General features: G+C 44.8%; 2 protein-coding genes across 2 annotated transcripts; one reads left to right on the top strand and one right to left on the bottom strand.

Annotated features, from left to right (window-relative positions):
- Window positions 1-34,417: 34,417 nt before the first annotated feature.
- On the bottom strand, window positions 34,418-54,773 carry LOC117443951 (zinc finger protein 658B-like). The gene is made up of 6 exons (XM_034079730.2): window positions 54,688-54,773; window positions 53,515-53,612; window positions 51,973-52,040; window positions 51,707-51,842; window positions 39,892-39,957; window positions 34,418-36,548 (listed from the first exon to the last, which is right to left on the bottom strand). The coding sequence occupies exons 2-6, from the start codon at window positions 53,596-53,598 to the stop codon at window positions 35,247-35,249; spliced, it is 1,656 nt and encodes a 551-aa protein (XP_033935621.1). The 5' UTR covers window positions 53,599-53,612; window positions 54,688-54,773; the 3' UTR covers window positions 34,418-35,246.
- Window positions 54,774-61,856: 7,083 nt separating this feature from the next.
- Window positions 61,857-70,231, top strand: LOC117443950 (zinc finger protein 239-like). Its single transcript, XM_034079729.2, has 2 exons — window positions 61,857-61,889; window positions 69,085-70,231. The coding sequence occupies exons 1-2, from the start codon at window positions 61,857-61,859 to the stop codon at window positions 69,718-69,720; spliced, it is 669 nt and encodes a 222-aa protein (XP_033935620.1). The 3' UTR covers window positions 69,721-70,231.
- The last annotated feature ends 1,858 nt before the right edge of the window (window positions 70,232-72,089 follow it).

The raw sequence follows: 72,089 nt of genomic DNA, 5'->3' as shown, positions 1-72,089 counted from the left end.
ATGTTCAGGTGTATATCAGTATGTAATGTTTCTACTTTAAAGAGTCCTCTCCTGCTGATGTTCAGGTGTATATCAGTATGTAGTGTCTATACTTTAAAGAGTCCTCTCCTGCTGTTGTTCAGGTGTATATCAGTATGTAGTGTCTCTACTTTAAAGAGTCCTCTCCTGCTGATGTTCAGGTGTATATCAGTGTGTAGTGTCTCTACATTAAAGAGTCCTCTCCTGCTGATGTTCAGGTGTATATCAGTATGTGGTGTCTCTACTTTAAAGAGTCCTCTCCTGCTGATGTTCAGGTGTATATCAGTATGTAGTGTCTCTACTTTAAAGAGTCCTCTCCTGCTGGTGTTCAGGTGTATATCAGTATGTAGTGTCTCTACTTTAAAGAGTCCTCTCCTGCTGGTGTTCAGGTGTATATCAGTATGTAGTGTCTTTACTTTAAAGAGTCCTCTCCTGCTGATGTTCAGGTGTATGTCAGTATGTAGTGTCTCTACTTTAAAGAGTCCTCTCCTGCTGATGTTCAGGTGTATATCAGTATGTAGTGTCTCTACTTTAAAGAGTCCTCTCCTGCTGATGTTCAGGTGTATATCAGTATGTAGTGTCTCTACTTTAAAGAGTCCTCTCCTGCTGATGTTCAGGTGTATATCAGTATGTAGTGTCTCTACTTTAAAGAGTCCTCTCCTGCTGATGTTCAGGTGTATATCAGTATGTAGTGTCTCTACTTTAAAGAGTCCTCTCCTGCTGATGTTCAGGTGTATATCAGTATGTAGTGTCTCTACTTTAAAGAGTCCTCTCCTGCTGATGTTCAGGTGTATATCAGTGTGTAGTGTCTCTACTTTAAAGAGTCCTCTCCTGCTGATGTTCAGGTGTATATCAGTATGTAGTGTCTCTACTTTAAAGAGTCCTCTCCTGCTGATGTTCAGGTGTATATCAGTATCTAGTGTCTCTACTTTAAAGAGTCCTCTCCTGCTGATGTTCAGGTGTATATCAGTATGTAGTGTCTCTACTTTAAAGAGTCCTCTACTGCTGATGTTCAGGTAGTATATCAGTATGTGGTGTCTCTACTTTAAAGAGTCCTCTCCTGCTGATGTTCAGCTGTATATCAGTATGTAGTGTCTCTACTTTAAAGAGTCCTCTCCTGCTGATGTTCAGGTGTATATCAGTATGTAGTGTCTCCACTTTAAAGAGTTCTCTCCTGCTGGTGTTCAGGTGTATATCAGTATGTAGTGTCTCTACTTTAAAGAGTCCTCTCCTGCTGATGTTCAGGTGTATATCAGTGTGTAGTGTCTCTACTTTAAAGAGTCCTCTCCTGCTGATGTTCAGGTGTATATCAGTATGTAGTGTCTCTACTTTAAAGAGTCCTCTCCTGCTGATGTTCAGGTGTATATCAGTATCTAGTGTCTCTACTTTAAAGAGTCCTCTCCTGCTGATGTTCAGGTGTATATCAGTATGTAGTGTCTCTACTTTAAAGAGTCCTCTACTGCTGATGTTCAGGAGTATATCAGTATGTGGTGTCTCTACTTTAAAGAGTCCTCTCCTGCTGATGTTCAGCTGTATATCAGTATGTAGTGTCTCTACTTTAAAGAGTCCTCTCCTGCTGATGTTCAGGTGTATATCAGTATGTAGTGTCTCTACTTTAAAGAGTCCTCTCCTGCTGATGTTCAGGTGTATATCAGTATCTAGTGTCTCTACTTTAAAGAGTCCTCTCCTGCTGATGTTCAGGTGTATATCAGTATGTAGTGTCTCTACTTTAAAGAGTCCTCTACTGCTGATGTTCAGGAGTATATCAGTATGTAGTGTCTCTACTTTAAAGAGTCCTCTCCTGCTGATGTTCAGGTGTATATCAGTATGTAGTGTCTCCACTTTAAAGAGTTCTCTCCTGCTGGTGTTCAGGTGTATATCAGTATGTAGTGTCTCTACTTTAAAAAGTCCTCTCCTGCTGATGTTCAGGTGTATATCAGTATGTAATGTTTCTACTTTAAAGAGTCCTCTCCTGCTGATGTTCAGGTGTATATCAGCATGTAGTGTCTCTACTTTAAAGAGTCCTCTACTGCTGATGTTCAGGTGTATATCAGTATGTGGTGTCTCTACTTTAAAGAGTCCTCTCCTGCTGATGTTCAGGTGTATATCAGTATGTATTGTCTCTACTTTAAAGAGTCCTCTCCTGCTGGTGTTCAGGTGTATATCAGTGTGTAGTGTCTTTACTTTAAAGAGTCCTCTCCTGCTGATGTTCAGGTGTATATCAGTATGTAGTGTCTCTACTTTAAAGAGTCCTCTCCTGCTGATGTTCAGGTGTATATCAGTATGTAGTGTCTCTACTTTAAAGAGTCCTCTCCTGCTGATGTTCAGGTGTATATCAGTATGTAGTGTCTCTACTTTAAAGAGTCCTCTCCTGCTGATGTTCAGGTGTATATCAGTATGTAGTGTCTCTACTTTAAAGAGTCCTCTCCTGCTGATGTTCAGGTGTATATCAGTATGTAGTGTCTCTACTTTAAAGAGTCCTCTCCTGCTGATGTTCAGGTGTATATCAGTATCTAGTGTCTCTACTTTAAAGAGTCCTCTCCTGCTGATGTTCAGGTGTATATCAGTATGTAGTGTCTCTACTTTAAAGAGTCCTCTACTGCTGATGTTCAGGAGTATATCAGTATTTGTGTCTCTACTTTAAAGAGTCCTCTCCTGCTGATGTTCAGCTGTATATCAGTATGTAGTGTCTCTACTTTAAAGAGTCCTCTCCTGCTGATGTTCAGGTGTATATCAGTATGTAGTGTCTCTACTTTAAAGAGTCCTCTCCTGCTGATGTTCAGGTGTATATCAGTATCTAGTGTCTCTACTTTAAAGAGTCCTCTCCTGCTGATGTTCAGGTGTATATCAGTATGTAGTGTCTCTACTTTAAAGAGTCCTCTACTGCTGATGTTCAGGAGTATATCAGTATGTGGTGTCTCTACTTTAAAGAGTCCTCTCCTGCTGATGTTCAGCTGTATATCAGTATGTAGTGTCTCTACTTTAAAGAGTCCTCTCCTGATGATGTTCAGGTGTATATCAGTATGTAGTGTCTCCACTTTAAAGAGTTCCTCTCCTGCTGGTGTTCAGGTGTATATCAGTATGTAGTGTCTCTACTTTAAAGAGTCCTCTCCTGCTGATGTTCAGGTGTATATCAGTGTGTAGTGTCTCTACTTTAAAGAGTCCTCTCCTGCTGATGTTCAGGTGTATATCAGTATGTAGTGTCTCTACTTTAAAGAGTCCTCTCCTGCTGATGTTCAGGTGTATATCAGTATGTAGTGTCTCTACTTTAAAGAGTCCTCTCCTGCTGATGTTCAGGTGTATATCAGTATTAGTGTCTCTACTTTAAAGAGTCCTCTCCTGCTGATGTTCAGGTGTATATCAGTATGTAGTGTCTCTACTTTAAAGAGTCCTCTCCTGCTGATGTTCAGGTAGTATATCAGTATGTAGTGTCTCTACTTTAAAGAGTCCTCTCCTGCTGATGTTCAGGTGTATATCAGTATGTAGTGTCTCCTACTTTAAAGAGTTCCTCTCCTGCTGATGTTCAGGTGTATATCAGTATGTAGTGTCTCTACTTTAAAGAGTCCTCTCCTGCTGATGTTCAGGTGTATATCAGTATGTAGTGTCTCTACTTTAAAGAGTCCTCTCCTGCTGATGTTCAGGTGTATATCAGTATGTAGTGTCTCTACTTTAAAGAGTCCTCTACTGCTGATGTTCAGGTGTATATCAGTATGCAGGTGTCTCTACTTTAAAGAGTCCTCTCCTGCTGATGTTCAGGTGTATATCAGTATGTAGTGTCTCTACTTTAAAGAGTCCTCTCCTGCTGATGTTCAGGTGTATATCAGTGTGTAGTGTCTCTACTTTAAAGAGTCCTCTCCTGCTGATGTTCAGGTGTATATCAGTATGTAGTGTCTCTACTTTAAAGAGTCCTCTCCTGCTGATGTTCAGGTGTATATCAGTATGTAGTGTCTCTACTTTAAAGAGTCCTCTCCTGCTGATGTTCAGGTGTATATCAGTATGTAGTGTCTCTACTTTAAAGAGTCCTCTCCTGCTGATGTTCAGGTGTATATCAGTATGTAGTGTCTCTACTTTAAAGAGTCCTCTCCTGCTGATGTTCAGGTGTATATCAGTATGTAGTGTCTCTACTTTAAAGAGTCCTCTCCTGCTGATGTTCAGGTGTATATCAGTATGTAGTGTCTCTACTTTAAAGAGTCCTCTCCTGCTGATGTTCAGGTGTATATCAGTATGTAGTGTCTCTACTTAAAGAGTCCTCTCCTGCTGATGTTCAGGTGTATATCAGTATGTAGTGTCTCTACTTTAAAGAGTCCTCTCCTGCTGATGTTCAGGTGTATATCAGTATGTAGTGTCTCTACTTTAAAGAGTCCTCTCCTGCTGATGTTCAGGTGTATATCAGTATGTAGTGTCTCTACTTTAAAGAGTCCTCTCCTGCTGATGTTCAGGTGTATATCAGTATGTAGTGTCTCTACTTTAAAGAGTCCTCTCCTGCTGATGTTCAGGTGTATATCAGTATGTAGTGTCTCTACTTTTAAAGAGTCCTCTCCTGCTGATGTTCAGGTGTATATCAGTATGTAGTGTCTCTACTTTAAAGAGTCCTCTCCTGCTGATGTTCATGGTGTATATCAGTATGTAGTGTCTCTACTTTAAAGAGTCCTCTCCTGCTGATGTTCAGGTGTATATCAGTATGTAGTGTCTCTACTTTAAAGAGTCCTCTCCTGCTGATGTTCAGGTGTATATCAGTATGTAGTGTCTCTACTTTAAAGAGTCCTCTCCTGCTGATGATTCGGTGTATATCAGTATGTAGTGTCTCTACTTTAAAGAGTCCTCTCCTGCTGATGTTCAGGTGTATATCAGTGTGTAGTGTCTCTACTTTAAAGAGTCCTCTCCTGCTGATGTTCAGGTGTATATCAGTATGTAGTGTCTCTACTTTAAAGAGTCCTCTCCTGCTGATGTTCAGGTGTATATCAGTATGTAGTGTCTCTACTTTAAAGAGTCCTCTCCTGCTGATGTTCAGGTGTATATCAGTATGTAGTGTCTCTACTTTAAAGAGTCCTCTCCTGCTGATGTTCAGGTGTATATCAGTATGTAGTGTCTCTACTTTAAAGAGTCCTCTCCTGCTGATGTTCAGGTGTATATCAGTATGTAGTGTCTCTACTTTAAAGAGTCCTCTCCTGCTGATGTTCAGGTGTATATCAGTATGTAGTGTCTCTACTTTAAAGAGTCCTCTCCTGCTGATGTTCAGGTGTATATCAGTATGTAGTGTCTCTACTTTAAAGAGTCCTCTCCTGCTGATGTTCAGGTGTATATCAGTATGTAGTGTCTCTACTTTAAAGAGTCCTCTCCTGCTGATGTTCAGGTGTATATCAGTATGTAGTGTCTCTACTTTAAAGAGTCCTCTCCTGCTGATGTTCAGGTGTATATCAGTATGTAGTGTCTCTACTTTAAAGAGTCCTCTCCTGCTGATGTTCAGGTGTATATCAGTATGTAGTGTCTCTACTTTAAAGAGTCCTCTCCTGCTGATGTTCAGGTGTATATCAGTATGTAGTGTCTCTACTTTAAAGAGTCCTCTCCTGCTGATGTTCAGGTGTATATCAGTATGTAGTGTCTCTACTTTAAAGAGTCCTCTACTGCTGATGTTCAGGTGTATATCAGTATGTAGTGTCTCTACTTTAAAGAGTCCTCTCCTGCTGATGTTCAGGTGTATATCAGTATGTAGTGTCTCTACTTTAAAGAGTCCTCTCCTGCTGATGTTCAGGTGTATATCAGTATGTAGTGTTTCTACTTTAAAGAGTCCTCTCCTGCTGATGTTCAGGTGTATATCAGTATGTAGTGTCTCTACTTTAAAGAGTCCTCTCCTGCTGATGTTCAGGTGTATATCAGTATGTAGTGTCTCTACTTTAAAGAGTCCTCTCCTGCTGATATTCAGGTGTATATCAGTATGTAGTGTCTCTACTTTAAAGAGTCCTCTCCTGCTGATGTTCATGGTGTATATCAGTATGTAGTGTCTCTACTTTAAAGAGTCCTCTCCTGCTGATGTTCAGGTGTATATCAGTATGTAGTGTCTCTACTTTAAAGAGTCCTCTCCTGCTGATGTTCAGGTGTATATCAGTATGTAGTGTCTCTACTTTAAAGAGTCCTCTCCTGCTGATGTTCAGGTGTATATCAGTATGTAGTGTCTCTACTTTAAAGAGTCCTCTCCTGCTGATGTTCAGGTGTATATCAGTATGTAGTGTCTCTACTTTAAAGAGTCCTCTCCTGCTGATGTTCAGGTGTATATCAGTATGTAGTGTCTCTACTTTAAAGAGTCCTCTCCTGCTGATGTTCAGGTGTATATCAGTATGTAGCGTCTCTACTTTAAAGAGTCCTCTCCTGCTGATGTTCAGGTGTATATCAGTATGTAGCGTCTCTACTTTAAAGAGTCCTCTCCTGCTGATGTTCAGGTGTATATCAGTATGTAGCGTCTCTACTTTAAAGAGTCCTCTCCTGCTGATGTTCAGGTGTATATCAGTATGTAGCGTCTCTACTTTAAAGAGTCCTCTCCTGCTGATGTTCAGGTGTATATCAGTATGTAGTGTCTCTACTTTAAAGAGTCCTCTCCTGCTGATGTTCAGGTGTATATCAGTATGTAGTGTCTCTACTTTAAAGAGTCCTCTCCTGCTGATGTTCAGCTGTATATCAGTATGTAGTGTCTCTACTTTAAAGAGTCCTCTCCTGCTGATGTTCAGGTGTATATCAGTATGTAGTGTCTCTACTTTAAAGAGTCCTCTCCTGCTGATGTTCAGGTGTATATCAGTATGTAGCATCTCTACTTTAAAGAGTCCTCTCCTGCTGATGTTCAGGTGTATATCAGTATGTAGTGTCTCTACTTTAAAGAGTCCTCTCCTGCTGATGTTCAGGTGTATATCAGTATGTAGCATCTCTACTTTAAAGAGTCCTCTCCTGCTGATGTTCAGGTGTATATCAGTATGTAGTGTCTCTACTTTAAAGAGTTCTCTCCTGCTGATGTTCAGGTGTATATCAGTATGTAGTGTCTCTACTTTAAAGAGTCCTCTCCTGCTGATGTTCAGGTGTATATCAGTATGTAGTGTCTCTACTTTAAAGAGTCCTCTCCTGCTGATGTTCAGGTGTATATCAGTATGTAGTGTCTCTACTTTAAAGAGTCCTCTCCTGCTGATGTTCAGGTGTATATCAGTATGTAGCGTCTCTACTTTAAAGAGTCCTCTCCTGCTGATGTTCAGGTGTATATCAGTATGTAGCATCTCTACTTTAAAGAGTACTCTCCTGCTGATGTTCAGGTGTATATCAGTATGTAGTGTCTCTACTTTAAAGAGTTCTCTCCTGCTGATGTTCAGGTGTATATCAGTATGTAGAGTCTCTACTTTAAAGAGTCCTCTCCTGCTGATGTTCAGGTGTATATCAGTATGTAGTGTCTCTACTTTAAAGAGTCCTCTCCTGCTGATGTTCAGGTTGTATATCAGTATGTAGTGTCTCTACTTTAAAGAGTCCTCTCCTGCTGATGTTCAGGTGTATATCAGTATGTAGCGTCTCTACTTTAAAGAGTCCTCTCCTGCTGATGTTCAGGTGTATATCAGTATGTAGCGTCTCTACTTTAAAGAGTCCTCTCCTGCTGATGTTCAGGTGTATATCAGTATGTAGCGTCTCTACTTTAAGAGTCCTCTCCTGCTGATGTTCAGGTGTATATCAGTATGTAGCGTCTCTACTTTAAAGAGTCCTCTCCTGCTGACCCTAACCCTAACATTTTGGCTTAACTATTTGTTTGTCCAAAGGCATTCGGCAAAATAAATCACTCTGATTGGCTGTTCAGCTAGCGAATCAGTGCATGAGAAGCGAAACGGAAGTGAGGGACCCAAACAAACTATTAAGAAGGCAAATCTGAGATTTCATTTAACTCCAGCTCTGGAGGTTCGGGAAAGCCCCGGGAGCTCCTCGCTGTAGAGGGAACATGGAACACACACGCTATGTGTTGTTTGTTTATATCACGCAGTCTGTCTTCCGGCTGTTGCCTCTTTTGAATGACGAATACACACTACCGCCGCCTGCTGGTAAGGAGTTATTGCTACTCACGCATGCGCAGTTCGTACGTGCTTCTTGGCCGTCGGCTGAAGTCTTTGCGGCGTGTTCCAGTGCGACACATGGCCGAGACGCGGAGACGCAACAGCCGGGGTCCGTCTGTGTCAGTTCTTTGGTGTCAGCTTGGTGTGTCCGGGCCTTAAGGGTTAGGTCCAACATCCAGGAGCAACACATCTTAAGCCCCGGCCACACGAGGACGATACCGGTCGTATCTGCTACAGTTCACTATCAGATAGACGTTCGGCCGCACGAGGACGACATGGAAACGCAGAAAACGATAACGGGTCCCAAGGCGGGTAGATCTGCAAACTAAACGCTCTGGGGGGCAAACGGCTCCGTGTCTACGCCTATACGATCATGTCCTGATAACGTTGAAGCATTAGCCCCGCCTCCCCCCGCCTCTCTGCTCAGAGATCAGCTGCTGGGCTCTCAGAAGAGGGGGAGGAAAAGAGAGGCTCCGTTTTGTTTTCTTATATTATTATATAGAGTCGTTATCAATTTAGTTTTAAATCTCAATAAATAAAGAAGACCTTTGACTGGCACTTTTCAAATTTTGTCCTGAAGATTTAAACTTTAACGGACATGTTGACCGGCGGAAACAAATCTAGCTGAAACTCTGCAGCACGGTCCCCTCGTCCCTTGGAAGAGGCGGAGAGGTGAGTGCTAGGGCTGGGTATCGTTTGAATTTCCACGATTCTGATTCCGATTTCCACTTTTCGATTCCGGTTCTTAACGGTTCTCAATTCCGATTCTTTGAGGAGCAGGGTAAAGAAATGATACTTGCTTCTTCCACCAACACAATTACATGTATTCGAGAAACTTTTCCACAGGTTCGTTTACAGTAATATTCACATGAAACAGTTTATATTCACTGCTCTGTAACTGCAACCTGAACCACTGAAGCTGCAGTGCAACTTTTAAAGGAACCCCCCCCCCCCCCCATTTAAAAACAGTTCTTGTTGAGAAAAACAAGCATCTGCCTCTCAGGCGTACCGGGAAGACAGGTTTGAACATTTGAAAGCAGAATGCTTCAATCTGGTGCACTTTGAGCAGAATGACTAGAGCCTAGATCTAGGGGGTACAACTCCAAACACCCAGATGAAAAGATCGGTTTACATTTTAATAATTAAATAAGTATGTGAACATAACCAGTAACCCATAGCCAATAACAAATACATGGAACGTATTCATATCTTATTTTACTATTTTATTTATGCATATGTTTGTATCTCTCCAGTTTAAACGATATGTCTGGTGTACTGTCCTATAGTTTACATTGGAATGATTTCAAACCTGTTTCATCCCAATCATTATAAAGGAGTGCCTTGGAAATATGTGTTTACATAAATTGTGATCAAACCGTTTGAGACCCACTGAGATAACTTAGACTAAAGTGAACTATCTGAACACTCGGAGTCCTTTACCTCACTGAGCTGAAGTTATCAGCCTCAGTCTGACCGGAGAGGACTCTCCTCCACATCATTGTAGAAACATCTTCTTCTTCTTCCGTTAGCGCAGCTAGCACCAGATGCTAATAACAACAGCGCCGGTTCCAGTGCACCCTCCCTTTCTCCCTCGCTCCCTCGCACGTTGGCTGTGAGCTGCGGTTGCCAGATAAGCCAACATCCCCCATTTTCATCACTTGCAGCGCCCGTCGTACAGGGCGAATGAAACGTGTAGCCGGGATGAAAAGGGTGTTACATTTACTTAATTATGAATGTTGTTACATCGAGGCCGAACATTAGGATGAGCACCAACGGTCAAAACGGTTTTTTCCTCCCAGAGCTGCCAGCGCAGCGCCTCCCAGATCTGGCGCCCTAGGCGAACATGGTTACGCTTGTCACTACCCGATCCGTCCCCCTCTTCTTATTGGGTTCTTTTATTTGGGGTTCAGTACATTGTCAGAATAAGTGAGGAATGAATGTAACTTCTGTTAGACAGCTATGTGCCATACATGTTTGCATACATTCACAGTAAATATGACCTGTTACCTTAATAAATATATCAAATATATCAATCTTGATACAGGGTACTTATTATATGTAGTCATTTGGATTCCTAAAGCTTTTAGTCTACTATCCCATCATCCAAGGGTAGTGTTCACTATAACTAATATTTATTTTTTGGACGGACACAATCATTTACATTTTTTTACTATGTTCAATCTGAATTTACTTTAGTATCAAAACATCTATATTGATTCTGACTTTTCTACATCCGACTCACGGGTTCATCGTTGCTTTGAGAAAAAGGATTATTAATTGAACCCTTTTAGAAGATATGGTCTTTGTTCTGGGAATGTCCTTTTCTAGCCTGAGACCTGAAAACAGGCGTGGGGCTGAACTGGTTCATCAGAAGCTGTGTTAGTGGATGCTTAGGGTCAAGCACTACGGGATGGATGGCATCAGGCTCAAGGTCTTTACTCTCCCTAAGTCTGCCACGTAACATTTCAAGGGCTCTATCAAGCTCAGGGGAGAGCGGTGCCAAACGACTGTTCGGTTTTAGTGGCTGATACTCCTCTGGGGAGCTCTGGGACTGAGCGCAGGAGATTAATGCCGTTTCGGCTTTGGTTCTTGATGGGCTGACGGTCCTCTGGGTCAGGACGACTGGTTGAGGTTTGCATTGCTTGGTATGCAGCATCTATGAGGTTTGTCCAGGTGTCGTACTGCTGTGGGTCAGGTAGGTCAGAGGCCACACAGAGGGGTTTTCTCCACTCTGCGGTCATCTCTCTGGGAGGAGCAGGACAGACGGGCCATTGGCTCGTGGGCAGATACAGAAATGCGGGGCCTTTATGCCATCGATGAATTGTGGTAAGATCTTTGAGTGGCTTACCTCTGGTGATATCGTCTGCTGGGTTTGACTTTGAATCCATATAACTCCATTCACTGGCTGAGGTTAGGTCTCGTATCTCCACAAACACCTCATACCTGCAGGACTCGGAGTGCAGCCATGTCAGTACCACAGTGGAGTCAGACACAAAGGGTTCTGCCAATGGGGACTGTCAGTTCAGATTTGATCAGTTTACCTGCTGGGCTCCAGTCAGGGCGGCGGATAGCTCTAAGCAGGGTATAGTCCGTGGCTTTGGAGGAGCTACACGGGATCTGGCCATTACAAAGGGGACGTTAGTCTCACCTGTCTGGTTTGCCACTGGACCGTATGCTTCCTCTGAAGCAGCACAGAGTATGTGTAGCTCTCTGTCCATAACTTCGCAAGGGACATGAGGGTCATCTCCATCGTACCACCAGGGGAAGGAGATGTGAACCAGGCTGGGGAGTTCCCCTCCCAGTCGGCCCAGGCATGCTGCAGGTCACCAGTGGGATGGGCTGGTCCCACTGCTTACTGTTCACCCAGAGCTGCTGCAGCAGGACTTTGGCTCTAGTGGTGAACGGGATTATGTACCCGAAGGCAGTGGTTCCCAAACTGTCTGTGCCCAAGGCACCAAAGGACAAGTAAACATCTCAAGGCACACCTATTGTGCAACATAGCCCTGATAACACGTGTTATCTCTCATATCATGTAAAATATCTGTACATGTGCAGAATTATTTACTAATGCCAAATAAAATGTGACAAAGACAACTATATTACTCATGAAATATTTATTAACCAAATATTTCAGAAATTAATTTGAAACTGTATCAAATTAGGCTTCATCAAAGCAGCAACACACTCATTTAAACCAGACAGGTCACACATTGAAAATGAGGCAAAGGAAACTCAGCAGAGAACTGTCGATGCAAGGAAGCTGCAGTCCGTGGTCCTGAAGTACACGTTATAAATGTAACATTTCAGCAATCAGCATTGAAACATGCTATTGTAAATATTTTTGCCGACTTACAAATGAGTGAGATACTAATTATGATGTGCCTGTCGGGGCGCTGAGGAGAGGGCCACTCGCAAGGCCTGTTCAACAGAGAGCCGGGACCTCCTGTTGTTCTTCATGTAAATCAGAGTAGAGGACGGCAACTCCAGAGGTGGGGTCGTTACTAAAAAAATGTAATATATTACATATTACTTTAAAAAGAAGTAATATATTACACTACTTCGTTACTATCTACATAAAGTAACTCGTTACTTTACTCGCCGAGCACGTACGAACTGCGCATGCGTGAGTGGCAATAACTCTCCTTACCAGCAGGCGGCGGTAGTGTGTATTTGTCATTCAAAACAGGCAACAACCGGAAGACAGAGAAGAAGAACAAACAAATATAATATAAACAAATGTTTTGATATAAACAAACAACAAATAGCGTGTGCGTTAGCTTCACCTTAGCATGTGTTCTTTGCAGGTGTGTGTTGACGTGGTGTCACAGCAGTGGATAGCAGCTTCTGGCCTGGACACAGTTTGCACCTCACCGTCACTTCCTGTCTATTCCTCGGACCAACTCAAAGTAACGGGCAGACCTCCACCCCTCGAGAGTTATCGCTGACTCAGCCATGTTTATGCAGCACTGCACGTGGAGATGTGGACGCGCAAGTCGCGCAGATTACGTACATATAAACCTACAGGGTACTGATATAGTAAATTAAAAAAGTATTATTTCTGTGTAGTTGTATATTGCAATAATAACGTATGGTTGTCACAAAGTCCCACGGCACACCCGGACTTGCCTCACGGCACACCGTTTGGGAGCCACTGCCCTCAGGGGTTGTATTGTGAAGCCAGCACACGGTTAGAGTTTGATGGACAGGTGTGTGTCTATAGCCCAAGGCATCAGAGGCACAGTGCCAGCTCAGCCCGAGTGCAGCTTCTACAAGATGGGTGTCGGCCAGCCAGAGCTCTGCACTCTCAGATGTTGCAGCAGCTGGTAGGGGATTAACAGCAGACGGAACATTGCTTGCTCATTGCCTTATTTCCAATCCGCCGGAGGAGAACAGAGTCCTTCTTTGAGGAGTTGTGTTGCTTCATTGGGGCAGGAGAGTGACTTAAGGCAGGGATCCACACAGAACGACTGAAGTACCGTATCAAGCACATCCTCATTGTCATTACGGTTATCGTGCACATGTTTCTGCACGGCATGAGTTGCACAGCAAGGGCTACATGTTGTGCCGAATGGGAGCACCTGACATTCATATAAAGCTGGTGTCTTGTTGCGTTCGGTGTCACACCACAAGAACCTGAGAAGCGGTGTGTCCACTGGAAGGAGCCTCACTTCCTTTTAATATCTCCGCTCATCGCAACTCGGTGTTGGCCGAATCATAACGGAACACCAAGTAGCGAGGGGCCTAAAGGGGGTCCAGGACAAGCTGGTCATTAAGTACTTGATAGGGGAGGAGCAGTGGAACACGACTCGATGCTTGTTGCTCTGCTCCACCAGGTGATGGGGATGTACCATGACTCTTCTGTGCTGCAGTTAGCTCCATAAGCAGCCCGTCTGAGTTTGAACTCTTTATTATCGATGTTGGTCAGTACAGGGTTTTTCTCCAGCTTACGTTCTCTGCTGTCTCACTTTACGTAACTCAAGCTGCTCTTGCTCTCCCTCCAAACCAAGGTGCCGCCTCTGGAACCAGCATCGTGCGCTCAGATCCATCATCTCAGGTGGCGTAGGTATCAAAGGTGTTACTGTTGTTGTGGAGCCTCACTTTGACTATGAAGTAATACTTTAGGTGAAATGCTTTGGGGGTTCATGTAAAGCACTCCGGAAGTAGTTTGAGTTTTTACTTCATGTAATATACCTAGTAGAGATGTGCTTCTCCATCACTGAGGCCGATGCGCATCTCGATACGTTTCCAACAATACGATACATTAACGATACATTTGAAACACCAGGCGATGCGATACGATACGATTCACCCCTGTTGCGATACAGTTCGATACGATGCGATTCAACACGATGCAAAATAATGATACTTCAATTTGGTACGACAGAGGACTTTTGTTTTATTCCTCATATGCAGCAAATCATACATCAACAAAAAAGTGCTTTACACATTTGGTTCTCTTGGCTCGTGCTGCACATCCCACCATGCTGTTTCCTTTGACCTTAGAAAGCTCTCCAGAGGTCATGTGATAACACCTCACAGTTAGACTATGTCAGGATGCATCGCTCATGATCAACAACGATCAAATAGCAGCTACCACAGAGCCACGCCCATCAGCTGCTGCCTGATGTGCTGAACACTCACTCAGAGGCTGACTCACCAGAGAGCAGTGGTTTCTATAGCAACAATAAAGAACACAAATAACCTCTTTCTCAAACAGGTATTTCATAACTGCTCACAGTGAGGAAGACACTGAGCTGTGATTGGCCGTCACAGGCTGCTGTAAACTAAACACCTCTCTGACAGAACACCTCTGAGTGATTTCACTCATAGTCTAACTTCAGGTTTCTCTTTTCAGCCGCAGACCCCATGTCGCCTCTTTATGGGCGTCGCTAAGTTCCTCGTACTACGTGTGTACTTTAAAGCGGCTCGGCATCGTTTACAATTTGCGAGCGATTTTTGAAGTTGGCCGTCTTTCTTGAAAAATCCAAAGTGTTGCCAAACGTTTGATTCGTAGGTATTTTTCGGTGTGCTGTGTTTCTCTTTCTCCTCGACTTCGTGTGTGTTGATAACTGAGACTCTCGGCCTCCGTAGTGCGAAGCAAAGATCAAAGATCGTCTCTGCTGAGCGTTGACAAGATGAGGGGATATTATATGAATGAATCGTTTTTTTACCGATGCAAAGACGCTACAATCGATGCATCGCGAGTTCAACCCAAACTGTACCGATGTGCACTCTCTCAACCGGTGCACTCGCAACTTGAACGTTTATGCCTGATATGATGATATATGATATCGGTATCGAAGGTACTGCACTCAGGTGGCTCCAGTCCTACCTCTCCGACAGATCCCAGTTCATCTCCCTCAACAACCACTCCTCTGCCACAGCTTCAGTCACCCAAGGTGTTCCCCAAGGTTCAGTACTCGGCCCCCTCCTCTTCATCATCTACATCCTCCCCCTTGGTCAGATTCTCCGCCAATACAACCTGGACTTTCACTGCTACGCTGACGACACACAGATTTACCTTACCAAATCCACCCCCCCCCCCCCCCTAACCCACATCGAATCCTGTGTGACTGCAATAAAATCCTGGCAGCCCCGAAGCTCTGGAACTCCCTCCCCCAAGACCTCCGTGAGTCTGAGTCCCTCACCCTGTTCCAGTCCTGCCTCAAACCCACCTCTTCAACTCTGTATCCATAAGCCCGCCCCCTCTCAACCAACTCCTCCTGACTGCTTTTCTGTTTTGTTTTGTTTCTTTTTCTTTTTGTTTTGTTTGTCTACCCTCGCTCCCAAATGTAAAGCGTCTTTGGGTTCAAGAAAAGCGCTATTGAAATAAAATGTATTATTATTATTATGCCGGTGCACCGATGCGAATCGGTGCATCTTAACATCCCTAATACCTAGGTATACACCCTGTGTCCACCTAATGTCAATGCAAACACCATGACACAATTCCATCAGATTAATGATACAAACCGAGAGGACACAAACCACAACACTGAGACTGCTCTTGTAAAGGTCTTGAATGACATCCACTAAAGGTGGGGTAGGTAATTCACTTCAGAAACACTTGTTGTTATATTCCATGCAATGCTCTGAACATCCGATAGCAATGAATATCTGAAGTGCTTTGACAACAAATACATAAAAAACATCATCAGTGGAAGCCGTTGTTCTGTAAAAAGCACGACCAATCATCTGAGCCGGCTAAAGTAACTGGACGGCCTACCTGCCTGTCAGCCTTCCATCGGGGCACACACTTATCTCGTGCCCTCATTGGTCATGTGTGCGTTCGTGTGTGTTGGAGGAGGGCTCTGTGAGGAAGGGGCAGATTTTTTCCGGTTGTGTATTTTCAAATTCTGGTTTCTCCAAAATTACCTACCCCACCTTTAAGTTACTTTTTTAAAACATATTTGACTGTTACATATACCATTGTGTACGCTTTTTGTTTTTTCGTGCTAAATATATTCTCTTTTTTTTAAGTCTTTCAACATTTTCTGAAATGAATTGAAAATGTTTAAATGCTTATTAAAAACACATTAACAATGTTACAAATTATAAATAACTGACACAAAATGTCTCTGAAGAACCAGCACCTTACCGTGGTAGAGAGGTTTGTGTGCCCTGATGAACCTGGGGGCTGTGTTGTCTGAACCTGGTGGTCCAGGGTCTCCCATGGCAGACTGGTCTCAGGCAAGGGGCCAGACTAAGATTGGTTCAAAAGACCTCATGAAAGACGACACAGGAAGTGAGGACACCCGGCCCGGAGGAAGCCCGGGGTCCCCTTCTGGAGCCAGGCCCAGAAGGAGGACTCGTCGGCGAGCGTCTGGTGGCCGGGCTTGCCACGGAGCCCGGCCGGGCCCAGCCCGAAAAGGCAACGTGGGCAACACCTCCGCTTCTCCGTCCCGCGGGCCCACCACCTACGGGACACAGCGATGGGGTCGGGTGCGCTGCCAGACGGGTGGCAGTGAAAGCGGAGGGTCTCGACGGACCAGACCCGGGCGGCAGAAGCTGGCTTTGGGACCGTCACCTCTCTGGGGGGGAAGGAGGCGGAGCTTGTGCGGGAGGTGGAGCGGTACCAGTTGGATCTGGTTGGGCTCACCTCTACGCACAGCGTCGGCTCTGGAACCTTCCTTCTGGATAGGGGTGGGACTCTATTCTTCTCCGGAGTTGCTCAGGGTGTGAGGCGCCGGGCGGGGATACTCACAAGTCCCCGGTTAGGTGCTTCGTTGTTGGAGTTTACCCCAGTGGACGAGAGGGTCGCCTCCCTACGCCTGCGGGTTATGGGGGGGAAACTCTGACTGTTGTGTGTGCTTATGCACCCAACAGCAGCTCAGAGTATACGGCCTTCTGGGAGACCCTGGAAAGAGTCCTGTATGGGGCTCCTGAAGGGGACTCTTTAGTCCTGCTGGGAGACCCTGGAAAGAGTCCTGTATGGGCTCCTGAAGGGGACTCTTTAGTCCTGCTGGGAGACCCTGGAAAGAGTCCTGTATGGGGCTCCTGAAGGGGACTCCTTAGTCCTGCTGGGAGACCCTGGAAAGAGTCCTGTATGGGGCTCCTGAAGGGGACTCCTTAGTCTTGCTGGGAGACTTCAACGCACATGTGGGCGATGATGGAGACCCTTGGAGGGGCGTGATTGGGAGGAACGGCCCCCCTGATCTGAACCGGAGTGGTGGTTTGTTACTGGACTTCTGTGCTAGTCATGGATTGGCCATAACAAACACCATGTTCGAACATAAGGATGCTCATAAGTGTACGTGGTACCAGAGCACCCTAGGCAGAAGGTCCATGATCGATTTCGTTATCGTATCATCGGACCTGAGGCCGTATGTTTTGGACACTCGGGTAAAGAGAGGGCGGAGAACTGATCACCATCTGGTGGTGAGTTGGGTCGAGTGGCGGGGGAAGCCTCTGGAGAGACCTGGTGAGCCCAAACGTGTAGTTCGGGTGAACTGGGACCGTCTGGAGGAGGCCCAAGTTCAGGAGGCCTTCAGCTCGCACCTCCGGCTGAGCTTTTCGGGCATTCCTGTGGAGGTTGGGGACATTGAACCAGAGTGGGCGGTGTTCAAAGCCTCTATTGCCGAAGCCGCGGTGGGGAGCTGTGGTCTCAAGGTCCTAGGTGCCTCAAGGGGCGGTAACCCTCGAACCCTCCTGGAGGACACCGGTGGTCAGGGAAGCCGTCCGACTGAAGAAGGAGGCCTTCAGGGATTTGTTATCCCGGGGGACTCCCGAAGCAGTTGCAAGGTACCGACAGGCCCGAAGGGCAGCAGCCTCAGCCGTGGCCGAGGCAAAGCAGCGGGTGTGGGAGAAGTTCGGAGAAGACATGGAGAAGGACTTTCGGGCGGCACCAAGTTGTTCTGGAAAACTGTCCGACACCTCAGGAGGGGGAAGCAGGGAACCATCCAAGCTGTGTACAGTAAGGATGGGACGCTGTTGACCTCAACTGATGGAGTGTTGGGGCGTTGGAAGGAACACTTTGAGGAACTCCTGAACCCGACAACTCCGCCCTCTATGTTAGAGGCAGAGCTGGAGTATGACGGGGGATCAACGCCAATCTCCCGGGGGGAGGTCACTGAGGTCGTCAAACAACTCCACAGTGGCAAAGCCCCGGGGGTGGATGAGATCCGCCCGGAGATGCTGAAGGCTCTGGGTGTTGAGGGACTGCCATGGTTGACACGTCTCATCAACATTGCGTGGAAGTCGGAAACGGTACCGAAGGAGTGGCAGACCGGGGTGGTGGTCCCCCTTTTCAAAAAGGGGGATCAGAGGGTGTGTGCCAATTACAGAGGCATCACACTACTCAGCCTCCCCGGAAAAGTTTACTCCAAGGTACTTGAAAGGAGGGTCAGGCCGATTGTGGAACCTCAGATTGAGGAGGAACAATGCGGATTCCGTCCTGGTCGTGGAACGACGGATCAGCTTTTTACTCTCGCAAGGATCCTGGAGGGGGCCTGGGAGTACGCTTATCCGGTCTACATGTGTTTTGTAGACTTGGAGAAGGCGTATGACCGAGTTCCCAGGGAGTTACTGTGGGAGGTGCTGCGGGAGTATGGGGGGAGGGGGTCTCTACTCAGGGCCATCCAATCTCTGTACTCCCAAAGCGAGAGCTCTGTCCGGGTCCTCGGCAGGAAGTCGGACCCATTTCCGGTGAGGGTTGGCCTCCGCCAGGGCTGCGCTTTGTCACCAATCCTGTTTGTAATATACATGGATCGGATTTCGAGGCGTAGTCGTGGGGGGGGGGGTCTGCAGTTCGGTGGACTAAGGATTGCACCACTGCTTTTTGCAGATGATGTGGTTCTGATGGCTTCATCGGTCTGCGACCTTCAAGCACTCACTGGATCGGTTCGCAACCGAGTGTGAAGCGGCTGGGATGAGGATCAGCACCTCCAAATCTGAGGCCATGGTTCTCAGCAGGAAACCGATGGACTGTCCACTCCAAGTAGGGAATGAGTCCTTACCCCAAGTGAAGGAGTTCAAGTATCTCGGGGTCTTGTTCTCGAGTGAGGGAACAATGGAGCGTGAGATGGGCCGGAGAATCGGAGCAGCGGGGAGCGGTATTGCAAGTCGCTTTACCGCACCGTTGTGACGAGAAGGGAGCTGAGCCATAAGGCAAAGCTCTCTGTCTACCGGGCCATTTCCGTTCCTCCCCTCACCCTATGGTCATGAAGGATGGGTCATGACCCAAAGAACCAGATCGCGGATACAAGCGGCCGAGATGGGTTTCCTCCGCCGGGTGGCTGGTGTCCTCCCTTAGGGATAAGGTGAGAAGTTCGGTCATCAGGGAGGGACTCGGAGTTGAGCCGCTCCTCCTTCGCGTCGAAAGGAGCCAGTTGAGGTGGTTCGGGGCACCTAGTTAGGATGCCACCTGGGCGCCTCCCTAGGGAGGTGTTCCAGGCACGTCCAGCTGGGAGGAGACCAAGGGGTAGACCTAGGACCAGGTGGAGGGATTATACCTCTTCGCTGGCCTGGGAGCGCCTTGGGATCCCCCAGTCAGAGCTGGTTGATGTCGTCAGGGAAAAGAAAGTTTGGGGCTCTCTGCTGGAACTGCTACCCCCGCGACCCGACCACGGATAAGCGGGAGAAGATGGATGGATGGAAAATGTATATGGTTTTGAACATATAGCCATCATGTGGTGTCCTTTTCCTCAACCAAGGCTGAAAAAAGCTTTTGTCTTTTTATTCTATAACTAACGTGTTTTTTTATTTTTCTCTATATGTAATAAGTTAGCCTTTGTTTGCACATTGTACACAAAGATCCCTTCTTGAATATTTGCAAGGCTTTCCTCGGCATACCAATACCGCACATTTTGTATTTTATTTTAACGAATAGTTTATCATTATACTGTGCGTATTAATATCATTTTTGAGTATATCTATATTACATATAGATATTGCTTAATGTTGTAGTAGTTTTCTTATTGTTTTCTTATTTGGTCCTTTTACTAGAATTTAAATGATTTAATAATAATAACTGAAATGTAGATAGTGCCTTTCATAAACCCAAGGACACTTCTACAATAAACAAAGAAATAAAAGGGAGAAAGACAAAATGCAAATCTAATAAAAAATATACATTAATGGGAAAAAGGGATAAATAAATACACACATCGATAGATAAGTAAAGTGATAATTTGATGAATATATTGGACTTAAAGCAAATATCAATAACTATTCAAATCTATAATAATAATACCTATTAATAAATGATAAAGGGGAAAACGATAAACGAAATATAAATGACTAAATAAATACAAATAATCAGAATACTCTATGTATATATATTTTAATACTCGTTCTATTATTTGTTGCTAGTAAACCCAAGACCAAGCTTAAAAACCTAATGCAAAGTGATTGTAAGTAATTATAAAACATTAAACAGTTTCTAATGAGGAGTCAAAGAGTATCTTTGTGTCGAGAACTTTAATGAGACACTGTTGACCACCTTACAAGACTTACTTGCTTGCTTACTTGCTCCTTACAAACCTGACGTATTTCAATTTTTCGGCAGATTCAATACAGTGGGTTAAGTCTTACTTATCGAACATGAAACAGTGTGTTTTGGTCAACGGAGCCAAATCCCCGACCGTGTGAACCCTGTTGGGGTTCCACACGGTTCCATTCTTGGACCATTACTGTTTTCTCTGTACATTAATTACTTGCCTAATGTATGTCCTGATTTGAATGTACAAATGTATGCCGACGATGCGGTCATCTTTGTACACCGGAAAAACACTGAAATGATCTCATCCTGTCTCTCAAATGCTTTGGACGAGGTTCAACACTGGCTGAACAACATTTGCTTACAGTTAAATGCAAAAAAACAGTTTGCATGATGTTCAGCAAACGACCAGTCAAAATCGAAGGATCCAAGGTGTTTTTAAACGGAGCAGAAATAGAACTAGTCTCCCAGTTCAAGTATCTTGGAGTCATACTGGACTCAAACTTGACTTTTAAAGATTCCATGTCATGGCCATTTCCACTGATCATAATTCCATTGTTGAGGTATATTAAAATAGATTTATACTGTGCAATTTTCCAAACTCACATTGGTTTCTCACAGCATCTCTGTAAAGTATGTGTATTCACTCTCTGTCCTAAACGGCTTGTTGGAGCTCCTGCCCCCCCTCCCTGTGATCCCAGTGTGCTCTGATTGGTCGCGAAGCTGAGAGGCTCGTTGCTGCTCGCAGCTGTGTGAGCTGCTGCAGGAGCAGACAGGCTTCCGTGTCGGCGTCTCGGCGATACAGGAGAACAAGCGAAACTCATCCTGAGCACACACAAACACTCACAGCCGAAGTAAAAACAATAAGTGTGGCGTTTTGGGGCAGCATAGACTGTTTTACAGTTTTACTCGCTACATGGTGTACTTTGAGGGTTTTTGACACTGCAGACCGTTTACATGCAGAAAAACCTTCATAACACACAAGGGGACGGGTAATAACCGGAAAAGCATGACCTTTAAGAAAGTATCCAATATCATTAAATTCAACTTGCAATTTTTTTACAATGAGACCTTTCTTAACTGTCAATGCTGCAAAGTCATACCTCTACTGTGTGATTCTATCCCACATTGAATACGGTTTGACAAACTGGTCGTTTGCTTGAGCCACAAACCTGAAACCCATCGAACAGCTGTACAAGAGAGCTATCCAGGTGTTTGACAGAAAGCCACATTCATACCACCACTGTACCATCCTTGGAAAACACAATTTCTTGAGTTTTGATCATTTTAAGTCTTTTAAAAGTATGTGTTTATATTATAAATGTTTACATGGACTGCCCCCCCCCCCCCTTAGGGGAGTTCATCCACAAAAAACACACTGGACGCTGCACTAGGTCAGAAACCAGAGGAGACTGTGAAGTCCACCGCAGACGGACAACTTTTGGACAAAATGTCTTCTCCATTAAAGGCAGCTCTTTGTGGAACAGCCTCCCAACTGAGATACGGGATTGTCGTTTTAACGATTGAAGCAACCAGACGTGCAATCACCGCTAAATGCACTTTAACACAGGGGTATCTCCTCTTGCACTTTATGCAGCTCTTGTATCATCTCTTAAACTTGATATGTCGTTGCTGCTATATTGTACTGCCATGTGGTAAATACTTGTGTGTGCTGCTCTTGCATATACTATAACTAATATTTATTTTTTGGACGGACACAATCATTTACATTTTTTTACTATGTTCAATCTGAATTTACTTTAGTATCAAAACATCTATATTGATTCTGACTTTTCTACATCCGACTCACGGGTTCATCGTTGCTTTGAGAAAAAGGATTATTAATTGAACCCTTTTAGAAGATATGGTCTTTGTTCTGGGAATGTCCTTTTCTAGCCTGAGACCTGAAAACAGGCGTGGGGCTGAACTGGTTCATCAGAAGCTGTGTTAGTGGATGCTTAGGGTCAAGCACTACGGGATGGATGGCATCAGGCTCAAGGTCTTTACTCTCCCTAAGTCTGCCACGTAACATTTCAAGGGCTCTATCAAGCTCAGGGGAGAGCGGTGCCAAACGACTGTTCGGTTTTAGTGGCTGATACTCCTCTGGGGAGCTCTGGGACTGAGCGCAGGAGATTAATGCCGTTTCGGCTTTGGTTCTTGATGGGCTGACGGTCCTCTGGGTCAGGACGACTGGTTGAGGTTTGCATTGCTTGGTATGCAGCATCTATGAGGTTTGTCCAGGTGTCGTACTGCTGTGGGTCAGGTAGGTCAGAGGCCACACAGAGGGGTTTTCTCCACTCTGCGGTCATCTCTCTGGGAGGAGCAGGACAGACGGGCCATTGGCTCGTGGGCAGATACAGAAATGCGGGGCCTTTATGCCATCGATGAATTGTGGTAAGATCTTTGAGTGGCTTACCTCTGGTGATATCGTCTGCTGGGTTTGACTTTGAATCCATATAACTCCATTCACTGGCTGAGGTTAGGTCTCGTATCTCCACAAACACCTCATACCTGCAGGACTCGGAGTGCAGCCATGTCAGTACCACAGTGGAGTCAGACACAAAGGGTTCTGCCAATGGGGACTGTCAGTTCAGATTTGATAGTTTACCTGCTGGGCTCCAGTCAGGGCGGCGGATAGCTCTAAGCAGGGTATAGTCCGTGGCTTTGGAGGAGCTACACGGGATCTGGCCATTACAAAGGGGACGTTAGTCTCACCTGTCTGGTTTGCCACTGGACCGTATGCTTCCTCTGAAGCAGCACAGAGTATGTGTAGCTCTCTGTCCATAACTTCGCAAGGGACATGAGGGTCATCTCCATCGTACCACCAGGGGAAGGAGATGTGAACCAGGCTGGGGAGTTCCCCTCCCAGTCGGCCCAGGCATGCTGCAGGTCACCAGTGGGATGGGCTGGTCCCACTGCTTACTGTTCACCAGAGCTGCTGCAGCAGGACTTTGGCTCTAGTGGTGAACGGGATTATGTACCCGAAGGCAGTGGTTCCCAAACTGTCTGTGCCCAAGGCACCAAAGGACAAGTAAACATCTCAAGGCACACCTATTGTGCAACATAGCCCTGATAACACGTGTTATCTCTCATATCATGTAAAATATCTGTACATGTGCAGAATTATTTACTAATGCCAAATAAAATGTGACAAAGACAACTATATTACTCATGAAATATTTATTAACCAAATATTTCAGAAATTAATTTGAAACTGTATCAAATTAGGCTTCATCAAAGCAGCAACACACTCATTTAAACCAGACAGGTCACACATTGAAAATGAGGCAAAGGAAACTCAGCAGAGAACTGTCGATGCAAGGAAGCTGCAGTCCGTGGTCCTGAAGTACACGTTATAAATGTAACATTTCAGCAATCAGCATTGAAACATGCTATTGTAAATATTTTTGCCGACTTACAAATGAGTGAGATACTAATTATGATGTGCCTGTCGGGGCGCTGAGGAGAGGGCCACTCGCAAGGCCTGTTCAACAGAGAGCCGGGACCTCCTGTTGTCTTCATGTAATCAGAGTAGAGGACGGCAACTCCAGAGGTGGGGTCGTTACTAAAAAAATGTAATATATTACATATTACTTTAAAAAGAAGTAATATATTACACTACTTCGTTACTATCTACTAAAGTAACTCGTTACTTTACTCGCCGAGCACGTACGAACTGCGCATGCTTGAGTGGCAATAACTCTCCTTACCAGCAGGCGGCGGTAGTGTGTATTTGTCATTCAAAACAGGCAACAACCGGAAGACAGAGAAGAAGAACAAACAAATATAATATAAACAAATGTTTTGATATAAACAAACAACAAATAGCGTGTGCGTTAGCTTCACCTTAGCATGTGTTCTTTGCAGGTGTGTGTTGACGTGGTGTCACAGCAGTGGATAGCAGCTTCTGGCCTGGACACAGTTTGCACCTCACCGTCACTTCCTGTCTATTCCTCGGACCAACTCAAAGTAACGGGCAGACCTCCACCCCTCGAGAGTTATCGCTGACTCAGCCATGTTTATGCAGCACTGCACGTGGAGATGTGGACGCGCAAGTCGCGCAGATTACGTACATATAAACCTACAGGGTACTGATATAGTAAATTAAAAAAGTATTATTTCTGTGTAGTTGTATATTGCAATAATAACGTATGGTTGTCACAAAGTCCCACGGCACACCCGGACTTGCCTCACGGCACACCGTTTGGGAGCCACTGCCCTCAGGGGTTGTATTGTGAAGCCAGCACACGGTTAGAGTTTGATGGACAGGTGTGTGTCTATAGCCCAAGGCATCAGAGGCACAGTGCCAGCTCAGCCCGAGTGCAGCTTCTACAAGATGGGTGTCGGCCAGCCAGAGCTCTGCACTCTCAGATGTTGCAGCAGCTGGTAGGGGATTAACAGCAGACGGAACATTGCTTGCTCATTGCCTTATTTCCAATCCGCCGGAGGAGAACAGAGTCCTTCTTTGAGGAGTTGTGTTGCTTCATTGGGGCAGGAGAGTGACTTAAGGCAGGGATCCACACAGAACGACTGAAGTACCGTATCAAGCACATCCTCATTGTCCATTACGGTTATCGTGCACATGTTTCTGCACGGCATGAGTTGCACAGCAAGGGCTACATGTTGTGCCGAATGGGAGCACCTGACATTCATATAAAGCTGGTGTCTTGTTGCGTTCGGTGTCACACCACAAGAACCTGAGAAGCGGTGTGTCCACTGGAAGGAGCCTCACTTCCTTTTAATATCTCCGCTCATCGCAACTCGGTGTTGGCCGAATCATAACGGAACACCAAGTAGCGAGGGGCCTAAAGGGGGTCCAGGACAAGCTGGTCATTAAGTACTTGATAGGGGAGGAGCAGTGGAACACGACTCGATGCTTGTTGCTCTGCTCCACCAGGTGATGGGGATGTACCATGACTCTTCTGTGCTGCAGTTAGCTCCATAAGCAGCCCGTCTGAGTTTGAACTCTTTATTATCGATGTTGGTCAGTACAAGGGTTTTTCTCCAGCTTACGTTCTCTGCTGTCTCACTTTACGTAACTCAAGCTGCTCTTGCTCTCCCCTCCAAACCAGGTGCCGCCTCTGGAACCAGCATCGTGCGCTCAGATCCATCATCTCAGGTGGCGTAGGTATCAAAGGTGTTACTGTTGTTGTGGAGCCTCACTTTGACTATGAAGTAATACTTTAGGTGAAATGCTTTGGGGGTTCATGTAAAGCACTCCGGAAGTAGTTTGAGTTTTTACTTCATGTAATATACCTAGTAGAGATGTGCTTCTCCATCACTGAGGCCGATGCGCATCTCGATACGTTTCCAACAATACGATACATTAACGATACATTTGAAACACCAGGCGATGCGATACGATACGATTCACCCCTGTTGCGATACAGTTCGATACGATGCGATTCAACACGATGCAAAATAATGATACTTCAATTTGGTACGACAGAGGACTTTTGTTTTATTCCTCATATGCAGCAAATCATACATCAACAAAAAAGTGCTTTACACATTTGGTTCTCTTGGCTCGTGCTGCACATCCACCATGCTGTTTCCTTTGACCTTAGAAAGCTCTCCAGAGGTCATGTGATAACACCTCACAGTTAGACTATGTCAGGATGCATCGCTCATGATCAACAACGATCAAATAGCAGCTACCACAGAGCCACGCCCATCAGCTGCTGCCTGATGTGCTGAACACTCACTCAGAGGCTGACTCACCAGAGAGCAGTGGTTTCTATAGCAACAATAAAGAACACAAATAACCTCTTTCTCAAACAGGTATTTCATAACTGCTCACAGTGAGGAAGACACTGAGCTGTGATTGGCCGTCACAGGCTGCTGTAAACTAAACACCTCTCTGACAGAACACCTCTGAGTGATTTCACTCATAGTCTAACTTCAGGTTTTCTCTTTTCAGCCGCAGACCCCATGTCGCCTCTTTATGGGCGTCGCTAAGTTCCTCGTACTACGTGTGTACTTTAAAGCGGCTCGGCATCGTTTACAATTTGCGAGCGATTTTTGAAGTTGGCCGTCTTTCTTGAAAAATCCAAAGTGTTGCCAAACGTTTGATTCGTAGGTATTTTTCGGTGTGCTGTGTTTCTCTTTCTCCTCGACTTCGTGTGTGTTGATAACTGAGACTCTCGGCCTCCGTAGTGCGAAGCAAAGATCAAAGATCGTCTCTGCTGAGCGTTGACAAGATGAGGGGATATTATATGAATGAATCGTTTTTTTACCGATGCAAAGACGCTACAATCGATGCATCGCGAGTTCAACCCAAACTGTACCGATGTGCACTCTCTCAACCGGTGCACTCGCAACTTGAACGTTTATGCCTGATATGATGATATATGATATCGGTATCGAAGGTACTGCCACTCAGGTGGCTCCAGTCCTACCTCTCCGACAGATCCCAGTTCATCTCCCTCAACAACCACTCCTCTGCCACAGCTTTCAGTCACCCAAGGTGTTCCCCAAGGTTCAGTACTCGGCCCCCTCCTCTTCATCATCTACATCCTCCCCCTTGGTCAGATTCTCCGCCAATACAACCTGGACTTTCACTGCTACGCTGACGACACACAGATTTACCTTACCAAATCCCCCCCCCCCCCCCCCCTAACCCACATCGAATCCTGTGTGACTGCAATAAAATCCTGGCAGCCCCGAAGCTCTGGAACTCCCTCCCCCAAGACCTCCGTGAGTCTGAGTCCCTCACCCTGTTCCAGTCCTGCCTCAAACCCACCTCTTCAACTCTGTATCCATAAGCCCCGCCCCCTCTCAACCAACTTCCTCCTGACTGCTTTTCTGTTTTGTTTTGTTTCTTTTTCTTTTTGTTTTGTTTGTCTACCCTCGCTCCCAAATGTAAAGCGTCTTTGGGTTCAAGAAAAGCGCTATTGAAATAAAATGTATTATTATTATTATGCCGGTGCACCGATGCGAATCGGTGCATCTTAACATCCCTAATACCTAGGTATACACCCTGTGTCCACCTAATGTCAATGCAAACACCATGACACAATTCCATCAGATTAATGATACAAACCGAGAGGACACAAACCACAACACTGAGACTGCTCTTGTAAAGGTCTTGAATGACATCCACTTAAAGGTGGGGTAGGTAATTCACTTCAGAAACACTTGTTGTTATATTCCATGCAATGCTCTGAACATCCGATAGCAATGAATATCTGAAGTGCTTTGACAACAAATACATAAAAAACATCATCAGTGGAAGCCGTTGTTCTGTAAAAAGCACGACCAATCATCTGAGCCGGCTAAAGTAACTGGACGGCCTACCTGCCTGTCAGCCTTCCATCGGGGCACACACTTATCTCGTGCCCTCATTGGTCATGTGTGCGTTCGTGTGTGTTGGAGGAGGGCTCTGTGAGGAAGGGGCAGATTTTTTTCCGGTTGTGTATTTTCAAATTCTGGTTTCTCCAAAATTACCTACCCCACCTTTAAGTTACTTTTTTAAAACATATTTGACTGTTACATATACCATTGTGTACGCTTTTTGTTTTTTTCGTGCTAAATATATTCTCTTTTTTTTAAGTCTTTCAACATTTTCTGAAATGAATTGAAAATGTTTAAATGCTTATTAAAAACACATTAACAATGTTACAAATTATAAATAACTGACACAAAATGTCTCTGAAGAACCAGCACCTTACCGTGGTAGAGAGGTTTGTGTGCCCTGATGAACCTGGGGGCTGTGTTGTCTGAACCTGGTGGTCCAGGGTCTCCCATGGCAGACTGGTCTCAGGCAAGGGGCCAGACTAAGATTGGTTCAAAAGACCTCATGAAAGACGACACAGGAAGTGAGGACACCCGGCCCGGAGGAAGCCCGGGGTCCCCTTCTGGAGCCAGGCCCAGAAGGAGGACTCGTCGGCGAGCGTCTGGTGGCCGGGCTTGCCACGGAGCCCGGCCGGGCCCAGCCCGAAAAGGCAACGTGGGCAACACCTCCGCTTCTCCGTCCCGCGGGCCCACCACCTACGGGACACAGCGATGGGGTCGGGTGCGCTGCCAGACGGGTGGCAGTGAAAGCGGAGGGTCTCGACGGACCAGACCCGGGCGGCAGAAGCTGGCTTTGGGACCGTCACCTCTCTGGGGGGGAAGGAGGCGGAGCTTGTGCGGGAGGTGGAGCGGTACCAGTTGGATCTGGTTGGGCTCACCTCTACGCACAGCGTCGGCTCTGGAACCTTCCTTCTGGATAGGGGTGGGACTCTATTCTTCTCCGGAGTTGCTCAGGGTGTGAGGCGCCGGGCGGGGATACTCACAAGTCCCCGGTTAGGTGCTTCGTTGTTGGAGTTTACCCCAGTGGACGAGAGGGTCGCCTCCCTACGCCTGCGGGTTATGGGGGGGAAACTCTGACTGTTGTGTGTGCTTATGCACCCAACAGCAGCTCAGAGTATACGGCCTTCTGGGAGACCCTGGAAAGAGTCCTGTATGGGGCTCCTGAAGGGGACTCTTTAGTCCTGCTGGGAGACCCTGGAAAGAGTCCTGTATGGGCTCCTGAAGGGGACTCTTTAGTCCTGCTGGGGAGACCCTGGAAAGAGTCCTGTATGGGGCTCCTGAAGGGGACTCCTTAGTCCTGCTGGGAGACCCTGGAAAGAGTCCTGTATGGGGCTCCTGAAGGGGACTCCTTAGTCTTGCTGGGAGACTTCAACGCACATGTGGGCGATGATGGAGACCCTTGGAGGGGCGTGATTGGGAGGAACGGCCCCCCTGATCTGAACCGGAGTGGTGGTTTGTTCCTGGACTTCTGTGCTAGTCATGGATTGGCCATAACAAACACCATGTTCGAACATAAGGATGCTCATAAGGATGCTCATAAGTGTGCGTGGTACCAGAGCACCCTAGGCAGAAGGTCCATGATGGATGTCGTTATCGTATCATCGGACCTGAGGCCGTATGTTTGGACACTCGGTAAAGAGAGGGCGGAGAACGGATCGCCCTCTGGTGGTGAGCTGGGTCGAGTGGCGGGGGAAGCCTCTGGACGGACCCGGTGAGCCCAAACGTGGAGTTCAGGTGAACTGGGACCGTCTGGAGGAGGCCCAAGTTCAGAGGCCTTCAGCTCACACCTCCGGCTGAGCTTTTCGGGCATTCCTGTGGAGGTTGGGGACATTGAACCAGAGTGGGCGGTGTTCAAAGCCTCTATTGCCGAAGCCGCGGTGGGGAGCTGTGGTCTCAAGGTCCTAGGTGCCTCAAGGGGCGGTAACCCTCGAACCTCCTGGAGGACACCGGTGGTCAGGGAAGCCGTCCGACTGAAGAAGGAGGCCTTCAGGGATTTGTTATCCCGGGGGACTCCCGAAGCAGTTGCAAGGTACCGACAGGCCCGAAGGGCAGCAGCCTCAGCCGTGGCCGAGGCAAAGCAGCGGGTGTGGGAGAAGTTCGGAGAAGACATGGAGAAGGACTTTCGGGCGGCACCAAAGTTGTTCTGGAATACTGTCCGACACCTCAGGAGGGGGAAGCAGGGAACCATCCAAGCTGTGTACAGTAAGGATGGGACGCTGTTGACCTCAACTGATGGAGTGTTGGGGCGTTGGAAGGAACACTTTGAGGAACTCCTGAACCCGACAACTCCGCCCTCTATGTTAGAGGCAGAGCTGGAGTATGACGGGGGATCAACGCCAATCTCCCGGGGGGAGGTCACTGAGGTCGTCAAACAACTCCACAGTGGCAAAGCCCCGGGGGTGGATGAGATCCGCCCGGAGATGCTGAAGGCTCTGGGTGTTGAGGGACTGCCATGGTTGACACGTCTCATCAACATTGCGTGGAAGTCGGAAACGGTACCGAAGGAGTGGCAGACCGGGGTGGTGGTCCCCCTTTTCAAAAAGGGGGATCAGAGGGTGTGTGCCAATTACAGAGGCATCACACTACTCAGCCTCCCCGGAAAAGTTTACTCCAAGGTACTTGAAAGGAGGGTCAGGCCGATTGTGGAACCTCAGATTGAGGAGGAACAATGCGGATTCCGTCCTGGTCGTGGAACGACGGATCAGCTTTTTACTCTCGCAAGGATCCTGGAGGGGGCCTGGGAGTACGCTTATCCGGTCTACATGTGTTTTGTAGACTTGGAGAAGGCGTATGACCGAGTTCCCAGGGAGTTACTGTGGGAGGTGCTGCGGGAGTATGGGGGGAGGGGGGTCTCTACTCAGGGCCATCCAATCTCTGTACTCCCAAAGCGAGAGCACTGTCCGGGTCCTCGGCAGGAAGTCGGACCCATTTCCGGTGAGGGTTGGCCTCCGCCAGGGCTGCGCTTTGTCACCAATCCTGTTTGTAATATACATGGATCGGATTTCGAGGCGTAGTCGTGGGGGGGGGGGTCTGCAGTTCGGTGGACTAAGGATTGCACCACTGCTTTTTGCAGATGATGTGGTTCTGATGGCTTCATCGGTCTGCGACCTTCAGCACTCACTGGATCGGTTCGCAACCGAGTGTGAAGCGGCTGGGATGAGGATCAGCACCTCCAAATCTGAGGCCATGGTTCTCAGCAGGAAACCGATGGACTGTCCACTCCAAGTAGGGAATGAGTCCTTACCCCAAGTGAAGGAGTTCAAGTATCTCGGGGTCTTGTTCTCGAGTGAGGGAACAATGGAGCGTGAGATGGGCCGGAGAATCGGAGCAGCGGGAGCGGTATTGCAGTCGCTTTACCGCACCGTGTGACGAGAAGGGAGCTGAGCCATAAGGCAAAGCTCTCTGTCTACCGGGCCATTTCCGTTCCTCCCCTCACCTATGGTCATGAAGGATGGGTCATGACCCAAAGAACCAGATCGCGGATACAAGCGGCCGAGATGGGTTTCCTCCGCCGGGTGGCTGGTGTCTCCCTTAGGGATAAGGTGAGAAGTTCGGTCATCAGGGAGGGACTCGGAGTTGAGCCGCTCCTCCTTCGCGTCGAAAGGAGCCAGTTGAGGTGGTTCGGGCACCTAGTTAGGATGCCACCTGGGCGCCTCCCTAGGGAGGTGTTCCAGGCACGTCCAGCTGGGAGGAGACCAAGGGGTAGACCTAGGACCAGGTGGAGGGATTATACCTCTTCGCTGGCCTGGGAGCGCCTTGGGATCCCCCAGTCAGAGCTGGTTGATGTCGTCAGGGAAAAGAAAGTTTGGGGCTCTCTGCTGGAACTGCTACCCCCCGCGACCCGACCACGGATAAGCGGGAGAAGATGGATGGATGGAAAATGTATATGGTTTTGAACATATAGCCATCATGTGGTGTCCTTTTCCTCAACCAAGGCTGAAAAAAGCTTTTGTCTTTTTATTCTATAACTAACGTGTTTTTTTATTTTTCTCTATATGTAATAAGTTAGCCTTTGTTTGCACATTGTACACAAAGATCCCTTCTTGAATATTTGCAAGGCTTTCCTCGGCATACCAATACCGCACATTTTGTATTTTATTTTAACGAATAGTTTATCATTATACTGTGCGTATTAATATTATTTTTGAGTATATCTATATTACATATAGATATTGCTTAATGTTGTAGTAGTTTTCTTATTGTTTTCTTATTTGGTCCTTTTACTAGAATTTAAATGATTTAATAATAATAACTGAAATGTAGATAGTGCCTTTCATAAACCCAAGGACACTTCTACAATAAACAAAGAAATAAAAGGGAGAAAGACAAAATGCAAATCTAATAAAAAATATACATTAATGGGAAAAAGGGATAAATAAATACACACATCGATAGATAAGTAAAGTGATAATTTGATGAATATATTGGACTTAAAGCAAATATCAATAACTATTCAAATCTATAATAATAATACCTATTAATAAATGATAAAAGGGGAAAACGATAAACGAAAATATAAATGACTAAATAAATACAAATAATCAGAATACTCTATGTATATATATTTTAATACTCGTTCTATTATTTGTTGCTAGTAAACCAAGACCAAGCTTAAAAACCTAATGCAAAGTGATTGTAAGTAATTATAAAACATTAAACAGTTTCTAATGAGGAGTCAAAGAGTATCTTTGTGTCGAGAACTTTAATGAGACACTGTTGACCACCTTACAAGACTTACTTGCTTGCTTACTTGCTCCTTACAAACCTGACGTATTTCAATTTTTCGGCAGATTCAATACAGTGGGTTAAGTCTTACTTATCGAACATGAAACAGTGTGTTTTGGTCAACGGAGCCAAATCCCCGACCGTGTGAACCCTGTTGGGGTTCCACACGGTTCCATTCTTGGACCATTACTGTTTTCTCTGTACATTAATTACTTGCCTAATGTATGTCCTGATTTGAATGTACAAATGTATGCCGACGATGCGGTCATCTTTGTACACCGGAAAAACACTGAAATGATCTCATCCTGTCTCTCAAATGCTTTGGACGAGGTTCAACACTGGCTGAACAACATTTGCTTACAGTTAAATGCAAAAAAAACAGTTTGCATGATGTTCAGCAAACGACCAGTCAAAATCGAAGGATCCAAGGTGTTTTTAAACGGAGCAGAAATAGAACTAGTCTCCCAGTTCAAGTATCTTGGAGTCATACTGGACTCAAACTTGACTTTTAAAGATTCCATGTCATGGCCATTTCCACTGATCATAATTCCATTGTTGAGGTATATTAAAATAGATTTATACTGTGCAATTTTCCAAACTCACATTGGTTTCTCACAGCATCTCTGTAAAGTATGTGTATTCACTCTCTGTCCTAAACGGCTTGTTGGAGCTCCTGCCCCCCCTCCCTGTGATCCCAGTGTGCTCTGATTGGTCGCGAAGCTGAGAGGCTCGTTGCTGCTCGCAGCTGTGTGAGCTGCTGCAGGAGCAGACAGGCTTCCGTGTCGGCGTCTCGGCGATACAGGAGAACAAGCGAAACTCATCCTGAGCACACACAAACACTCACAGCCGAAGTAAAAACAATAAGTGTGGCGTTTTGGGGCAGCATAGACTGTTTTACAGTTTTACTCGCTACATGGTGTACTTTGAGGGTTTTTGACACTGCAGACCGTTTACATGCAGAAAAACCTTCATAACACACAAGGGGACGGGTAATAACCGGAAAAGCATGACCTTTAAGAAAGTATCCAATATCATTAAATTCAACTTGCAATTTTTTTTACAAATGAGACCTTTCTTAACTGTCAATGCTGCAAAGTCATACCTCTACTGTGTGATTCTATCCCACATTGAATACGGTTTGACAAACTGGTCGTTTGCTTGAGCCACAAACCTGAAACCCATCGAACAGCTGTACAAGAGAGCTATCCAGGTGTTTGACAGAAAGCCACATTCATACCACCACTGTACCATCCTTGGAAAACACAATTTCTTGAGTTTTGATCATTTTAAGTCTTTTAAAAGTATGTGTTTATATTATAAATGTTTACATGGACTGCCCCCCCCCCCCCCTTAGGGGAGTTCATCCACAAAAAACACACTGGACGCTGCACTAGGTCAGAAACCAGAGGAGACTGTGAAGTCCACCGCAGACGGACAACTTTTGGACAAATGTCTTCTCCATTAAAGGCAGCTCTTTGTGGAACAGCCTCCCAACTGAGATACGGGATTGTCGTTTTTAACGATTGAAGCAACCAGACGTGCAATCACCGCTAAATGCACTTTAACACAGGGGTATCTCCTCTTGCACTTTATGCAGCTCTTGTATCATCTCTTAAACTTGATATGTCGTTGCTGCTATATTGTACTGCCATGTGGTAAATACTTGTGTGTGCTGCTCTTGCATATCATGTATTTATTTTTTGCTATGTTTATAAATGTCACGTTCTTATAAATTGTATGCCAGAGCTCAAATCCGGCATATTTACACTTGAAGCATTATTTGTCTTAAGTGTTCATGAATGTGCATTGTCCCTATTCAAATAAACAATGAAATGAGAAACTAGAAAGCAAGTTTTAAGTTTACAGCTCAGATTATTACAGCAGCAAGAATCACATTTACTGTGACGGCCATCACAATGAAGTCAAAGAATGAACATGAGATAATATTATAGCAGAGTTTCACTAACAAAACAAGAACGTCACAAATATACTTTATCACTTCTCATACCAAACGTGTCTTAGTGTTTTGAACATCACTTGAAGTAATAAATAAAAAAGTACCAAAAAGGCAACTCAAACATTTCAATTGAACATAAACGTAGAATAAAAACTATTCAGTGAACGTCACACACAGAAGCAAATACGGTGTGTGGCAACAAACATTCTGAACTTGATGCTCACTGAAATTGCATCTGCACACATAACAGATAATTGATTAGGAAGTATAATATATACAGACCAAAGATCAAGAGATGCTTCTATTTACAGATGTTCCCTAAACTTCACATTCACAGACTGCTGGTCTGGACAGATCATTGTTACGTTCAGCATCGCAGCAACAGCATACATTTGCTTTATATAAATCAAAAAACATTTTTATTAAGGAGAGCACTCACATATAGAACTAAGTTAGTGAGGGCAGCCGGGTTTTGGGGAAGTCTGAATGTAGTCCATAAAAAACATGTTTATTAGAGCGTAAAGTCACTGTTGGTCAGCTTTACATTTGGAAAAAATCAGGGGGAATGCTAGCTTGACTCAGAAAAGGATCAGTTGGAGGCAGAGTGAGTGCACTGGTGGGATCTAAGATTACTACCTTGAGAAAAGGTTTCCCCACACTCTTCACAGCTGTATGGTTTCTCTTCTGTGTGAATACGATGATGGATCTTAAGATGACCTGATGTAGAGAAAGTTTCCCCATACTATTAACAGTTGTATGGTCTCTCTACTGTGTGAATGCGTTGGTGGTATTCAAGGGTAATTTTTTGAGAAAATGTTTTCCCACACTCTTCACAGCTGTGTGGTTTCTCTCCTGTGTGAATACGATGATGTGCTGTGAGATCACTTGATTGAGCAAACGTTTTCCCAAACTCTTCACAGTTGTATGGTTTCTCTCTTGTGTGAATGCGTTGGTGGTATTCAAGGGTAACCTTTTGAGAAAATGCTTTCCCACACACTTCACAGCTGTGTGGTTTCTCTGCTGTGTGGATGCGCTGGTGTATAGAAAGGCTGCTTTTTTGAGAAAATGTTTTCCCACATTGGTCACAGCTGTGTGGTTTCTCTCCAGTGTGAATACGATAATGGACCTGAAGTCCACTTGGTGTAGTAAAATCTTTCCCGCATTGGTCACAGCTGTGTGGTTTCTCTACTGTGTGGATGTGCTGGTGTATTGAAAGGCCGAGTTTTCGACTAAATGTTTTCCCACATTGGTCACAGCTGTGTGGTTTCTCTCCTGTGTGAATACGATAATGGACCTGAAGTGCACTTTGTGTAGTGAAATCTTTCCCACATTGGTCACAGCTGTGTGGTTTCTCTGCTGTGTGCATGCGCTGGTGTGTTGAAAGGTTGCTTTTTTGAGAAAATGTTTTCCCACATTGGTCACAGCTGTGTGGTTTCTCTCCAGTGTGAATACGACAATGGACCTGAAGTCCTTTTGGTGTAGTGAAATCTTTCCCGCATTGGTCACAGCTGTGTGGTTTCTCTACTGTGTGGATGTGCTGGTGTCTTGAAAGGCCGCTTTTTCGACTAAATGTTTTCCCACATTGGTCACAGCTGTGTGGTTTCTCTCCTGTGTGAATACGATAATGGACCTGAAGTGCACTTTGTGTAGTGAAATCTTTCCCACATTGGTCACAGCTGTGTGGTTTCTCTACTGTGTGGATGTGCTGGTGTATTGAAAGGCCGAGTTTTCGACTAAATGTTTTCCCACATTGGTCACAGCTGTGTGGTTTCTCTCCTGTGTGAATACGATAATGGGCCCGAAGTCTACATGGTGCAGTGAAAGCTTTCCCACATTGGTCACAGCTGTATGGTTTCTCTCCAGTGTGAATACGATAATGGACCTTAAGTCCTCTTGGTGCAGTGAAAGCTTTCCCACATTGGTCACAGATGTGTGGTTTCTCTCCAGTGTGAATACGATAATGGGCCTGAAGTCCACTTCGTGTAGCGAAATCGTTCCCACATTGGTCACAGCTGAATTGTTTTGGTTCCTTTTTTCTTCTCTGTTTCTAAAAAAGACAGACAGATAAAGAGTCAGTGAGAGGCTGTGATGCAGATATATCTAAAAACTAAAATAAAAGTCTGTAAAATAAACCCCACAATGTTCAAGTTTGATTTATCATTAAATAAAAGTACAGGTTTAAATACATACTGATATACACCTGAACATGAGCAGGAGAGGACTCTTTAAAGTAGAGACACTAATTAAAGAGTGACAATGCCGCCAACATGCGTAACGCGTTCACTGTGTGCTTCCCAACGGAGCAAGACGATGAAGATGTTGATGAAGAGGATGATCTTGATGACCCAGAGCTATGGCATGACCTTTCCCTTGAAGATACGGTAGAATCAGGAAACGGTAGATGCTGCCCTGGCAAAAAAACAGCGCTTGCAGTGTTTTGCGCACACACTGCAGCTGGTGTGGGAGACGGATTGAAGGAAACAAAAGGAAGAACCTCTTCTCTTGCAAAGTTGTCGAAGCTCAGCTCACTGCTGCATACAAGCACAACCTTTAAAGATGTGTTTGATGCTGAATTTGGGGAACAAAAAGGCATCCCTGCTGCTGTCACCACAAGATGGAACTCCACACTCAGGCAAGTGAAGGCAGTACTCCATTGTGAACATCCGAAGCTTTGCCGTGTACTAGAAAAGGCTGGGCACAAGGAGTTGTTGTTCACAGCACGGGAGTGGAATGTTTTGAAGGAGTTGGTGGACATCATGAATCCATTTGGAGAAGCAACAGATTTGACACAAGGGGAAAAGATAGTGACAATCAGTTCTGTTGTTCCATCTGTCCTGTCCCTAAATCACCACCTTGAGAAGCTGAAGCCACAAGTCCGTTTCCTCAGCAGCCTGGTTAGAAGTCTCCAGGTGTCCCTGAAGAAAAGGTTTGGGGGGATTTTCATCAATGTGAAAATGGCCACATTAACACAGGATGGAACAACTGCCCCCTTTTCAGATCCTGTGTTCCTCAAAAGCAGCTGCTTTGGATCCAGCCTGTTCTCTGATGTGGATAGACCACCATGTGCTGGTCAGTCTTGAGGTCAAAGCTCAGGTTCTAATTAAAGGTAAACTTAATTGAGTTTATTATTACTATTTTACTCATCATTTCCTTTTAATTGATTGCAACAATAATATGTGTTCATTTTAACCTACAATACTTCACCAATACAAAATATAATAAGGGCTCTTTTGTGTCTTCTTTTGTTTTGTTTTTACATGTTTTGCCAGAACTGATCCTGCGAGAGGCTGTGGAGACAGAGCAACCTACGCCTTGTGTTGATGAGGAAGAGCAAGAGAGCCTTGGACAAGGTGAAGGGCTGTTTGCTGCCTACCATAAGAGGAAGAAGATGGATGTTGGGACCACTCCAGCACTGCAGCTAAGTCACTATCTCCACATCGCTGACGGACAGAATGTCCTTTTGTTCTGGGCAATGAACATGAAGGATCTTCCTTCATGTTCAAAGTGGCCATCAGAGTTTTGGCAGTGCCTGCCTCCAGTGCTCCAGTGGAGCGAGTTTTTAGCCATGGTGGCATCATCCTGCGACCCCATCGTGCACAAATGAGTGACCGACTATTGACCAATTTGGTCTTTTGCAGATGCAATGCATTATAGGGCCCGAGATAATAGAACAAGTGTGGGTGAATGAAACTGTTACTTCATGTTATGTTTATGCAACTGTTATGTTTCTCAGCCTGTCGCTTAATTTGGGCAAATGTGGTCTCTTGGACCCTGAGATTAATGCATCTATAACTTGTGTTTTTCACTCACTCACACTGTCTGACAATAACAAACACACACTTCACATACTTTTTCATAATAAAAAAAAGCACACAAATTGTGTGGCTGAATTAAACTGTTAGTTCATTTTATGTTTATGCAACTGTTGTGTTGAAAAGCACATAATGACTTGTTTAAGACTCGGTTTTCAAAGTTTAGGACTTGGGACTTGACGGCAAAGACTTGGTCCCAGCTCTGCTACATACTGATATACACCTGAACACCAGCAGGAGAGGACTCTTTAAAGTAGAGACACTACATACTGATATACACCTGAACATCAGCAGGAGAGGACTCTTTAAAGTAGAGACACTACATACTGATATACACCTGAACACCAGCAGGAGAGGACTCTTTAAAGTAGAGATCCTACATACTGATATACACCTGAATATCAGCAGGAGAGGACTCTTTAAAGTAGAGACACTACATACTGATATACACCTGAACACCAGCAGGAGAGGACTCTTTAAAGTAGAGACCCTACATACTGATATACACCTGAACATCAGCAGGAGAGGACTCTTTAAAGTAGAGACACTAGATACTGATATACACCTGAACATCAGCAGGAGAGGAATCTTTAAAGTAGAGACACTACATACTGATATACACCTGAACACCAGCAGGAGAGGACTCTTTAAAGTAGAGACCCTACATACTGATATACACCTGAACATCAGCAGGAGAGGACTCTTTAAAGTAGAGACACTACATACTGATATACACCTGAACACCAGCAGGAGAGGACTCTTTAAAGTAGAGACCCTACATACTGATATACACCTGAACATCAGCAGGAGAGGACTCTTTAAAGTAGAGACACTAGATACTGATATACACCTGAACACCAGCAGGAGAGGACTCTTTAAAGTAGAGACCCTACATACTGATATACACCTGAACATCACAGGAGAGGACTCTTTAAAGTAGAGACACTACATACTGATATACACCTGAACACCAGCAGGAGAGGACTCTTTAAAGTAGAGACACCACATACTGATATACACCTGAACATCAGCAGGAGAGGACTCTTTAAAGTAGAGACACTACATACCGATCTACACCTGAACATCAGCAGGAGAGGACTCTTTAAAGTAGAGACACTACATACTGATATACACCTGAACACCAGCAGGAGAGGACTCTTTAAAGTAGAGACCCTACATACCGATATACACCTGAACATCAGCAGGAGAGGACTCTTTAAAGTAGAGACACTACATACTGATATACACCTGAACACCAGCAGGAGAGGACTCTTTAAAGTAGAGACACCACATACTGATATACACCTGAACATCAGCAGGAGAGGACTCTTTAAAGTAGAGACACTACATACCGATCTACACCTGAACATCAGCAGGAGAGGACTCTTTAAAGTAGAGACACTACATACTGATATACACCTGAACATCAGCAGGAGAGGACTCTTTAAAGTAGAGACACTATATACTGATATACACCTGAACATCAGCAGGAGAGGACTCTTTAAAGTAGAGACACTACATACTGATATACACCTGAATAACAGTGATGGAGTATGTTGAGATGAAGTGAACACTGACCTCAGGTCTGGGCGTCTCGTTGTTCTCCTCCAGGCTGCTCTCAGAGCTGCTTCTCCTGCTGGCTCTCTGGAACAAGTATTACACTACAGTCACCACAACACTAATCTACAGCTAAGAAGTAGCTTAGCAGCAGAGGTGGGAAGTACCCTTACTCAAGTACTGTACTCAAGTACAAGTTGCGGACTGGCCATTGGGAATACCGGGAGTTTCCCCGGTGGGCCGTTGCTGTGTGTGGGCCGGAGGGCCAACAAAACAACTTCATACTATAGAGGTACTTGTACTTTACCTGAGTATTTACATTGTATGCTACTTCTACTCCACTACAGTTCAGAGGTACATGGTGTACTTCTACTCCTCTACAGTTCAGAGGTACATGGTGTACTTCTACTCCTCTACAGTTCAGAGGTACATGGTGTACTTCTACTCCACTACAGTTCAGAGGTACATGGTGTACTTCTACTCCTCTACAGTTCAGAGGTACATGGTGTACTTCTACTCCACTACAGTTCAGAGGTACATGGTGTACTTCTACTCCTCTACAGTTCAGAGGTACATGGTGTACTTCTACTCCTCTACAGTTCAGAGGTACATGGTGTACTTCTACTCCACTACAGTTCAGAGGTACATGGTGTACTTCTACTCCACTACAGTTCAGAGGTACATGGTGTACTTCTACTCCTCTACAGTTCAGAGGTACATGGTGTACTTCTACTCACTACAGTTCAGAGGTACATGGTGTACTTCTCCTCCTCTACAGTTCAGAGGTACATGGTGTACTTCTACTCCTCTACAGTTCAGAGGTACATGGTGTACTTCTACTCCACTACAGTTCAGAGGTACATGGTGTACTTCTACTCACTACAGTTCAGAGGTACATGGTGTACTTCTACTCCTCTACAGTTCAGAGGTACATGGTGTACTTCTACTCCTCTACAGTTCAGAGGTACATGGTGTACTTCTACTCCACTACAGTTCAGAGGTACATGGTGTACTTCTACTCCTCTACAGTTCAGAGGTACATGGTGTACTTCTACTCCTCTACAGTTCAGAGGTACATGGTGTACTTCTACTCCTCTACAGTTCAGAGGTACATGGTGTACTTCTACTCCTCTACAGTTCAGAGGTACATGGTGTACTTCTACTCACTACAGTTCAGAGGTACATGGTGTACTTCTACTCCTCTACAGTTCAGAGGTACATGGTGTACTTCTACTCCTCTACAGTTCAGAGGTACATGGTGTACTTCTCCTCCTCTACAGTTCAGAGGTACATGGTGTACTTCTACTCCTCTACAGTTCAGAGGTACATGGTGTACTTCTACTCCTCTACAGTTCAGAGGTACATGGTGTACTTCTACTCCTCTACAGTTCAGAGGTACATGGTGTACTTCTACTCCTCTACAGTTCAGAGGTACATGGTGTACTTCTACTCCTCTACAGTTCAGAGGTACATGGTGTACTTCTACTCCTCTACAGTTCAGAGGTACATGGTGTACTTCTACTCCACTACAGTTCAGAGGTACATGGTGTACTTCTACTCCTCTACAGTTCAGAGGTACATGGTGTACTTCTACTCCTCTACAGTTCAGAGGTACATGGTGTACTTCTACTCCTCTACAGTTCAGAGGTACATGGTGTACTTCTACTCCACTACAGTTCAGAGGTACATGGTGTACTTCTACTCCTCTACAGTTCAGAGGTACATGGTGTACTTCTACTCCTCTACAGTTCAGAGGTACATGGTGTACTTCTACTCCTCTACAGTTCAGAGGTACATGGTGTACTTCTACTCCTCTACAGTTCAGAGGTACATGGTGTACTTCTACTCCTCTACAGTTCAGAGGTACATGGTGTACTTCTACTCCTCTACAGTTCAGAGGTACATGGTGTACTTCTACTCCTCTACAGTTCAGAGGTACATGGTGTACTTCTACTCCTCTACAGTTCAGAGGTACATGGTGTACTTCTACTCCTCTACAGTTCAGAGGTACATGGTGTACTTCTACTCCTCTACAGTTCAGAGGTACATGGTGTACTTCTACTCCTCTACAGTTCAGAGGTACATGGTGTACTTCTACTCCTCTACAGTTCAGAGGTACATGGTGTACTTCTACTCCTCTACAGTTCAGAGGTACATGGTGTACTTCTACTCCTCTACAGTTCAGAGGTACATGGTGTACTTCTACTACTACAGTTCAGAGGTACATGGTGTACTTCTACTCTCTACAGTTCAGAGGTACATGGTGTACTTCTACTCTCTACAGTTCAGAGGTACATGGTGTACTTCTACTCCTCTACAGTTCAGAGGTACATGGTGTACTTCTACTCCTCTACAGTTCAGAGGTACATGGTGTACTTCTACTACAGTTCAGAGGTACATGGTGTACTTCTACTCTCTACAGTTCAGAGGTACATGGTGTACTTCTACTCCTCTACAGTTCAGAGGTACATGGTGTACTTCTACTACAGTTCAGAGGTACATGGTGTACTTCTACTCCTCTACAGTTCAGAGGTACATGGTGTACTTCTACTCCTCTACAGTTCAGAGGTACATGGTGTACGTCTACTCTCTACAGTTCAGAGGTACATGGTGTACTTCTACTCCTCTACAGTTCAGAGGTACATGGTGTACTTCTACTACAGTTCAGAGGTACATGGTGTACTTCTACTCTCTACAGTTCAGAGGTACATGGTGTACTTCTACTCCTCTACAGTTCAGAGGTACATGGTGTACTTCTACTACAGTTCAGAGGTACATGGTGTACTTCTACTCTCTACAGTTCAGAGGTACATGGTGTACTTCTACTCCTCTACAGTTCAGAGGTACATGGTGTACGTCTACTCTCTACAGTTCAGAGGTACATGGTGTACTTCTACTCTCTACAGTTCAGAGGTACATGGTGTACTTCTACTCCTCTACAGTTCAGAGGTACATGGTGTACTTCTACTCCTCTACAGTTCAGAGGTACATGGTGTACTTCTACTACAGTTCAGAGGTACATGGTGTACTTCTACTCTCTACAGTTCAGAGGTACATGGTGTACTTCTACTCCTCTACAGTTCAGAGGTACATGGTGTACTTCTACTACAGTTCAGAGGTACATGGTGTACTTCTACTCTCTACAGTTCAGAGGTACATGGTGTACTTCTACTCCTCTACAGTTCAGAGGTACATGGTGTACTTCTACTCCTACAGTTCAGAGGTACATGGTGTACTTCTACTCATCTACAGTTCAGAGGTACATGGTGTACTTCTACTCCTCTACAGTTCAGAGGTACATGGTGTACTTCTACTCCTCTACAGTTCAGAGGTACATGGTGTACTTCTACTCTACTACAGTTCAGAGGTACATGGTGTACTTCTACTCCTCTACAGTTCAGAGGTACATGGTGTACTTCTACTCACTACAGTTCAGAGGTACATGGTGTACTTCTACTCACTACAGTTCAGAGGTACATGGTGTACTTCTACTCCTCTACAGTTCAGAGGTACATGGTGTACTTCTACTCCTCTACAGTTCAGAGGTACATGGTGTACTTCTACTCCTCTACGGTTCAGAGGTACATGGTGTACTTCTACTCCTCTACAGTTCAGAGGTACATGGTGTACTTCTACTCCTCTACAGTTCAGAGGTACATGGTGTACTTCTACTCCTCTACAGTTCAGAGGTACATGGTGTACTTCTACTCCTCTACAGTTCAGAGGTACATGGTGTACTTCTACTCCTCTACAGTTCAGAGGTACATGGTGTACTTCTACTCCTCTACAGTTCAGAGGTACATGGTGTACTTCTACTCCACTACAGTTCAGAGGTACATGGTGTACTTCTACTCCACTACAGTTCAGAGGTACATGGTGTACTTCTACTCCTCTACAGTTCAGAGGTACATGGTGTACTTCTACTCCTCTACAGTTCAGAGGTACATGGTGTACTTCTACTCTCTACAGTTCAGAGGTACATGGTGTACTTCTACTCACTACAGTTCAGAGGTACATGGTGTACTTCTACTCACTACAGTTCAGAGGTACATGGTGTACTTCTACTCACTACAGTTCAGAGGTACATGGTGTACTTCTACTCACTACAGTTCAGAGGTACATGGTGTACTTCTACTCCTCTACAGTTCAGAGGTACATGGTGTACTTCTACTCCTCTACAGTTCAGAGGTACATGGTGTACTTCTCCTCCTCTACAGTTCAGAGGTACATGGTGTACTTCTCCTCCTCTACAGTTCAGAGGTACATGGTGTACTTCTACTCCTCTACAGTTCAGAGGTACATGGTGTACTTCTACTCCTCTACGGTTCAGAGGTACATGGTGTACTTCTACTCCTCTACGGTTCAGAGGTACATGGTGTACTTCTACTCCTCTACGGTTCAGAGGTACATGGTGTACTTCTACTCCTCTACAGTTCAGAGGTACATGGTGTACTTCTACTCCTCTACAGTTCAGAGGTACATGGTGTACTTCTACTCCTCTACAGTTCAGAGGTACATGGTGTACTTCTACTCCTCTACAGTTCAGAGGTACATGGTGTACTTCTACTCCACTACAGTTCAGAGGTACATGGTGTACTTCTACTCCACTACAGTTCAGAGGTACATGGTGTACTTCTCCTCCTCTCCAGTTCAGAGGTACATGGTGTACTTCTACTCTCTACAGTTCAGAGGTACATGGTGTACTTCTACTCACTACAGTTCAGAGGTACATGGTGTACTTCTACTCACTACAGTTCAGAGGTACATGGTGTACTTCTACTCACTACAGTTCAGAGGTACATGGTGTACTTCTACTCACTACAGTTCAGAGGTACATGGTGTACTTCTACTCCTCTACAGTTCAGAGGTACATGGTGTACTTCTCCTCCTCTACAGTTCAGAGGTACATGGTGTACTTCTCCTCCTCTACAGTTCAGAGGTACATGGTGTACTTCTCCTCCTCTACAGTTCAGAGGTACATGGTGTACTTCTCCTCCTCTACAGTTCAGAGGTACATGGTGTACTTCTCCTCCTCTCCATGTATTTATACCTTTAGTTTCTTCTCAGATGAATGCTGTGAAATCTAACCAAGAGTTGGATCAGACTTTAGTTCCACCTGGAGTGAATCCACCAGCTGCAAATGAAAGCCGTGTTGTATCCGATGGGAACGTGTGGTTTTGTGACAGTTGTTCTAATAATGAACACAAATATAATAAGTAAGGCATTACACAAATCAGTGTTTTTATACTCGAGGTATGTCATCTCAAATGAAGGCAAGGCGGCACAGACTACCACACTGAAAAAAGTGTAACGACTGTCATTTAATCAAAGTACATTTTTAAACTGGTCTAATTAGGAATCATGGTTTCCGTTTGTCATGATTTTTTCCGTTCGCCCAGAAGCAGAACCCCCCCTGAAATAACTTAAAAACAATATTCAACCTAAATCCTTATTTTCACTTCAAAGCGTGTCACATGACCACGTGACGTACGAAGCTGTCCATTACACCGCTACCCGCTCTCGTGAGAGTCGGACCCAAAAACACTAAATAAGGTAAGGATTTGAAATGGTTGTTTTTTTTATTTAAAGCTATGTTTAGATGTTTATCCATTTCGTGTCGTGTCAAGATAAACAACTAGTTTACCACCTGTCTTTCTATGGGCAAAGTGTAACCACGTGTCACAAAGTAGCAAAGTGGGGGAAGAACGCAAAGGTCCCTGAGAAGATGTTATGAATGTGGTGACTGAAATGTACGGAGCCCCCGAGGGGGCCTGGAGGAGGAAAAACCTTTCATTTAGTACTTCCTGGTCAGTGCGGCGCTACGGCAACACAGAAACCACAACAATGGAGCGGTTCATCGATTTGACTTTGAGCTTGGCCTGTGTGGAAGGGTTCCCGCCTTCAGGTTCCTCGGCACACACATCGCTGAAGATCTATCCTGGTCTGTCAACACCACAACATCTGTGAAAAGGCCCAGCAGCGACTCCACCTCCTGAGCATCCTCAGGACAAACAACCTGGAGGAGAAGCTTCTGGTGTCTTTCTACCGCTGCTCCATAGAGAGTGCGGCATATTGCCTAACCACGTGGTGTTCACAGCCCAGAAGGTCATCGGCCTTCTCTGGAGGAACTCTTCAGCCAACGTTGCCTCAACAGAGCAGGCAAAATAATTGCAGACTCTTCACACCCTGGACACTTCCTGTTTGCTCTTCTGCCCTCCGGTAGACGCTACAGGGCAATTCAATCAAGAACAAACCGACTGAAAGACAGTTTCTACCCCAGAGCCATACGAGAACTGAACACCGTCAGACGCTGAACTGAACAGTTACAACTTCCAACTGCACTACTTTTTAATAGTTTATTAACTTATGAACTGATCGACATCAGAGATGCAAATATCATCCCTGTGTTTTTATATTGTAAACTGTATTTAAATAATGTGCGGGCAGGGATGGATGTGTGGGCATGTTTAATGTGTATATGTTTATATAGATAATATATGTATTCGTTGTATGTGGAAATGCACTGCGAGGATTGCTTTTTTAAATTCCGTTGTACCTGGTGCGATGACAATAAAGGAATTCTATTCTTCTATTCTATTTTAAATATAAAGATATAACATCAGTGCTTGGCAATAGGCACGGTTTCACACAGACTGTATATAAAGGTTTTCACATAAGTGCAGACACCTCAGGAGAACACTCAGAGCGAGGGACATGCACGTTCCTCTGAGTTATGGACAGATTCGAATTTCGCGGATCAATAACTCATGAACATAACGTTGTAAAAATACAAACAACATGACTTTACCATCATAGCACGGTAGACAACGAGCTACAGAGTCGCTTTGATCAGAACAGTTCGATACGCGCCGTCATCCGAGCTAAACATCAAGCATTGGTCACAATGTGCAGCTGGAGGAGAGGAGGAGTGCTTAGGGACCGTCTACAAGCTGCAACGGGGTTTTGTGAGATCTCGCAAAACATATATATATTTTTTCATATATATTTGTTCTTCTTCTCCATGTCCCCTAGGGGGCTCCGCAGAAATGCATATAACTGTGAGTGGCATGGGCCTTTGGAGGAAACCGAGAGTGTTTAGTTCAAGCTTGTGTATGAGCAGGGGCTGGGGCCGTCGGGGCTAAACGGAGCACAGAGTACAACGCTAACTTCATCAGCATGTCTTCATTAAAAAGCATTTTCAATGCGTGCTCCGCTCATAAACACACCGCAGCATATTGAACACACTAACCAGACCCCAGCCAGCGTCAGAGATGTTGATACTTTAGGCGAGCCGTTATTGAAGCTGCGGGGCCGCTACAGTTCTGTGGCTGAAGGTGTATCTCTGCTCCGCAGCAACCCGCACTCGGACCACGCCGCTCCGGGGGGGCTGTAACCGGAGGGGGCTGTAACCGGAGGGGGCTGTAACCGGGGGGGCTGTAACCGGGGGGGCTGTAACCGGAGGGGGCTGTAAACGGAGGGGGCTGTAACCGGAGGGGGCTGTAAACGGAGGGGGCTGTAACCGGAGGGGGCTGTAACCGGAGGGGGCTGTAACCGGGGGGGCTGTAACCGGGGGGGCTGTAACCGGAGGGGGCTGTAACCGGGGGGGCTGTAACCGGGGGGGCTGTAACCGGAGGGGGCTGTAAACGGAGGGGAGGGGGAAACAACCCGAACCCCCTGTAACGCGCTGCCCGTCTTGGTGACCATGCTTTGAGGGTGTGTGGTTTATGCTGGGCTGAGATCGTTTAAATACACCTTGTTTATTTATTATTTATTTCCTTTGTGTTTACAGGTTTGCTGTTTCCACCGAAGGTCACAATTTACTCTGATTTGGTAAGTTACAAAATGAACTGAATTACAGACACATGCATTTCCAAACATCTGGTCTTTCCAAACATCTGGTCTTTCCAAACATCTGGTCTACCTACGCTGTCAAATGTATTATCTCTTCGATTTGCATTCGCTATAAACTCCGTACATCTGCGGACACTGAACATGAGAGCAATATAAATCTTCCACAATGTTAGCCATATCAAACCACACAAATCTAGCAACCTAGATAACCAACTTGAGGTAACATACACCAAACCTTTACACTATGCAACTAGAGGCAACAACAACTGGTGACTCCCCATGCTCAACTCAGGCTACGGGAAGGCTACTGGAAGGCTACTGGAAGGCAACTGGAAGGCTACTGGAAGGCTACTGGAAGGCAACTGGAAGACTACTGGAAGGCAACTGGAAGGCAACTGGAAGGCTACTGGAAGGCAACTGGAAGGCTACTGGAAGGCAACTGGAAGGCAACTGGAAGGCTACTGGAAGGCAACTGGAAGGCTACTGGAAGGCAACTGGAAGGCAGCTGGAAGGCTACTGGAAGGCTACTGGAAGGCTACTGGAAGGCAACTGGAAGGCTACTGGAAGGCAACTGGAAGGCAACTGGAAGGCTACTGGAAGGCAACTGGAAGGCTACTGGAAGGCAACTGGAAGGCTACTAGAAGGCTACTGGAAGGCTAGGGGAAGGCTACTGGAAGGCTACTGGAAGGCTAGGGGAAGGCTACTAGAAGGCTACTGGAAGGCTAGGGGAAGGCTACTGGAAGGCTACTGGAAGGCTACTGGAAGGCTACTGGAAGGCTAGGGGAAGGCTACTGGAAGGCTACTAGAAGGCTACTGGAAGGCAACTGGAAGGCTACTGGAAGGCTACTGGAAGGCAACTGGAAGGCTACTAGAAGGCTACTGGAAGGCTAGGGGAAGGCTACTGGAAGGCTACTGGAAGGCTACTGGAAGGCTAGGGGAAGGCTACTGGAAGGCTACTAGAAGGCTACTGGAAGGCTACTGGAAGGCTACTGGAAGGCTAGGGGAAGGCTACTGGAAGGCTAGGGGAAGGCTACTGGAAGGCTACTGGAAGGCTACTGGAAGGCTACTGGAAGGCTAGGGGAAGGCTACTGGAAGGCTACTGGAAGGCTACTGGAAGGCTAGGGGAAGGCTACTGGAAGGCTACTAGAAGGCTACTGGAAGGCTACTAGAAGGCTACTGGAAGGCTACGGGAAGGCAACTGGAAGGCTACGGGAAGGCTACTGGAAGACTACTGGAAGGCTACTGGAAGGCTACGGGAAGGCAACTGGAAGGCTACTGGAAGGCTACTGGAAGGCAACTGGAAGGCAACTGGAAGGCAACTGGAAGGCAACTGGAAAGCAACTGGAAGGCTACTGGAAGGCTACTGGAAGGCAACTGGAAGGCTACTGGAAGGCTACTGGAAGGCTACTGGAAGGCTACTGGAAGGCAACTGGAAGGCAACTGGAAGGCAACTGGAAGGCAACTGGAAGGCTACTGGAAGGCTACTGGAAGGCTACTGGAAGGCAACTGGAAGGCTACTGGAAGGCTACTGGAAGACTACTGGAAGGCTACTGGAAGGCAACTGGAAGGCTACTGGAAGGCTACTGGAAGACTACTGGAAGGCAACTGGAAGGCTACTGGAAGGCAACTGGAAGGCAACTGGAAGGCTACTGGAAGGCAACTGGAAGGCTACTGGAAGGCTACGGGAAGGCAACTGGAAGGCATCTGGAAGGCTACTGGAAGGCTACGGGAAGGCAACTGGAAGGCTACGGGAAGGCTACTGGAAGACTACTGGAAGGCTACTGGAAGGCTACTGGAAGGCTACTGGAAGGCTACTGGAAGGCTACTGGAAGGCAACTGGAAGGCTACTGGAAGGCAACTGGAAGGCAACTGGAAGGCTACTGGAAGGCAACTGGAAGGCAACTGGAAGGCTACTGGAAGGCTACTGGAAGACTACTGGAAGGCTACTGGAAGGCAACTGGAAGGCTACTGGAAGGCTACTGGAAGACTACTGGAAGGCAACTGGAAGGCTACTGGAAGGCAACTGGAAGGCAACTGGAAGGCTACTGGAAGGCAACTGGAAGGCTACTGGAAGGCTACGGGAAGGCAACTGGAAGGCATCTGGAAGGCTACTGGAAGGCTACTGGAAGGCTACTGGAAGGCAACTGGAAGGCAACTGGAAGGCTACTGGAAGGCTACTGGAAGGCTACTGGAAGGCTACTGGAAGGCAACTGGAAGGCAACTGGAAGGCTACTGGAAGGCTACTGGAAGGCTACTGGAAGGCTACTGGAAGGCAACTGGAAGGCTACTGGAAGGCAACTGGAAGGCAACTGGAAGGCTACTGGAAGGCTACTGGAAGGCTACTGGAAGGCTACTGGAAGGCAACTGGAAGGCAACTGGAAGGCTACTGGAAGGCAACTGGAAGGCTACTGGAAGGCTACTGGAAGGCTACTGGAAGGCTACTGGAAGGCAACTGGAAGGCAACTGGAAGGCAACTGGAAGGCTACTGGAAGGCTACTGGAAGGCTACTGGAAGGCTACTGGAAGGCAACTGGAAGGCAACTGGAAGGCAACTGGAAGGCTACTGGAAGGCTACTGGAAGGCTACTGGAAGGCAACTGGAAGGCTACTGGAAGGCAACTGGAAGGCAACTGGAAGGCTACTGGAAGGCTACTGGAAGGCTACTGGAAGGCTACTGGAAGGCTACTGGAAGGCTACTGGATACACAGCGACCCCACAAGAAACCATGGACGTGATCCAGAGACAACTGCTCTAGCCACTTTCTGTCACGCTAAAGCCAACCCCCCACAGCAGACTCTCCATGAGAACCTGCTGCTAGGCCTCACAGAGGAGAACACCAGTCACATGCCACACCAAACCTTTAGCATATTTACCTCAAAGAAAACTGGCCCAAACTAGATTATTATAAAGCTCTCCAAAACAACTACATCCATGTGTGATACTCCAACCTAAATTAGCACAGCAAACACATGGTAACAACATTTGACTTGGACGAGCCCCCATGTCACGCCCTGGCTCAAGGACGGACAACAGAAGGAGACCACACGCCATTCCTCCCATTAAAGCATATTTATTTAAAGAAACTAAGCTAACTATGAAGTCAGTTCATTGGTAGTGTGTGTAGTGTGTGTAGTGTGTGAAGTGTGTGAACATGCATCAGTACAGCAAAAACAAACAGAGGGTGGTGAAAGCTGCACAGCACATCGCCAGGACGGAGCTGCCCTCCACGGAGGACCTTTACTCCCAGCGGCTCAGGAAGAAAGCCCTCAGGATTATCAAAGACCCCCATCCCCCCCAGCCACAAACTGCTCAGTCTGCTGCCGTCTGGCAGGCGGTACCGCAGCATCCGGACTACAACCACCAGACTCAGGGACAGCTTCATCCCGCAGGCCAGAAGACTATTTAACACCTGAACTTAGAAACTATTTCATAACATTCATCTAATACTCAGTCATTATTTATCTATTTATCTAATATATCATTCCTATAACTTGTATATAGACTCTTACTGCACTATTTCACTACTTTGTGTATTTTTGTATATACTTGCACTAGATCTTTGTTTATCTGTGTTATTGTGTTGCTCTGTTGGAGAAGCCTGTGACCTAAGATGTTCATCGCCATAGCTACACTGTAGCTACGGTCGTATGACAAAATAAAGGACCTTGAACCTTGAACCAAAGTCCAGTGGAGCCAAGCAACCCAAGAGGAGAGAGAGGCCGTTTCTCAATGTGGAGTACACCTGCTGCAGAGCCACTATTTCAAGTACACTACGTCATCGAGTGGCGCCGAATGCTGGGCATTTAACGTGCATTTAAACAGTCCTTCGGCGCCACTCGATGGCGTAGTGTCCTTGAAATAGTGGCCCGTTTCTCAACGTCGAGTAAACCTGCTGCACTTTCAGGCGAGAGCAGCTGGTTGTGAACTGGAGTCTAATGAAGAGAGAGAGGATTGAACAGAACATCAGTTTTAATAAGCGACTCTTACTTTGAGTTTGCTCCCCACGACGGGCGTGTTCTGGATCTCCCACATGCCTTCAGCGAAGCCTTCGATCCGGACGCCGCTGCCGAACTTCAGCTCGTTCCCGACGTACGGCACGATGTTCTCCGGAAGGATCGTTCCTCTGAGGACGGACATTCAACTCTGAAGTCACCATGTCTTGGCTGTCAGGATTACAGTGTGTGTGTGTGTGTGTGTGTGTGTGTGTGTATATGTGTGTGTGTGCACGTGCATGTGTGTGTGTGTGTACGTACATCTGATGCTTCCCGAAGAAGTAGACCGGGATTCTCTTACTTCTTCCACCGCCGTCACACTGACACACCTGAACACACAGAATATCCCGTTAGCTACACACACCTGCACGCAGGTAGTTGAGCTGAGCTCCCATGAGGAGGGGTCTGAGCTTGACGCAGTGAAATCATACATCTGTGATTCACAGAATCGAGTGGCCCATGGTGGTGGTGGGGTTATGGTATGGGCAGGCGTATGTTATGGACGACGAACACAGGCCACTCGATTCACAACATTACCCTAACCCTACCCCTCACACCAGATACTGCCTGGTTTTCGGACCCCCCCAGACCCCCCCAATAAAGCAAAACTGCACGTTTCAGAGTGGCCTTCTATTGTGGCCAGCCTAAGGCACACCTGTGCAATAGCCATGCTGTCTGATCAGCATCTTGATATGCCACACCTGTGAGGTGGGATGGATTATCTCGGCAAAGGAGAAGTGCTCACGATCACACATTGTTTCAGATTTGTGAACAATATTTGAGAGAAATGGTTATTTTGTGTTTATAGAAAATGTTTTAGATCTTTGAGTTCATCTCATGAAGAATGGGAGCAAAAACAAAAGTGTTGCGTTTATATTTGTGTTCAGTGTATGTCAGGTGCGCGTGACCTGTGGCGCTGCGCGTTCGTCATCTGCAAGGTGCTGACACAGCAGTCAGTGATGGAACTCAGAACATGGTTAAAACAACCAGCCCTTATCGCCAGCAGCAACACTGCATCTGCTGCAGGTAACAGTTCAGATCATGGGGACATTATGTTACCTGTGGCCTGTCGTGGACACTAACGTCCTCCCGCCTCGCCCACGGAGAAGGAGCAGCCGCAGCCGTCTTCGTTACCCCAAACACCGCCACCCCTTGGCGGCCCGCAAGTGTCAGAGGACCTCTGCAAAACAGAGCCTGCCCAGGTATATTTAAAAAAGTACTGTACAGTGGGGTGAGGCGCTCATTTTGCAGGTAATGGTTTCAAAACGCAGATCGGCTGGAATATTCCGGTAAAAAAGATGCCATCTTCTGCATGTAGACATTTCGGTCTTGATTTGTAAAATATCCATAAAGAAATAGTAAATCTGCTTACAGTTCTGTTTAATATGGGTGTTGAGGTGTATCCATAGATCTCTTCATGTTGCTCTCAAAGTGCACCAGATTGATGTTTTAAACTTCAATATTTAAAAAAAAAAAAATCTTCCCGGGGGAGCATGCCCACGGACCCCCCTAGAGGAGGTGAGGACCCCCCTAGAGTGTGTTAGGTCCACTCCCCACTTATAAAAATAGCACTTTCCCACTGCACCCTCTCGAATCTCAGATGCACCCTGAGTCATTTTGTTCTGGAACCGGGCCTGTGTGTGTCATTGAACCTTTTCATATTTAAGTTTGTAGCAAGTAGGGCTGTGTGTGTGTGTGTGTGTGTGTGTGTGTGTGTGTGTGTGTGTGTGTGTGTGTGTGTGTGTGTGTGTGTGTGTGTGTGTGTGTGTGTGTGTGTGTGTGTGTGTGTGTGTGTGTGTGTACCCTGGCAGGCCAGTGGGGGAAGCCCTTCATCTTGGCGAACACCAGGTCTCCCTGTTTGAACTGGTCCCCGTTTTCCCCCGGCATCGTGATAACTCACCCTAATGAGAGACAGCAGAAAGAAAACAGAAATATATTGAGATTACTTAATAACCATCTTGTATATATATATATATATATATATATAGTTTCAGTTTCACATGATGTGTAACTCTTCTCTTGTCTTATTAAAAGTGCATATGTATATCTGGTATGTAATTAAGAAGTAGTATAAAGTGACATCAAATGAAAATACTTCAGCTAATACAACTACCTGCAATCTGTATTTGAGTAAATGTACTTTATTTACTTTCCAACCATGAAAAACTGATTATTTGTGTGCTGTTAACTGTTGACAGCTGTTATCTGAAATGTATAAACCACATCAAAAGTTTAAACAGGGCGTTTATTTTAATGTATCAAAACCCTTTTTCCTTCAGTGTTTAGAACGGGAGAAGAGTGAACTGTGTGACCACTGTATTACATCCTTCACTCGTGGAGCTAAGGTCGGGCGTATTGTTTCCGCACGGACTTATGTGCGCTAACTGTATATACTGTGTGCCCTCCTTGATCCTTCCTCTTGTCTTCCGGCTGCGACCCGACAACATCTGCATTTCCGCTGCTCTTTGAAGCCAGCTGTGTTCCTTCATTGCCCCGCCTCTCGGCACGACAACATACACTGAGTACTTTCTATGTAGAGCATCATATATTTAGTAGCATTTATACATATATTACTGTTAATGTAAATGTGAGATATAATCAAGACAAACAAAGAGTATTAAAAGAATATGTATCTCTGATATGTAGCTGCAGTATGTGACCTTAAAGTATAGTTTCCAACCATAGAAAACGGTTTACTGTAAGGCTGAACTGTTGCTAGATATTACCTGAAAGGTATAAACCACATTCAAAGAGAGAAAGGGTCGTTTCCTTCCATCAGAAACATTTTTTAGTTGGTTTTTAAGTATTCTTTGTTTCATTTCCAGCTCGTCCTCTCTTTGTTTACAAATACAGACCGCTAGCTCCGAAGCTAACTTTAGCATGTGGCTAAACCCTGAGCTGTAGCTGGACCCTAACTCTCTGTGGTTCATATCTATCTCAATGCAAGTTTACCGGGACATTAGAAGGTTTACATACCGTAGAAACCCCCGGGATTATGGTGTGAATCCGGAGACAAAGTCTCTGCTTTCTCTCGTTTCTCAGCTACGATCCTTCTCCTTCTTCTGTCGCCATGGTGACCGGGTACATCGTGTCACGTGACAAACAGCGCTTTCCCGCTGGCAGTTGGACTGTACCATTCTGTGGGGAGACTGGACTGTACCAACTCGGGGTAAATCTGTTAGAAAATGTCAAATAAAGCGAAGTTCGGACAAATATAAAGAGGCTTATTATCTTTAAATGAAACGTGTTAATATATTTTTAATTTCCCTTGATGTAGATGTTATGCCAAATTATTCTATACAGCCTTTAAGAGGCACATATTTAACTTTCTACTACACTATATTTAGTTGATAGATTTAATATTCAAACTATACACACAATATTAAAGCTATCTTCACATTAATTAATCGATTTCTCAGTAATTATATTGTATTATAATATTTATGATTCAGGGGTGGTGTTGGAGCAAACCCAGTAGTGGCTTAAAGCCCAGCTCTGCTCCGTCCGTTAGATGAGCCTGGTCAGATTAATAAAAGAAGGAGTTCAAAACAATAATCTGATTTTAATGGTAAAAAACACCAATACAAGTTTACCGAGTACTCTGGACTCCCAGTTCTGCTGCTGTGCGATACGGGTATCGGGACCGGCCAGTCAGAAACAGGGGGCACCGTGCAAGAATAAACAACAGTATGGACATATTTGGGGCGGAGAGTCACTTCTTATCTTCCACCGGACTCCACTCCTTTAATTTCCCAAGGAAGGTTTCACACAAACTATTCTTTCCCAAACAATCAAACATTGTACACAGATATATTGGTATCAAACATTGTACACAGATATCTTGGTATCAAACATTGTACACAGATATATTGGTATCAAACATTGTACACAGATATCTTGGTATCAAACATTGTACACAGATATCTTGGTATCAAACATTGTACACAGATATATTGGTATCAAACATTGTACACAGATATATTGGTATCAAACATTGTACACAGATATATTGGTATCAAACATTGTACACAGATATCTTGGTATCAAACATTGTACACAGATATCTTGGTATCAAACATTGTACACAGATATCTTGGTATCAAACATTGTACACAGATATCTTGGTATCAAACATTGTACACAGATATCTTGGTATCAAACATTGTACACAGATATATTGGTATCAAACATTGTACACAGATATATTGGTATCAAACATTGTACACAGATATATTGGTATCAAACATTGTACACAGATATATTGGTATCAAACATTGTACACAGATATATTGGTATCAAACATTGTACACAGATATATTGGTATCAAACATTGTACACAGATATCTTGGTATCAAACATTGTACACAGATATCTTGGTATCAAACATTGTACACAGATATATTGGTATCAAACATTGTACACAGATATATTGGTATCAAACATTGTACACAGATATATTGGTATCAAACATTGTACACAGATATATTGGTATCAAACATTGTACACAGATATATTGGTATCAAACATTGTACACAGATATATTGGTATCAAACATTGTACACAGATATATTGGTGCTTGAGATTATATTGGCCCCAGAAAGAACCTTGAAAAGAACCTGTGTGTGTGTTGGTGAGAGGAAGTGTGTGTGTGTGTGTGTGTGTGTGTGTGTGTGTGTGTGTGTGTGTGTGTGTGTGTGTGTGTGTGTGTGTGTGTTGATATCTGGGTCAGGGAGTGTATGTGTGTGTGTCAGGGTGAGAGGAAGTGTGTGTGTGTGTGTTGATATCTGGGTCAGGGAGTGTATGTGTGTGTGTCAGGGTGAGAGGAAGTGTGTGTGTGTGTGTGTGTGTGTGTGTGTGTGTGTGTGTGTGTGTGTGTGTGTGTGATATCTGGGTAGGGTGTGTGTGTGTGTGTGTGTGTGTGTGTGTGTGTCAGGGTGAGAGGAAGTGTGTGTGTGTGTGTGTGTGTGTGTGTGTGTGTGTGTGTGTGTGTGTGTGTGTGTGTGTGTGTGTGTGTGTGTGTGTGTGTGTGTCAGGGTGTCTGGATCATGGAGTGTAAGTAAGAAGGTTTATATATATATATAGGATTACTTTAAAACAGTCCCAAATAATACATGTTCACTTCAATACAGTCCAAGATAATACCTGTTTACTTTATAGTTTAGAACAATATCTGTTTGCTTTAATCCCTCTTTTGATCTCACCTTCAGAGACCAACGTATACACAGCATGTGGAACATGACCACTGTCGTTCTTTTCTATGTCTGTTCCCCAACATTTATATAAATCCATCAGACGCTGGGATTCAGAGACTTTGAACCTGTAGGAACAGTCCACCATAACAACTTCTTATGACCGTGGAGGGAGACCAAAATATGTTTTTAAAAAATGGTCCTTGTCGGCTGAGTCATCGTGCTCGTCCTCCTCCGCGTGTAAGCCAAACAGGGCATTCAGTACGAAGGGGAAGGGGCAGCTTCTCCCTCAAAGAATGGGGTATTGAAACAAAGTCCACACCGGCTATATCCACCTGTTTCAGCGGAGAGTGGAGTCCCCTGGGCCGTCCTGGCTTGCCGTGTCTTTGTCCCCCCGATCCGCTGACGGCGGCTTCTGGGCTGCCTGAGAGAGATGTCTTCCCGATCCTCCTCCTCCGGCCCGCTGATGGCGGCTTCCGGGTCGATGCTGGAGAGATGTCTTCTGGATCCTCCTCCTCCGGCCCGCTGATGGCGGCTTCCGGGTCGATGCTGGAGAGATGTCTTCCCGATCCTCCTCCTCCGGTCCACTGATGGCTGCTTCCGAGTCGACCTCCTCTGCGAGGGCCACGTCCGTCCAGATGTCGTCCCCGGTCCTAGCAGGTGGTTTCCCCGCCGCACACTGGCACCAGCTGTCCCCCTTTCCTCCTATGCGGACGGCATGAGAGGTCCGCTGGGTCACTCGGTCGGGGCCGAAGAGCCTGGGGTTGAGCCACTTTGGCCTGATGACCTTCAGCCAGACGAACTCCGCTGTGTCGGCCTCCTGGGTCCCCCTTTTGGCGCCAGCAACCTGTGTGGAGGAATCTGATAGAAATCCCTCAAGCCTACGCTCAGGGCTCGGGCCCTCGGCTGTTTGACCCCCCACTGCGTATGAATACAGAATTCCAACAAACTGTCATCAAATGTCTTTCTATTATGAACTTAGATGAAATGTATATCCCCATAATGACCTAAACAATAAAGTCTATGGCTTTTACTTCTTTACCAGGCTAGTTACATGATGTTGTCTAAATTGTCTCATTACATTACTATGTTTTAGCTTAACTGTAATATGTTCTTTCTACATTTCAAACCTCAGTTACTTTAATACCTGTTGAACGAGCACTGTAAGTATTGTGGTGCTTTCACTGTTTAATGCACAGCTTGTATTGACTGACATATTTCTTGTTATATATTACTACCGACAAGTTAAAATAAATACAGAATGAAACGATGTACAGGTGTGTTTCTTCAGGAATAGAGTACACAATGGGCAGAATTGACAAACCCATGCATGGTATTTTAAGAGATATGATATGATATGACAAAGTTGTAAATATTTACATTACATTGCATTTAGCTGACGCTTTTATCCAAAACGACTGACAATTACAATAAGTATTTACATGTTTATTACAAAAGCATTTTTCTCAAACCCAGCAGACAGAACATAGAGCTGGTTGTTATGGTGTTTTTTAATACAATACCTGCTTTTTAGTACTGATACCAAAAGAAAAGCAAATAACAAGATATGTAAGTTTTCTAAATACACAAAGAGATGTTGGTGTAAATCAGGATCGATCTGATCAGACTAAATAAATTACAAGTCTGACAGGGAATTTACAGGGGTGGTTCTAGGGGGGCCAGGGGGGGCCAGTGCCCCCCTAACACTGACCTGTGGCCCCCCTAACAATGAAAAGCTTTTTACAATCCAACACTTCATATTTTAGTGTGTGACAATAGAGGTTTCTCAATACTCAAATTTCCCCTCCTCGACTCCTATTCTCGAGACTTAGGAGATGCGAGCGGAGGACTGAGGAGGGGAACCGAGGAGAGAGGAGGGGAACCGAGGAGAGAGGAGAGGAAGCAGCAGGCGGTGAGAGAAAGGAGAACTCCTCTCCTCTGAGCGGTCATCTTAAAGAGACGTCCATTAATGATGACAGGAGGCTCAGCCTCTGTCTGAGGACACATGTGTTCAAGACCACTTATATATCTACTTTGATTCATTCACAGGACGGTGTCATGAGACAATAACAGGCTACAGATGCGGGGACACACACACACACACACACACACACACACACACACACATATTTATATAAATATATACAATTTCAGAATCAAACAAGTATGAGAGCACTCTCATAATAACGTAACACAATCAGAGACTGGATATAAATGGCAAAGATATGTAGAAAATAAACGCATTTGAAATACGTTCATAACAAATGTAAAGTGGGAGTATCATATGCACGCAAAATCGGACTTCTGCGTATCTATTGTACGCCTTTGCAAAGTCGTGTCATTTGTACGCAGACTGAAGAGAGTGGGCTGGTATTTTATTATGTGAAGCACTAAATGGTCTTAGAAACATATTGACTCTTTGTTTGTAGATATCTACTAAACTAAAGCAAATAAAGAGAGTAGGCCTGTTACACTGAGTTATACACACTGCTCTGCTTTCTGCACGGACCTCTCAGCTGTTCTCTCTGTAAACATTGCGTCTGATGAGAGCAGTTTCTAAAATAATATCCAGGGGATGCATGCAGAGCTGTCATTGGCTGAGATAAGTCCGGCCGTGCGTAACGCCTCCACCGTTCCCAGAAATGCATCCGCGGAGGAGCCATCTGTGTATCCGTCTCAGGTCGATTAAATGGATTCCTTGCGTCCCTCACTTGCGTCGTTTCCCTGCCTCTAGTCGCTCCCTCCAGGGAAGCATGGAGGGACGCAAGGAAACCACGAGAAGCAGGGAAACGAGTTTTAAGAGCAATGGGACGTCCTTTCCTCCGGAGCGTCACGTGAAGCCACGTCCGTTTGTGATGACGCCGCACAGCTGATCGTCTGACAGCAGCTCTGTCCCCGTTGTTTCCACACACCCCCGCCTCTGTTAGCACACATTACTGACACAAACTGTTCCATCTGTTGTAGACCCACATAAATAAAATAAAATAAGAACTCTTTCTCAAAAAAGATAAACGCCATTCTTAAAATGTATAAACGAACAATAGTTAGATTAATATTGATTAGAGTGCACAATAGAAATAAAATAATTGAGAGAAGAAAGAGAGATATGTTATCTACCGGTGCCAGCAGCAGGGGCCGTGTTGTTAGCATCTGGTTAGCAGTTAGCTCGCTGCACTAACGGACATACGGAGCTGTTGGTTCCACAACAAGCTGTAGGAGTCCTCTCCTCTCAGACGGAGAGGCTCAGGTGAGCTAAAGGACTCTCTGAGTGTTTAGATAGTTCACTTTAGTCCAAGTTATCTCAGTGGGTCTCAAACGGTCTGGTCACAAATTATTCAAAAGATTATTTCCGCGGCACACCTTCATATGATCATTATCGTTATAAAACAAATAAGAGAATAAAGGAAAAACAGTTATGAAATACTATATGGCAGTAAAACAAGAATACAGTTTGAAAGGGGAGTGATTTGTAAAATATCCATAAAGAAAAAGAATATCTGCTTCCAGTTGTGTTTCATCTGGTGTTGAGAGAGGTCTCCATAGATCTCTCATGTTGCTCTCAAAGTGCACCAGATTGATGCTTTTAACTTCAATATTAAAAAAAATCTTCCCGGGGGAGCATGCCCCCGGACCCCCCTAGAGGAGGTGAGGTCCGCTCCCCACTCGTAAAAAATAGCACCTTACCCCCGCCTATATGCCGAGCTGATTATCGAGCCTTACAGTCGCGGGTGTACTGTGTGTGTGCGTGTGGGGAGTGCTTTTGTGCGTGCTCTAAAGTGCCCGTAATAGTGTTCACTGGAGTCCAGCACCTCAGCACCCCCACTCAAAATATCTTCCCGCGCCTCTGCATATAAACCTGAGGCGGAAACCCCTCTTGTCTGTCAGTGTGATTATGACTGATTTTAGTAAGTAACGAAGTAACGCGTGTCGGGGCAATGTTAGTAACTGTAGTGTGATTACTGAATTACAAAAGTAGCGAGTTACACTACTCCGTTACCGACAAAAGTAATATTATTACAGTAACGCGTTACAAAGGAGCGGCATTTCAAAACACTGCACAAACGCTACGAGACGGAATTCCCTCCTAATTCTGCCCTACGCTCCAAAAGGGGAGGGGCCTGAAAGCACAGCTAAATGCACAGCAGTCCATTTTCACCAGGCCCAACAACAAGAGCAAGGCTGCTACCAGAGCACCTTATCGTGTCAGTCACGTTCTTGCGAAACACATGAAGTCTTTCAAAGACGGTGAAGTTGTGAAAGAAGCCTTCCTGGAGGCTGCCGACGCGCTTTTTGGGACAGTAAAAAACAGTAGCATTTCAACAGGTTTTTGATATAATAAAAACTCATCTGCAGCTCTGCTCGATCTGCAGTGCCCATGTGCGAGATGGTCCGCCATATTGGACAACTCCGGACGGCAAACCAAGTAGGAAGACATTGACACAGTGGCTTTTGGCAAAGCTCAAAAATAAAACGAGAGATAGATGAGTTATTGTTATTACAACGTGACTTCACTATTATTTAACAACTCTTTTTATTGGCTTCTTTTATTTGGGGTTCAGTACATTGTCAGAATAAGTGAGGAATGAATTTAACTTCTGTTAGACAGCCATATGCCATACGTATTTGCATACATTCACAGTAAATATGTATTCAGTATGATAGCTGTCTAACAGACGTTAAATCCATTCCTCACTTCTTCTGACGACGTACTGAACCCCAAATAAAAGAAGCCAATAAAAAGAGTTGTTAAATAAAAGTGAAGTCACGTTGTAACAACAATAACTCATCTATCTCTCGTTTTATTTTTGAGCTTTGCCAAAAGCCACTGTGTCAAGGGTCCATCTTGGGTTGCCGTCCGGAGTTGTCCAATATGGCGGTCCATCTCGCACATGCGCAGTACCGATCGGGCAGGGGGACGGGTCGGGTAGTGACGTGACAGGAAGAAACAGAAACAAGATGGAGGATCAGCGGAGGGCACGCGGATCTCAGGTCAGAAACAACTATTTTATAAAAGCAGAAATCCAGTATTAATTCCTCTGTTGAGTATTTGTAATATGTTTGACTGCCGAAGCCACACACAGTCTAGTGTTCGACACACTTATCTCATCTTATTCTCCTTCTTCCGCCGCACATGTTGTCACGCTACTCGTCCGGTGTTCCGGGTTAACTGGTTTACAGAGGTGTTTACAGTGGCCTTCGACTGAAATACACATTTCGATCGCTTCTTCTGTCGTTTACATACATCTTTTGGTATATTTGGCTCGGTAGGAAGACTTTGATGCACATTCAGTACCAGTGTGTGAGGTTGTGGTTACGATGGAGATATCCGGACGCGAACAGCGAGGACTACAACAAGAAAAACGAGTTGACTGGGGATGTCTGTTCAAAACATTGCAAACTCCAATAAATCACTTAAACCAGCTATTGTTGCCAGACTTATCACTGAATATCGTTCCTAATGTGATGCCAAGTCCACCTGAGACCTGTGTGCCTTCAGACAGCCTCCAGGGAAGCACAGGTTGTTTACTCACAGTTTGAAAGCAGCGTGGAGAAGTCTTCAGCTGTGACCTGTAAACATCCGCCCAGGTTAAACTGGGTTAAGACTTCTGTGGCTATCTACCAGCGATCATGTTTAATATGAAAGACTACACACATATTTATCCCTTTTATAAAAACGGTATTCTGCAGCACTCATCCGGATAACATGTGACTGCAGTGTTAACTCGTTTTGCAAAGCAGCAGAAATGTCATTGCTGCATTGCATCCCGATCCGATCTTTATGCAATGCTTTAAGAGAAAAAAAAGGAGAAAAGCATTCAAGTTGTCCCCTAAGGTTATTTTTTATTTAAATGACAGTACCCAACTATCCATTCTATCCAACATGGATATAGCTTCTTTTTTTCACAGCAGCATTGGATCAGTTCAGTTGTGCAGCATTGGATCAAAACAAAATAAAGCTTATCAGTGGTCCACCCAGGGCCGGCCCTGACCAATTTGCCGCCCTAGGCAAGATTTTAGCTTGCGCCCCCCCCCAAAATGCAGACACTCACTATGATTCGCGCGTGCACGGTTGTGGCATGACTACCAACACAGAAAGATATTGACACAAGATGTGTGCAACTGTATTTAGTTTCCTATCCATGTGAACATGATTTAAGTAGGGGGGGACCTCACCTCTTCTAGGGGGGTCCGGGGGCATGCTCCCTCGGGAAGACTTTTTTTTTTTATATTGAAGTTAAAAGCATCAATCTGGTGCACTTTGAGAGCAACATTAGGAGATCTATGGATTCATCTCTCAACACCAGATGAAACAGAACTGTAAGCTGATTTTCTTTTTCTTTATGGATATTTTACAAATCACTCCCCTTTCAAACTGTATTCTTGTTTATTAATAACAACTTTTTTGTACTGTCAGTATTTTATACCTGTTTTTCATCTATTCTCTTATTTTTTATAACTATAATGATCATATAAAGGTGTGCCTTTGCCTCACTGAGCTGAGGTTATCAGAGCCGCTCAGTCTTTCAGGAGACAGCTCTCTAAAGCTCTCCCCCCCGCGGCCGCTTACACAGTAAATTCCAATGTTAATAAAAGCACACAGAAGCTGTGCACGTTTTTTGGGAGTTTAATTTATTTTAAATGAATACAAATACAAAATTAAAACCTATAATTGCACACTACAACCATTATTTAAAAGAAAAGAACAATTTCACATAAACCTCTGGTTTTTACTGGGACTGGGGCAGTTCAACTTGATTTTGGGGGGGTGCCATAGTTTATGGGCGCTGTACGCAATATATACGTAGTTCTGTTAGTATAAGATAATAAGATGTACTTTGTTGATCCAAAATCGGGAAATTGTGTTATGAAATTTAAAAAAATATATTTTTTCAATTTCTAACTTCTTTTTTTCTTCTTTTTTTTCCCGGCGCCCCCTATGGGTTGATGCGCCCTTAGCATTCTCCTATACTGCCTATGCCGAGGGCCGGCCCTGGGTCCACCACAAAATAACCATGTAAATAAATTGAGTGCAGTAACAAAACAAAAATAACTCTACTGGAAAGAGGTAGCTTGACTAGCTTCACAAGTTCACATTCAGTCACAAATAATAAAATAAAATAAAAATGTGGCTTAGTGCAGAATTCTAGCCTTAAGGCGAGACACCCCAGTTGAATAGGGTAATTTTTTTAACTTAAAGTTATCAGCTAGACATTTCTCCAGTTAATTACTTACAATAAGGCAATTGTCTTTTGTATTACAAGTTTTCTGAAATAGCATGTTTAAATATGCAAATTAACCATTATCTCATTAAATATGCACATATTTTAATACATTTCACTTTTGGATAAAGCCAGATTCAAAATTCTTGTTTAATTTTGTAGTCATATTAGTATCTAAGGCTTTTACAGAAGGGATATTGGATATCTCTTTTTATCACTCCATAAATCAGAAAATACTGTCAACAGCCCTAAAATATCCATTTCCGCCATGTTTTTAGGTGTACAATGTTGTATAATTCAGGCTATGAATGATATATGAACAAACCCTTCTGTAAAAGCCTTCATAATATTGATAGGAATATAACTGGAAGGTTTGGTGTCTCTACGTGCTATTGAAGTTGAGATTCCGAACTCAGAGTAGGAGAAAAAACTCATTTTCAGAAAACGACCGTTAAAGATTGCAGTGAGGCGCTAGCTAAACCCTGCTGTTCTCTGGATGACAGTTTGCGCATCGACGCACTCCGTGAAGGTATTTCATGTTCGGGGTCATTTGTTTTTTGTATAACCTTGCTTCGTGCAAGTGACAATTGTTGTCGTCTTCTCTGTGAAAGTTTTTTTCGCCGTTCTTTTGCCATTTTGAGATTTCAATTAATAGCGGAAAGCTAATCAGGAAGTGTTTTAGCACACCACGTGACGCATCTGAACGAATCACGTTGTCAGAAATTGACAACAGCCAATGAGATTTAGTTTCTTGGTTTAAGACCACTTTGTGCTTTCACGATTGGTTGCTGATACAAAGGAAATGACCATATTTGGATCCGATGAGATTGTACAGGAGAGACGGAGCTTTCCAGCGATACCTCTGTTGACATGGTGCACAGAGCAGTCGCGGTACTTTATGTTACGTTAGAATGCTAACTTTTGGTGAATTTAGGAGAAATCTCCAGACGCAAATAGACAAACTATAGTAAAATAAACACATAAATGTGTATTTTGTACGTTTTCCTTCCAAAAGCCTGAAAGAAAACATGTTATAGAATCAAAATAGCACAACATCTCAAAATTGACCAGTACTTGAAAAACGATGTCTTTGCCTGCCGTGTCTCGCCTTAAGACTAACTAGTCTAGTAATAATGCAATGAACAACAGCAGCTTAACATAACATGAATAAACAAAGTATTATATTTCCATCTTACTGGAGTAACACAATTCAATAGTAGTCATCAGCAAACCACTTCTTTTTGTTATCCTACAGTATTGTTGTTTTATAGTTATTTGTTAATGTAACCCAATTTGTGTTCTTTGAAATTGAAAAGGATATCGCATTGTGTTTGTTACTTTCGTTGCAGTTGTATATATCTTAAGTGTAATTTGGCTTGGCTTCCTATTTGTAGACATGCTTTTATTTTGAAGGAGAGGTAGCGCTGTTGACAGGAAGTTGTTGTTGCTTTGGAAACAACGTGACAGAGATTAACGGAGAAAAGTAATATCTACATATAAAGACGGAGAAAGTAAACGATAACGTTTATGGTTAAGTGTTAGCACCCCCCGAAGAGGCACAAGCTCTTACGTTGATATTGGAGATTTCAAAAAATTAAATAAATCTGTTCTTTCCACCACGCGGAACCTCCTTCTTGCAAACATTGCATCTGGCTGTTACACTGCCTTCGCTTTCAATTTTATAATACTTCCAAACTCCTGACATTTGCTCTGTCTCGACTCCCGAGTCACCAGCTGAACGGAGCCTCTCGTTAGCTTACTGCTACTAGTAGACACTGCGCCCACTCTGTTGCCAGATTTGAGAGAAATAAGCAACCAGGTCTATGAAAACAAGCCCAAAAGAAGCAACACATACATGATGTTGTGTAATTTCAAACCAAAGCTAAGGCCTCAAGATGACTTTAAGACGTGAACATGCTCATTTTTGTTTTGTAACATTAAATAAAATATTTTTTTTAAGGATTCCCGATCCTCGATCTTTTTCTCCCGATTCCGATCTTTTAAAAATCACGTGATCGGCTCCGATCCCCAATCACGTGATCGGATCGGGACATCTCTACTTATAATATATGATATACATATTATAGTAGGCATTTGCTTAGAAATATGATATACTAACTGAGGTCTGTATCAAGCCTCATTAAGACCCACCGAGATCAGATATCCTAGTCTATCAGCCTGCGAGCCCACATTATGTTGATGAGTGTTAATTTTACATATGTGTTCTTGTGCACACATAAAGTTCCAATATGCAAATCAGCAGTAGGGCCTGGCTCATTTCGTGGCATCTGCAGGCAGTGGCAAGTACTTCCGGCATCTGCCACAGAGGCCACTACTCCGTGGTATCTGTGGCAAGTACTTCCGGCATATGCCACCGATGCCACAACTTGCCGAGGCATCTGCCGCTGCTGAGCGGGAGTTGCCACAAGATGCCAGAGTAAGAGAAGGTTTACTGTAGCTGCCACTCGCCTTCCGTGGCAAATACTGCTATTTAAACCCGTATTTATCGTGTAAAATGTTGCTGTTTAGGCATGACTTTATCGAACTGATCTGTACACAGGACTGATGTGCGATCTCTATTTTTCAAAAAGATTATATGGCAATTCACCTTTATTGAAAGCATACATTTAGGGGGAAACAAATAAAAAAACGAATATCCGAATAATGAAATTGAAACCCGAATAGTTGGCCACCGAACGAATAGTCGAATATTCGGGTACAGCCCTATACATCTGTATTTATTTTAAGATCTTTTCATCAATCATACGTATTGGGATCATTGGTATTAATGTGGACCGGAGCGAGAGGGTGACGAGCATAAGTTTCACTTTCCTTTTTAATTCAATTCCAGCTTTGGTCCTGAAGAATATATTTCTTTGTTGTCCACGTTCATAAAGCAAAGCAGCAGCATCAGAGCACGGTGCAGAGTCTCCAGATGAGTTTACAGTAGTCTCTCGTTCTTATTGAACATCCATGTTTGTAGTCCGCTGTATAGAAAACTGTAGTTTACATGGTTTCCCCACAGCAGGAGACGCACATTCAGGACGTCCGCTGGCGCATCATAAACACGTCGGATAGTGAAAGTGCAGTCGGATTCTCTAAAGTACTGCAGTCTCTTCTCCTAAGTCCTTTTGAATTCTCCTATCCACTATCCCTTAACCCCGTGACGTTTCACTCAGAGGTCAAGGAATAGACGATAGGAGCTGATTTTTGGATTATTCCACTGCAGCCCAGGTCTCACGATTCTCAAACCTACAGCAATACAAAGCTGCCCTCTCCCCTGCCCGCTCCACCTACTCTCAGTTAATCCACAAACGCTCTTCTCCACAATAATCAAACTGCTCAGCCCCCTGGACAACACCTCTCAGTCATTCACAGTTGACATATGCAACTCTTTTCTCACATTTTGCCGAAGCAAAATAGACAACATCTACAGCAGCTTAACCACCACCACACCTGCTCCCCCTCAAGCCACCTGCTCCCCCTCAAGCCACCTGCCAGATTCCGCTCAAACCACAGCACCAAAACCACCAAGGACCTTCTCCTCTCCTCCGACGCCGGTAACCTCAACATCCTCATCCTCCTCGACACCATCAATCACTCCAACCTCCTCACCCGTCTTGAAACCACCTTCAACATCACTGCCCTCTCTTGGTTCACATCATACCTATCTGACAGACACCAGTTCATCTGCATCCATAACTGAAAATCCCCCAAGGTTCAGTTCCCTGCCCCCTCCTCTTCATCCTCTACCTGCTTCCCCTTGGTCACTTAATCCGCCGTCATGGACTTCAATTCCACTGCTTTTGCCGATGACACCCAGCTCCTCCTCTCCACCAAGTCCTTCTCCACTGCGATACATCTGAAATAATCATCATTGGACCTAAAAAGCTCAACACATCGATCCAAAACTTCACCCTCAACATAGACGGTTTCCCAGTTCTAACCTATCCTCACATCTGGAACCTAGGCATCATATTCGACCAAACCCTCTCCTTCAACCAATACATCAAGAACTCCGCCGCCCGTCTACTCACCCGACCCAAATCCGTGACCCCATCACCCCGTCCTCATTGAGCTCCCCCCCCCCCCCCCCCCCCCCCCCCATCAGGACCAACCTCCTGCCGCCCCCCCCATCAGGACCAACCTCCTGCCGGCCCCATCAGGACCAACCTCCTGTCACCCCCGATCAGGACCAACCTCCTGTCCCCCCCCATCAGGACCAACCTCCTGTCCCCCCCAATCCAGGCCAACCTCCTGTCCCCCCGCCATCAGGGCCACCCTCCTGTCCCCATTCATTTTTACTATTATATATAATAATACGGATACAAGCGGCCGAGATGGGTTTTCTCCGCAGGGTGGCTGGTGTCTCCCTTAGGGATAAGGTGAGAGGTTCGGTCATCAGGGAGGGACTCGGAGTTGAGCCGCTCCTCCTTGGCGTCGAAAGGAGCCAGTTGAGGTGGTTTGGGCACCTAGTTAGGATGCCACCTGGGCGCCTCCTTAGGGAGGTGTTCCAGGCACGTCCAGCTGGGAAGAGACCAAGGGGCAGACCTAGGACCAGGTGGAGGGATTATATATCTTCGCTGGCCTGGGAGCGCCTTGGGATCCCCCAGTCAGAGCTGGTTGATGTCGCCAGGGAAAAAAAAGTTTGGGGCTCTCTGCTGGAACTGCTACCCCCGCGACCCGACCACGGATAAGCGGGAGAAGATGGATGGATATAATAATACGATGTTATGCAGAATTAGGGCTTTTGATGCTGGTTCTTTCAGTATGTTTAAAATAGTTTTTTACCTTTACTGCTGCATTTGAGTGATTCTTTAACAGTTTAATAACATTTGTCGAGAACGATTAGTTGAAAATGACAGCTCAATTACTTTTGTTTTTGTTCAAGAAGACATGATGCAAAAGATTGTCAAAAAATGTGCTTAATGAATGTCTCTCTCTCTGTATGTCTGTTGCTTTAGAACCAGAGAGGAACAGAGGGACTCAAACTGCACAGCTGTGACCTGTGTGACAAATCCTTCAAAGCCTCTGGACAATTAAAGATTCATCACAGAGTTCATACTGGAGAGAAACCGTACAGCTGTGACCTGTGTGGGAAAACGTCTTCTACTGGTAGTCAGTTAAAAGTCCACCAACGCATCCATACTGGAGAGAAACCGTACAGCTGTGACCAATGTGGGAACACATTTGCCGTTAAATATGCTCTTCAAGCCCACCAGCGCATCCACACTGGAGAGAAACCCTACTCGTGTGAAACGTGTGGGAAATTGTTCAGATCATTGAGTAACTTAAGAAAACATGAATGTACTCACACTGGAGAGAAACCATTTAGCTGTGACCAATGTGAGAAGCTTTTTTCTGGGATAAGTAGCCTAATATCTCACCGTGTCAGTCACACTGAAGAGAAACCGTACTGGTGTGAAACATGTGGGAAATTGTTCAAATCATCAAGTACCCTTAGGAGACATGAACGCATTCACACTAGAGAGAAACCCTATTGGTGTGAAACGTGTGGGGAATTGTTCACATCATCAGGTCACGTTAGGAGACATGAATGCACTCACACTGGAGAGAAACAGTATAAATATGACGAGTGAGAACAAATGTGCTGCTCCGCATTGACCCGAAGACCTTGGTTGTATACACTGTTGGAAAGAGGAGATTCCTAGCTTTCTAATGATATCAGGATTGTTTTTGTACTCCAAATGTTAAGCGAAATATGTCACATTATATAATGATTGTCATCGTTTTGAGAAAAAGGCCTTTAAAGTTTCCTCTTCTCTGGAATCCATGAATACGATTAATTATTAGCGGAGCAAACTGAACTCTGGTTTCAACAAATGTTTTTAATTTTCTGAGCTGGCCATGTTTGCAAGTTAGTTCAAAAATAAGCCTTGTTTGATTAATCAAATGTAAAACTTAAAAAAGTTGTAGAGTCAGTAATGAACTGGGGAAGTTTATTGGTGATATCTTTAAGTTACTTTTTTGTTTTTAAAACATATTTGAGTGTTGCATATACCATTGTGTACTCTTTTTGTGATAAATACATACTTTTTTTTGTACTTTTGTATTTTCAATTGAACCATTGCAAGTTTTCCCCCGAATAGAAAAAAGTATCTGACATGTTTTGTTTCATTTCCTAATAAAAAAGGAAACTTGTCCAAAAGCTTGTTCTGTGTCTCTGAATATGCTTTTAGTCATTTGGTCCACACATTGATCACAGCTCCTTCACAGTTAAACTATCCTTCATTAAACCCTGAAAGACAAGGGGGGGTTGTTGACTCCAGAGAAGAAGAAGGGTAGCCTTCTTAAACCAACTTCGTAACTTTACTTATTTCTAACTAACCTTATGATTTTACTCGATTCGACCAAACTGTACTTGTAACTTCAAGTTCATGGCTTGAAGCCAAGGGAGCAGCAGCGCACATGGCAGTAGAGCACTACAGGCAGAGCTGCTGACTGGAATCTGTGGAAGACGTTTCTCTGGAAGTACGTCTTGGTAAGTTATTCAGCTTCACTGAGTATTTGCATTGTCAGCCGTACTTACACGAAATTAAATGTTGGCAGGTAACTTTACTGTTTATAAGGTCAATATGGCAAAAACTCCTGGCAGGCTAATCTTAATGTTAGCTAATAGCAAAGGTAGCTAACGTTAACTAAAACCACCGTGCCATAAGAGCTTCTCTGAAATGAATTGAAAATGTTAAATGCTTATTAAAATCATGCTAACAAATTATAAATAACTATGGGCTTAGATATGTCAAATCATTTGTGTGTAAATATGTGATTTATAAATGTAAAACACCATCCACAAATGCAATTACATCCACAAATGCATTTACATTTGCAAATAAATGTGCAAATGTAAAACGGATCTCCAAATACGCAACATATTTTATCTCTTTAACATGTACAACTTTCCATCAGGTATTTGTGAATCCATTTTGTATTTGTCAAGCAAATACCTGTACTTTCTACTTCTTACATGTTGAACACAAATACCTGTACTTTCTACTTCTTACATGTTGAACACAAATACCTGTACTTTCTACTTCTCACATGTTGAACTCAAATACCTGTACTTTCTACTTCTTACATGTTGAACACAAATACCTGTACTTTCTACTTCTCACATGTTGAACACAAATACCTGTACTTTCTACTTCTCACATGTTGAACTCAAATACCTGTACTTTCTACTTCTTACATGTTGAACCCAAATACCTGTACTTTCTACTTCTTACATGTTGAACCCAAATACCTGTACTTTCTACTTCTTACATGTTGAACCCAAATACCTGTACTTTCTACTTCTCACATGTTGAACACAAATACCTGTACTTTCTACTTCTCTCATGTTGAACTCAAATACCTGTACTTTCTACTTCTTACATGTTGAACTCAAATACCTGTACTTTCTACTTCTTACATGTTGAACCCAAATACCTGTACTTTCTACTTCTCTCATGTTGAACTCAAATACCTGTACTTTCTACTTCTTACATGTTGAACACAAATACCTGTACTTTCTACTTCCTACATGTTGAATTCAAATACCTGTACTTTCTACTTCTTACATGTTGAACTCAAATACCTGTACTTTCTACTTCTTACATGTTGAACTCAAATACCTGTACTTTCTACTTCTCTCATGTTGAATTCAAATACCTGTACTTTCTACTTCTCTCATGTTGAACTCAAATACCTGTACTTTCTAGTTCTTCCATGTTGAACACAAATACCTGTACTTTCTACTTCTTACATGTTGAATTCAAATACCTGTACTTTCTACTTCTCTCATGTTGAACTCAAATACCTGTACTTTCTAGTTCTTCCATGTTGAACACAAATACCTGTACTTTCTACTTCTTACATGTTGAACTCAAATACCTGTACTTTCTACTTCTTACATGTTGAACTCAAATACCTGTACTTTCTACTTCTTACATGTTGAACTCAAATACCT

This window comes from Pseudochaenichthys georgianus, unplaced genomic scaffold (genome assembly GCF_902827115.2).
Source record: "Pseudochaenichthys georgianus unplaced genomic scaffold, fPseGeo1.2 scaffold_707_arrow_ctg1, whole genome shotgun sequence".
Taxonomy (NCBI): Eukaryota; Metazoa; Chordata; class Actinopteri; order Perciformes; family Channichthyidae; genus Pseudochaenichthys; species Pseudochaenichthys georgianus.
This window is presented reverse-complemented; position numbering and strand designations above follow the sequence as displayed.

Coding starts and splice junctions, on each gene's coding strand:
- LOC117443951 (XM_034079730.2), bottom strand. CDS start 53,598: ATGCCGGGGGAAAACGGGGACCAGTTCAAACAGGGAGACCTGGTGTTC. Junction 51,843..51,972: donor TTCTTCGGGAAGCATCAGAT/GTACGTACACAC, acceptor GTCCGTCCTCAG/AGGAACGATCCTTCCGGAGA. Junction 36,549..39,891: donor ACGAGACGCCCAGACCTGAG/GTCAGTGTTCAC, acceptor TGTCTTTTTTAG/AAACAGAGAAGAAAAAAGGA.
- LOC117443950 (XM_034079729.2), top strand. CDS start 61,857: ATGGAGGATCAGCGGAGGGCACGCGGATCTCAG. Junction 61,890..69,084: donor GGAGGGCACGCGGATCTCAG/GTCAGAAACAAC, acceptor CTGTTGCTTTAG/AACCAGAGAGGAACAGAGGG.